A 72,089-nucleotide genomic window follows, 5' to 3' on the forward strand; every position below is an offset into this window, starting at 1 on the left:
AAGTGTTGGGTGTGTTTGGGAATTCAGTGGAACCCGATCCATCACCAGGAGGTGTTGTAGAGGGAGGGCACTTGTATCTAATTGGCCACTCATAATCACATGCCAACTGCTGACTTATTGAGATTGGATTGGATCTCGTCTCCTTGACGAAGGTCACAATTATTATCACCCCCCCCCCCCCACCACCACCACCACCACCACCTTTATTCTGCACATGTATTGCACAGGCCAGGATCCATCAGCTTGTTCTGGAGTCACCTCTGTCTTGCTTTTTACAATCCAAGAGAAAATAAAATCGCTGATATATTCAGTGGCTTGAGATGATTTGTGTGGCTGAACGTGTTCACCCTGAAAAAGAAAAGGAGGAGGCATGAGATAATGCATTTGCATTTCAAGGTGCTAATTGAGCTTGTACTAGGCTTGGAAGAAACTAAAACCCATTAAAATAGTTTGAAAATATTATTATGATTGGTGAAATAAAGACAATTCAGGACACATGTCATTGAGGTCTGTGGGAATGATAGGTACAATATTTTAGTTTTCATTCGTCCTGTATTTGGCTGTGTAAGGTGTGCAACACCTGCGTGAGACATAGTATCAGTAAGTGCGTTTTCAACACCGTACGGCTGTTGCCGACGACTCGGACAGACTGGGACGGCCCGAAATACTGACGGAAGGTCACTGACATACTCACCGGACTGACAATGCCCATTTGTGCTTATGTGCATGCACATCAACCTTGAAAATATTAGCGAGTTAAGGTACAGTATTGACAAGAATCTTTTTCACGAAGGGATTATGAGGAGTAATAAACTTAGGGAAAGCCGGAGAAGCTATGCTAATTGCTAAACTAATGTAATGTCATCGTGAAAGCCCGGGGCTGTTTCCAAGTATGCACACTAGTTCCTATTTAGTGTGCTATTAAGGGGTTCCTCCATTTTATAAGGCTGTCCGAATGTCCATGGAGGATAAATGTAGGGCACTAAAAATTACCAACAATGCATTTGGAGAAGTAGTGGGCATCAATGTTCACTCAAAAGATTATTATAGACCAGGATTGCACTGCAAGCAGGAAAACGCAAGCGCAAAGATCAAAGTGATACAGAAACTAGACACACAGATATAATTCATTTTATTTCATTGAAAAAGTGTCCAAAGAAATAAATAACAGTTGCTAATAAATAGCAGTTCATAATAAATAGTGGGCGGCCGAGTGGTCCAGTGGTTCGCGCGTCGACCACACAATTCAAGAGGTACCAGGTTCGATTCCAGCTCCGGCCTCCCTGTGTGAAGTTTGCATGTTCTCTCCGTGCCTGCGTGGGTTTTCTCAGGGGATTCCGGTTTCCTCCAACATTCCAAAACCATGCAGGGCAGGCTGATTGAACACTCTAAATTGTCCCTCGGTGTGGTGTGAGCGTGGATGGTTGTTCGTCTGTGTGTGCCCTGTGTTTGGCTGGCAACCGGTTCAGGTTGTCCCCCGCCAACTGCCTGAAGACAGCTGGGATAGGCTCCAGCACCCCCCGCGACCCTAGTGAGGATAATGCGGTTTGGAAAATGGATGGATAATAAATAGTTTTTAGTCACAACAATCCTAATGCACCATTGCGTATTAAGTGATGAGGAGAAAGTAGTTGGCTGGAAGTCCAAATTGCCAAATAAAAGAATGGGCCTACTTTATAGAGGTAGATATAGTGAACGAGAGGTTAGAGGATAAGGGTGGACATTTGGACACAGCCCGGAATAAAAAACTCTTGAGTGATTGAGTACACTTGACCGAGGTCTCGCTGGAATGGCATTAAAGCAGAGCAGATCCAACTTTGATCAGCAAAATAGCAGGCAATTGCATTATTGTCAGGAAAGAAAATTCATACAAAACAATGCTAAATAGACCGCTGAACAGGAAATGTTACTGCCTCACAACAGGGAGCAGTGGCCTAGAATATTCAATTTTTTAATCCATTTTTTGTCAGCAGCATTCTTTTTTATGCATCTTATTTAGAATTATATCGATATGCAGGCAAAAATATGCACTTTGCTTTTGTTTACATGTGATAATTTTATACAGCAGCACGACTGGATGCATTTCTCATTTGATAGGTCTCTTTCATGTCACTTCAAAATAAAGTGACAAAAGGTGAGCAGTCAAAGTTTGAGTTGTGTTTTTATCCATGAAAAGTGCTCTGTCAATAAAGTTTGATTGATTGATGTATGAATTTTATTTTATGGAAGCGGGTGGAAGTCGGGTGGCATTGAGCAAAATGACTTCCTAGTTATGGAAAGCACAAGCACCATAATTGTGTGCTTCTATGCTGACGTTGCAGTTTAATCAGCTCATAATTGCTCAGACTCGTGGTCGTGTGTTCATGTTGCGTACTCGCTCGTGGGTGCGCATGTTTGCAGCTTCATGCTGCATTCACGCAGGCTTGTAGAATGTCTGTGCCAGTTTATAGCGATAGTAGACATTGATGCATGTAAACGTAAACGGCCACTTGCTTCCAGCATCCAACAAGCTCCGTCTAGAAATTGGATATTAGCATATTTGTTCTTGTTGAATGTTTCAGGGTTGAATCAAGCTCACTTTATAGTGCAATCATGTAAAAGTACAGAGCAATAATGGCCCGATTTTCCTTTATTACTTTTTATGATTAAGTTTATCCCTGCGGGTCTAAATTGTACATGCGGGGTCATACCAGTGGCAGGCCGTGCATTTCAACCTTAGGCCTTCAATGACGTCACATACATACAACAACACAATATAGCAGGGGTGCCCAAACTTTTTGATCAACTATCCTCACGGGATCTACCCTTACCACACGCACGCACACACACACACACACAAATTTAAGATTTACCTGCTTTATTTTATTTTTTAAATATTTTTTTAGTGAAAATGAGACTGATTAGTGTGCAGTGTATATTAACACAAAAAATATATTACTAACATGTACAAAGACAGACAAATGGTTGTTTGTTTTTTTTCTTCTCGACACTCCTCGGATCTACTTGGGACCTGTCTTAGATCTACCGGTAGATCAGGATCTACCTAACGGGCACCCCTGCAGTATAGGCTCGTCAGGCAGCACTTCATTTCAGGAGAATTTCAAACCATTAAGTATGCATTCACAATTAAGAGCAGGAAACTAAATGTACAGATATTGTCAAAAATACACATATTTTAAAAATACTAAACAAAATGCCACCCAAATTACGCTGTGTGATCATAAACAAGTATGTCCAATAAATTGCGCAATGTCGTAGTTTCATTTAAGAGACCAACCACACAATAACAAAACAAATATTCTTTGAAAATAGAATTAACAGATCACTTGCATTTTGAGAATCGGCTATACAACAGCAAATAACTGAAAATGTGAGCAGTTGAGATTGAACGAATTTTAGTGCACAAAGTTGACTACAATGCGCCATTATAAATTGCAGGTGAGCTGATTTATTTCATACATTTTTGTATCTTTGTCATTTTATTTCATTACCATTAATACTAACAAAATAAAATAACAAGAAGAAATGTAAAATAAAATTAATTTACTCACCAATGTAGTAGTGCCTGTTCGCTGAGCTGCAGATCTACGTGAGTGTCCCCAAACATTTTGAAACACACCATAGCTTGTAAGTGCCAGCCGTGCTCTGATGTTTCCTTGCTGCCTTGGTAAAACAACTTCAATTGGTAAATCCAGTGGAAGGTCTGTCTTGAAAATTGTGTGGAAAGTAGTCCTGTAACCAGATCAAGTCTTCTCCTTTGGCCATTTTGGGTCAAAATGCAGCAACAGCTCTCTCTAGCAGGCGCTAATCCAATCACCGAACGCGCACGTCCGGTGTCGACGTAAATCCTTGTAGCTGGCCCTGGTACCAGACTCATGATCTGATTGGCTATTGCGAGCTGACTGTGCCCGTTCATTTACAGCACACAGGGGCTTGCTCTGTTTAATCTGAAGGCCCCAAGCAAATTTAGTTTATATCTGAAATATGATTGGTTAAAAACTCTACCATAATAAATACGTTACCGGTATTTATCGAGTGGCTATTTCAATGCTATTTCAAATAACATTGAAAGCCACTCGACTAAGTGGAAATAATATGACGTAAAGAATACAGAGAATAATTTTGTTCACATATTTATGAAAATAAAATAACAAATTAAATTTATGTTATTCTCAGCGCCCCTGTGCGCTAAACATTCCAACGGCGGCCACATAACTTAAAATGTTAGAAAATTTTAAGTACGAAAAGAAAAGTAGTTTATTAAATGTACTTTTCTGAGAATGTTTAGGCCATTAGACCTTGCTGTCCCTGATGGAACGCCACTGGGTCACACTGTATACGATTATATTTCTATACATATGGCAAATGCAATTTTATGAGTTCAAATAAATGCCAAATTTTCAAACATACTGTATGTATATATTTTTTTATTGTTCATTCAGCGATTTTTAACATATTTTACACCATCAAACAGAAAAATCTGAGTAACTAATTACTTTTACAAAAGTCAGTAACACAGCTGTTTTTTGTGTAACTATAATTAGTTTTAAACTAACATGCCCAACAGTGGTTGTGATGATCCGGAACAATAAACAATTTATTGGAATCAGCCATCTTTGCTGTTTACATTTGCCTCGAACGCTTTGAGGTCAGAACTTGGAAACTGCCAGTGGATGACTGAATCTGATATCCCACCTTCTTTTAATCCAATATTAGTTTCTTACATAATGTATTTAGACTGTTGTCAAATTATGAAAAGTGAGGAGGGACGTATTACCTGAGTGTCGGCAGCGGAAGAAACGTTCATACCTCTTTCATAAAGAAACTTTAGCAGCCACAACCCTTTTGGACATCAAAAATGATTATCAATTTCCTTTCACAAGTTTTCCTTGTATATTCTGCTGTAGACACCCGTTCAGTCAGGTGGTCAATGTGAGCACAATGGCCATATTGGATGTGGTTGGACGTGGCAAAGTGAAGTGTTTGTGAACATTGTTTACTTTTGCCTTGGAGATGTATAATCACTGCATTAATATCTAACCATTGCTTTTTGATTGCATTATAGAAGTCTATTTTAGCAATATTTTTTGCCGATTTTATGGTGACTACAATGGCCTCAGGCGGCCCGGTGGGCGACAGTGCAGAGGTCCGGCCTTCCTGTGTGGAGTTTGCATGTTCTCCCCGTGCCTGCGTGTGTTTTCTGCGGTTATTCCGGTTTTCCAAAAACATGCATGGCAGGTTAATGGAACTCTCCAAATCTGAGATAATTAGTTGCAGTCCCGATTTCAACAAACAAATTCTCAGCAAGTTTCTGAAACTTTCCACTCACCGCTAATGAAAAGGATACATTCATTATTAGTACAAGACGGCGAATACCGAGTAACTTGTATACCTAACAAATATTTGGGGAATCAACAATTACCGAAACATATTTAATATGTTTAACTATACTGAGCCAGAAAAATAATGTACATTCAGGTTGACAATCAGGTTTCTAACAAATTCCGATAAAATTACTGTAACCGATCAGAGAATGGTTACATCGCTATATATTTTGTTTGCATTTTAATTTCATGTCACTTCATTTTGATACATACCTCAATAAAACAAAGCTTCAACAATGAGTGTCTTCAGATTCCAAACGTTTATTGAATGGTGTTCAGACAAGGTGATGTAATAGTGTTAACTAAACATGACCCTGTCCCAGGTTTTGTGGAAGGAATGTGGTGCGGCCATAAATTTCTAAGTGAATGATTATTTGCCCAAAACAATAAAGTTAATCAGTTTGTACATCAAATATCCTGTCTTTGTAGTGTATTCGATTCAATCCAAGTTGAACTTGATTTGCAAATTACACAATGTCCAGACTTATTGGAATTGGGTTTGTAAATGTTTTTTGTTGAGAGCACAGAATCACGAGTGATCCATGGCATTTCAGATGAGAATATTGATTTGATATGGAAGAAAATTGAGTTGAAAGCTTGCTCAATTCGATTTGTCAGTCTTGTCAAGTACCTTTGTTATTGACATCCTCTTCAACTTCTGCCCACGCCCACTCAGTGCACGTGCGCACGAGACGGGGGGGGGGGGGGGTTGCTCTTCCATATATGGTCCTAACTTCCTTTCCGGACTCGTGGCTACGTGAGTGCGGAGCTGAGCATCACGTCTCTCGCACGCGGCTCCTCTCCCAGTTCGCAGCACTGCAGCTGCTACTACGCGTAATTAGGTCAAATACGAAAACTTGAAATTGTGACTGATTGTCTTTCCCCTTTCTTTTTTTTTTCTTGTTAATTTCTCTCGTCGAACAGTGGGGAATGGTCCGCGCTTTCTCTTCGTTTCGTGTCCACTTCAGCATGGGAACTGCGGCGTCCAAAAGGAAGAGTCTGAGGAGTGATGCGATATCATCCGTGGCCGCAAAAGTTCGGTGAGTCGCCACAATTATGAGCTCATATTTAATTAAAATAAAGCTGTACCGTGTGTGAACTGCTGCAGAACATTGCGAGTGAGTATGAGAGATTCAAGTGATGCTTGGAAAAACATGTGGTCGAGACTTGTGAAATAATAGACGCGCCTCTTTTGTGTGTGTGTGTGTGTTTGTTTGTTTGTTTTTTTCACTTTTAATTGCCAGACTAAAAGAAACCCCTCCTCACATTTAAATATGCATTGAAGAATATTGTACCGTAGCAGAGAATAATTTGGACTGACTGGACTGCTCGCTCGTCGTGTTCCAAACGTCGTTGTGGAAAACGGTTCGACTTCTACTACAATTTGAAAGAGCAGAAAGGAAATAAGCGTAGAGTGCATGGAATGAAATTATATTTAAATTACCATCTAGTTTCAGGCTAACGGGGGCAGTCGCGTGTATTTATGAGATTTATATGCAATTATTAAACCTCTACTAAAAGTTTTTTTTGCTTTGATTAAAAAAATAAATAAAGTAGAAATTTTGGTTTAGTGTACCTTTTACAGGACTGAGAGCTTCCAAAGTGCAGTAAACCATCCTAGAGAAAAGCCAAGTAACCGAAGTAAGCTACCTTTACAAACCAAATTTATATTTTAGGTTGTTTCCATGTAATGTATATTGTAACATGCAGAAGTTTTGATTTGTATTTGTTCACTGAAAAAAGTAATAACCTCCAGCTGGTCTCAGTGGACTTGCACTAATTGTAACAACATTTCATTTTGAATTGGTGCGGACTGCAACTTAAGGTCATTGTGTCAGAACAGTGTGTTCTCAGTTTAAAAGCCGACTCGAATGCGCTTTGATTTGTGAACTCGCAACCGGCCTGAAGAAGCCTTGAATCTGTCGTGTGTGTGGCTTGGATGCCGTATTCATTTCAAATTCAGTTATTTGTCGGCCCTCTCAAGAGACTGGCTAATTGGTCAAACAAATGTACCGGTATGCAAAGGAAATGGTAATATTAACTTAGTGCCTCTGTGTCTGAATGTTCTTTTTTTCCCTGATACTTTTAGAAGCATCTGACAGATTCATAGTCTACGTTATTTACGGACTTCATTTCAGGAAAATGTGTTCCACAGTTTTTCCTGCACCGTCACTGACAAATAATTAAAGGTTTAATGGCAATTAAACCATGATAATGTCTTTGAATCCCAGTCAGTGTTCCAATCAAAGCCTACGAATGATACTCATGTATTGTTACTGTGAATGGCAGGAGAAGAGCTCACTTTTCTCTGAGAAATCAAACTGTTGGTATTCTTTGGTGAACCAGATACGGCATTTCAGAGCAGGTTTCATTTACAATGCCGACATGGAGACAATTTAGAGTTCAGGACATTCTAATTGCAGACAGTCGGAGCCGGTATTTGAACAGCAGACCCTTCAGCCAGTTGACGACCGGCTATACCAACCGAGCCACACCCGCCCAGTCACATATCCTTGTGAATTTCAACTGCATAATACTGTGCATAAAACTTGGGCATTTTGCATTGAAAAATAATGAGATGCGTTTTTATAAACAGTACCTTATTTTATTTTATCACCTGGAAAATTCCAAAAACAAAGGCTTCTAGTGCAGTGCAAAGGAAACATCAGTAACATTTGTAGTTTTTGTCACCCAGCTTTAACATTAGTATTTTTTTTTTAAACTTTTCTCTTTTAGTTTTTTTCGGGCAATACAGTGGATGATTGGTCAGCACAAATTTGTCTCACAGTAACACTGTGGGTTCAAATCCGCGCATCAGCCTGTCTGTGTGGAGTTTGGATGTTTCCTCCAAATTCCCGTAATGTGGAATCTAGGTTCATTCAAAACTCTGTTTTCTATAGGCATAAATGTGAGTTGATTGGGTTTTTTTTTTCTTTTTTTGTCCATGTGTCCTGTGATTCTCTGGTCACCAGCTTGATTGATCGATTTATTGAAGATATAAACACATAACCAAACCTGCATGACCAGCTGAAGGTGTACTTGGCTTCTCTTCCAAAGTCAGCTGGGATAGGTCCCAGTGCACCTGCGACCCTAGTGGGGATAACCAGTACAGATGATGGGTGGATGGATGGAAGTAGTTTTCCCACACATTGCTGTACCACGTAGAGTCCCACACCAGGCAGAGTGGAAAATTCAAACATGAGCCTGCGGAAGATGTGGACAATTGGTTGAGAATGTCTACAAATGGCGCTGTGTGCTCTCTGTATTTACAGCTCATGCACGCAGCCCCCCAACAACTTCAGTATTCTCCCACAGAGTTAAAATTCGATGGTGCACTGAAAGACATTGAAAGAAGAACAAATCATTGTTCTTACTGACATGCAAGTGTTAGTTTCACAAAACGGAAACTTGTGTATATGATAGTTTAGCATGCCCTCGAAAATGTTTATTTTTTAGACAAATATTTACTGTTTGTGACTTTACTATTGCGTTAGTATAGATTTGTGATACAGCACTGTAGACTACAGCACTTTCTTTGGTAACATTTTAAGTTATGTGGCCGCCGTTGGAATAGCTCTCCAAATGTAAATCGTTGACCTCATCGACTTACCTGTTGGGGGTCAAATACTTGTAACATAATGGCCATGAAAGGATAAATGTAATGACAATATATTGGAATATTGACTGGTTGGCATGACATTGTATCCTTTGTAGAAAGTGTCATTGTAATGTTAATAAGAGGATGTATAGTCTTGATACTGGCCCTATGCACTGAAAGGATTAAGTGAAGACTGGAGTTGAAGGTTTAAGAGGTTAATGTGTGTATTACTTGGGGTGGATTTTTGTCGGGGCAGTCATGCAAGTAATGTCCTGGGCTTTTTTGGAACTTTCTTGAAGCAATTGCTTTATTACAATGACATTTGGGAACATGAAAAATTTAAGAAAAATGTCTCACCACAGATTTCTACTTTATCCTTAACCCCACCTACCCCACCCCAAAGAAGGCATTCTCACTCTTGATCTAGCTTCCCATCCTTCCATCTAATTACACTTAATTCATTTACCCAAAAATGAATTTATGGGATTAGACATTAATGTATTTTGGAAACTCCTGATATTAGTTTTGAGGTGCTGTTATACATGACATGATCCATGACATACAGTACATTAGGGTTGATGATTGGCTAGCTTTGGCTGTGTTGTTTCGCCAAATCTCCTCTCTGTCTTGCCATTTGAAACCCTGGGCCGTCTGCAGAAATGGTTGTCCAACCTCATACCATACAAATTGGATGAGATGTTTTGCATGCAGTTTTTTGCAACCCACTCCTTGCGGAGTCGCTCCATCACAGGTTTGTAAATGGTGTTTCTCCATCAAGTTCAGCTGAAATTGATTTCATCATTGTACAAAGACTTTCGTTGTCTTGGTTTCCCTGGACAACACACAAGCTTGGCGGCTGCCTGGATGATCTCTGGTTCAATAGCCACCTAAGCAGAAAGACTAGGTCTGGCTCATGTAGCGAATACTAGCAGAGGGAACGAGCTGACGAACTCGCTGACCAAGCAGATGATCAAAAACTGGTTTTGCTGTCAAAAGATGTGTCTTTTAGTTGGTGTCGTTAGAGGAGATGAATTTCAAGGGTATAGGTCCAAAACTTATGAACACCACAGAGTAAAGCAAACTTGGTGGGGGAAGACCGTGGAGTGTATGTGGATTTTACTCTAATTTGAGGGACTGCCCTGGTGATACAAGACTTTCAACTCGTTTGACCCATTGGGCAAATGAAAGCACCTGGAAGGAAAAGCTGTGCACAATGCCGTGCTTCGAGTAGAGAGCTTGGGTAGTGGGCATATTAATTAGTTATTTCCTTCCTTCCTTGCTTCCTTTCTCCCTTCCTTCTTTCCATTCCTTCCTTCTTGCCTGCTTACTTACCTACCCATTGAATATAATGATATAATCTAAAACCTGTAACCTTATACTGTAAGGGTGGCACAATGGTCAACTTAGAACGTCCGCCTCACAGTGCAAAGGTCGTGGGTTTCTATCCGCCCCCAGACTTCCTATGTGGAGTTTGCATGCTCTCCCCATGCCTGCGTGTTTTTTTTTCCAGGTACACCTCCCACATACCAAAAACATGCATAACAGGTTGATTGATCACTCTAAGGCAGCCCGTGCTCCAGTGGTTAGCGCGTCGACCTCACAGTGCAGAAGTACCGGGTTCAATTCCAGCTCCGGTCTCCCTGTGTGGAGTTTGCGTGTTCTCCCCAGGCCTGCGTGGGTTTTCTCCGGGTACTCTGGTTTCCTCCCACATTCCAAAACCTTGCATAGCAGGCTGATTGAACACGCAAAATTGTCCCCAGGTGTGAGTATGAGCATGCATGGTTGTTTGTCTGTGTGTGCCCTGCGATTGGCTGGCAACCAGTTCAGGGGTTCCCCTGCCTATTGCCCGAAGACAGCTGGGATAGGCTCCAGCAACCCCCGCGACCCTTGTGTGGATAAAGCAGTTTGGAAAATGGATAGATGGATATATTCCTTCTAGTGGATAGCAAGTCCCCCTCACAGTGCAGAGGTGCTCGGGCCTTCGTGTGTGGAGTTTGTTTGTTCGCACCGTGCCTGTGTTGGTTTTCTCTGGCTCCTCCGGTTTCCTCACACATTGCAAAAGCGTGCATGGCAGGCTAATGGGATGTGATTGTCTGTGTGTGCAAATGGTCTTTTGTCTATGTGTGCCTTGCGATTGGCTGACAACCAGTTCAGGGTGTCCCCTGCATCCTGCCCGAAGACAGCTTGGATAAAAATCCTACCAATATAATTAAGAATTATATCTATATTATCTATATAATATGATATCTCAGATTTGCTCAACTGAAGTGAAAGCAAACAATGTGTTCTCTTGTACTGTGTAGTATGCTTACAGTAAATAAGACTGCACTGCATTTGTTATGTGTTTCAGGCTCCTTTAAAGCTCTCTGTACCTTGTGCGTTCATATACAGTACCGTTGTATGAAAGCATCACCCCCCACCATGAAAGCACCTCATGTAAACAAAAGCCCCGTTCCTTCTTTCATACCAACGGAGGCGCCTATATTTGCCCCTCCAGCTTTGTGCCATTCATTGCTCATTAATGTCTCCCACTGGGAGGCATTTATACGCCACACTGTTCAACATATACATCGACTTGTCCCTCTTCTCCACAATAATGTGGACGAGTAATCATTTACCTCATTTGAGTACCACCCTTGCACATAACATTATCCATTTTTTGGATCTTTGTCTTCATCTATCGTCTCTCTTGTTTAATACAAATTCCTTGCTTATTTTTCTTATCATCATCCCACTTCCCACTCTGCGCTTACTTTCTATTTTGGTCTTACAGACGCTTGTCACCGTATTTCTTATGCTCCCTCCTCCCCCTCCATGTCACATGGCTGAAAACATGCAGTAGAAAAAAAAATCCAAAAGCACATGGCAGAGCTGCTGATCGTACAGCTGCACTCAGCCATAGCAAGATGAAGCACAATCGGACAGTTTCATCACACTAGTATATCGATAGTACTGCGTTTCCTCATTTTTGTGTGCCGTTCACCAAGGACTAAGTGCTGAAATGGAAGGGAAACTCACAGCCATGTGATTCAATTGAAAAGATTCAGTGATGACAATATGCTTTTGGTTCAAACAGAGTTCATGATTCTCTTTTTCATGAGCCAATTTGTATGATTCAATTTACATGAAGAGATGAATTATTGTCTGATCTGTCAACCAGTCAGCATCTACAAACAAAATCATTTGTCTTCTATACATCCCATAACGTGGGATATTGTGTATTTTTGTGCATTTGCTTTGTCGATCCACTTCAGATTCAATATTTCAAACTGTCTGGCAGGAAAGTGACATTGCATTCAGGACAAGACAAAGTCATCAAGTCCAGGGCTGACTTTGAACATTGCTTTGCTTTGTCCTCTGTGAACTGGGCTGTGAACATGTTGACATCACTCTCTTCAGAGGCTAGCATATGGATTTTTTATAAGGCGTGCTCTGAGTCATGCAGATAGATTAAGGATGATTGCATTTTCTTCCCCATGTCCTGCCTCCTTCTCCCCCCGATTCATCCAAGCCGGGAGGGGAGTCTTCACTGGAAATGCAGCCTCATATTTAATTACTTAGAGTGTCATAGCAAGAAGGCATATAGGCTACAGCATCAACACAGCTATTCCATTTGATTGGAGCCCCGGGAGATTTATGTTTGAGTGCTTGTCGACAGCCTGCTGTACAGTGCATGTGTAACCTATTTATTTGTATGTGTGCTGCTCAGTACAACTGTGTAAGAATCTACCTATTGCAATACTAGACCTGTGTTGTCTGACTAATCACGTGATTTTGTACACGTGTGCCTGTGCGTATGTGCGTGCCTGTGTGACCTTTACTATTTGCGGGATGTGTCCTTGACTGTGTGAAGGTCAACTGGACAATCTAAATAAAATTCTAGATCAAAATAAAGCCCCTCCGTGAGCCGTCACCTTACCGTGGTGGAGGGGTTTCTGTGTCCCAATGATCCTAGAAGCTAAGTTGTCTGGGGCTTTATGCCCCTGGCAGGGTCACCCATGGCAAACAGGTTCTAGGTGAGGGGCCAGACAAAGCACGGCTCAAAGACCCCAATGATGAGTGAAATAAATGGATCTAGGTTTCCCTTGCCCGGACGCGGGTCACCGGGGCCCCCCTCTGGAGCCAGGCCTGGAGGTGGGGCTCGTTGGCAGGCGCCTGGTGGCCTGGCCTACACCCATGGGGCCCGGCCGGGCACAGCCCGAAGAGGCAACGTGGGTCCCCCTTCCCATGGGCTCACCACCCGTGAGAGGGGCCAAAGGGGTCGGGTGCAATGTGAGCTGGGCAGCAGCCAAAGGCGGGGACCCTGGCGGTCCGATCCTCGGCTGCAGAAGCTAGCTCTTGGGACATGGAATGTCACCTCTCTGGCAGGGAAGGAGCCCGAGCTGGTCTGTGAGGCAGAGAATTTCCGACTGGATATAGTCGGACTTGCCTCCACACACAGCCTGGGTTCTGGTACCAGTTCTCTCGAGAGGGGTTGGACTCTCTTCCACTCTGGAGTTGCTCACGGTGAGAGGCGCAGAGCAGGTGTGGGCATACTCATTGCCCCCCGGCTCAGTGCCTGTACATTGGGGTTCACACCGGTAGACGAGAGGGTTGCCTCCCTCCGCCTTCGGGTGGGTGGACGGGTCCTGACTGTTGTTTGTGCATATGCACCAAACAGCAGCTCAGCATACCCACCCTTTTTGGAGTCCTTGGAGGGTGTGCTGGAGAGTACTCCTGCTGGGGACTCCCTTGTTCTGCTGGGGGACTTCAATGCTCACGTGGGCAATGACAGTGATACCTGGAGGGGCGTGCCTGGGAGGAACGGCCCCCCCGATCAGAACCCGAGTGGTGTTTTGTTATTGGACTTCTGTGCTCGTCACGGATTGTCCATAACGAACACCTTGTTCAAACATAAGGGTGTCCATATGTGCACTTGGCACCAGGACACCCTAGGCCGCAGTTCGATGATCGACTTTGTAGTTGTATCATCGGATTTGCGGCCGCATGTTCTGGACACTCGGGTGAAGAGAGGGGCGGAGCTGTCAACTGATCACCACCTGGTGGTGAGTAGGCTCCGATGGTGGGGGAAGATGCCGGTCCGTCCTGGCAGACCCAAACGTATAGTGAGGGTTTGTTTGGAGCGTCTGGCAGAATCCCCTGTCAGAAGGAGTTTCAACTCCCACCTCCGACAGAGCTTTTCCCATGTTCCGGGGGAGGCGGGGGACATTGAGCCCAAGTGGACCATGTTCCGTGCCTCTATTGTTGAGGCGGCCAATCTGAGTTGTGGCCGTAAGGTGGTTGGTGCCTGTCGTGGCGGCAATCCCCGTACTCGCTGGTGGACACCAGCAGTAAGGGATGCCGTCAAGCTGAAGAAGGAGTCCTATCGAGCCTTTATGGCCTGTGGGACCCCAGAGGCAGCTGACGGGTATCGACTGGCCAAGCGGACCGCTGCTTCGGTGGTCGCCGAGGCAAAAACTCGAGCGTGGGAAGAGTTCGTTGAGGCCATGGAAGCCGACTTCCGGACGGCTTCGAGGAAATTCTGGTCCACCATCCGACGTCTCAGGAGGGGGAAGCAGTGCGCCACTAACACTGTGTACAGTGGGGATGGGGCGCTGCTGACTTCGACTCGGGACGTTGTGAACCGGTGGGCAGAGTACTTCGAAGACCTCCTCAACTCCACCAACACGCCTTCCTTGGAGGAAGCAGAGCCTGGGGACTCTGAGGTGGGCTCTCCTATCTCTGTGGTTGAAGTCACCGATGTGGTTAAAAAGCTCCTCGGTGGCAAGGCCCCAGGGGTGGATGAGATCCGCCCGGAGTTCCTCAAGGCTCTGGATGTTGTGGGGCTGTCCTGGTTGACACGCCTCTGCAACATCGCGTGGTCAACAGGGAGAGTGCCTCTGGATTGGCAGACCGGGGTGGTAGTCCCTCTTTTTAAAAAGGGGGACCGGAGGGTGTGTTCCAACTACAGAGGGATCACACTCCTCAGCCTCCCTGGTAAGGTCTATTCAGGGGTGCTGGAGAGGAGGGTCCGTCAGGAAGTCGAGCCTCAGATTGAGGAGGAGGAGTGTGGTTTTCGTCCCGGCCGTGGAACAGTGGACCAGCTCTACACCCTTAGCAGTGTCCTTGAGGGTATGTGGGAATTCGCCCAACCAGTCTACATGTGTTTTGTGGACTTGGAGAAGGCGTTTGACCGTGTCCCTCGGGGAGTTCTGTGGGGGGTGCTTCGTGGGTATAGGGTGCCGAACCCCCTGATACGGGCTGTTCGGTCACTATACCACCGATGTCAGAGTTTGGTTCGCATTGCCGGCAGTAAGACGAAATCGTTTCCAGTGGGGGTAGGACTCCGCCAAGGCTGCCCTTTGTCGCCGATTCTGTTCATAACCTTTATGGACAGAATTTCTAGGCGCAGCCGAAGCGTTGAGGGGGTACGTTTTGGGGGCCTCAGTATTACATCCCTGCTTTTTGCAGATGATGTGGTGCTGTTGGCTCCTTCAAACGGGGCTCTCCAACTCTCACTGGAGCGTTTTGCAGCCGAGTGTGAAGCGGTTGGGATGAAAATCAGCACCTCCAAATCTGAAACCATGGTCCTCAGTCGGAAAAGGGTGGAATGCCCCCTCCGGGTCGGGGGGGAGATCTTGCCCCGAGTGGAGGAGTTTAAGTATCTTGGGGTCTTGTTCACGAGTGAGGGCAGGAGGGAGCGGGAGATCGACAGGCGGATCGGTGCAGCGTCTGCTGTGATGCGGACGTTGTATCGGTCTGTCGTGGTGAAGAAGGAGCTGAGCCAAAGGGCGAAGCTCTCAATTTACCGGTCGATCTACGTCCCAACCCTCACCTATGGTCACGAGCTATGGGTCGTGACCGAAAGAACGAGATCCCGGATACAAGCGGCCGAAATGAGTTTTCTCCGCAGGGTGTCCGGGCTCTCCCTTAGAGATAAGGTGAGAAGCTCAGTCATCCGGGAGGGGCTCCGAGTCGAGCCGCTTCTCCTCCACATCGAGAGGAGCCAGATGAGGTGGCTTGGGCATCTGATTCGGATGCCTCCTGAGCGCCTCCCCGGTGAGGTGTTCCGGTCATGTCCCACCGGGAGGAGACCCCGAGGAAGACCCAGGACACGCTGGAGAGACTATGTCACCCAGCTTGCCTGGGAACGACTCGGGATCCCCCGGGGAGAGCTGGAAGAAGTAGCTAGGGAGAGGGAAGTCTGGGCTTCCCTGCTAAAGCTGTTGCCCCCGCGACCCGGCCCCGGATAAGCGGTAGATGATGGATGGATGGATGGATGGATCAAAATAAAGTGACAAATAATTGTGAACAGCAAATTCATTTCAAGATATTTGAGGAGCAATAACGTAGTTCAGTTAAAAGGGGCAAATATACATACCGCTAATAGTTTTCACACCATCATTCAATTTTTAGCAAAATAAATTTTTGGAAAACAAATTCAAGTCGGGCTTTCTTATAGTGGTGTGTCTTGGAAACATGTTTCATGATACATGTAGACTTTCTCTGACGTGCATCCAGCAGCTTTGTATTTGATACAGGTCAAGAGTCAAGCTCTGTTCTCCAGAAATTTGGCTTATGTGGCTCACAATGCTCTGTTAAGAGTTTCTGGCACCAAATTAGGTTCATGCACGAAGTTGGCTGTGGCTTCACTAATATGTAAGGTACCTGTTATCCAGAAGAACCTGTTTCCGAGTTAGACAATGCAAAGTGGAGTAGCGCTCCATCCTGAACCATCCTAATTACTATGCAGATTGGAAGGGCATCAGAGCCGTAAAGGGAATTTACTAATAAGAGGGATAAGATAAGATAAGATATCCTTTATTCGTATTTCAGTTCAACAGTCACATCACAAAAACATGTTTTGAACATCTTACAGAACCATCCATCCATCCATCCGCTTTATCCTCACAAGGGTAGCAGGGGGTGCTGGAGCCTATCTTAGCCGTCTTCGGGCAGTAGGCGGGGTCACCCTGAACAAGGAAACTATTGTCAACCAATTGCAGGGTACACAGGGACGAACAACCATCTGCGCTCACAGTCACACCTAGGGACAATTTAGAGTGTTCAACTAGCCTGCCATGCATGTTCTGTGGAATGTGGGAGGAAAACGGAATACCCGGATAAAACCCACGCAGGCCCGGGCAAAACATGCATACTCCACACAGGGGGTTCGATCCTGGCCAGAGCTGGGATCGAAATCACGACCTCTGCACTGTGAGGTCGACACGCTAACCAGTCGACAACGTGGCCGCATAGAACAATGTTAATTTATATATTTATTTCATGCTTTTATTGTTGGAACATAAAGTGTCAAAGTTACCTGTATGGTCTCCCAGCTCAACAGATGAACTGTGTTGCAGCTTTCAAAGCTGTGTGCCAGGTCAGTACTCACTTTATAAATACTGTTATACTGTGGTGATAGATGACAGTTAGATGGCAAACCTAATAGACAACATGCCAGGCTCAGCCTTTGAGATCAATGAACTATACAGTTGTTTTGAGCTGACGGTGAGTCCTGTTCGGGGAAGAAATCCGGTGACGGATACTGTATTGATATCAACAAATGTTGGTGCACAGACATTGACCTATCGGGTTCTCCTGCTCCAGGCAATTACCGTAAGAGCAATTGACTGCTGGTATCGGAAGTTGGCTGTGCTGTGTACCCGTCAGTGCCCACATATGGCAACGTGTGTGTGAGACGAAGTCAGTCATTCTCGACACCGATTGGCCACCTTGCATTCACATTTTCACACGGCAGCAATCTGGAGAAAATAATAATAATAATAAATTTTATTTATAAGCGCCTTTCAAGACACCCAAGGACACTTTACAATAACAAAAAAATCACAAAACAATACAGGTTGAGCAGCGGCAGCCAAAAATGCGCCAGCGTTCACCCAACCGAAAGTCAGAAAGAAACCACAAGGGAGGGAGGGGGGGAGGAAAAAAACCATGCTTGAACTACCCTCATTTTGAGGATAATTTGAGTGAGGTAAAAAACTCCTGCACAGGCATATGACCGATACAACAGGTCACAAGAAATGCCAAGTTTTTAGTGCTCATACTTATGTCGCATCAGATGCATCATTCGTGTTGCCCGGCACACATTCCCATCTACTCGCACAACCTTCCTTGACTTTATATCCTCAACCCACGTTAGGTCTGACTGGAGCATTAGGAAATAGCCTCATACAGATCTTGTATGGTGGTATCATCAAGTTGACACCTTTGTCTATGAAAGGGCCTCACAAACGTTCTCAGAAACATCTCTTGCAAAGTGACGCAGTGAGTGGTGTATCCTGGGTGTTCCAGATCTTGCAAAATCAGACTCTCTCCCTCAGGCAACCAAGGGGTGACCAGGTCCCATTTTTAGACCCAGTAGCAACTCATAGGTCTGTCACAGCATTTCTTTGGCTTTCTCTGAGCGTCGCTCACAGATTGGATGGTCGTTTTCTCGGGCGCCCCTGTAATGCCCAATTGGTGGAGGAATTTGCAGAGAGCAAAGTCTCGACAGCCAACTTCTTTGGGCTCATAGAAAAACCTCCAGCCCTTGCACCCGCATGCCTCCACCAGTTCCTGATATTTGGCATGTTTTATTTCATCTGTTTGCTCAATCTGCTCTTCCCAGGGCATTAAGTTCCAGCATGAGCAGGTGTTGTGAAGCCTCAGAGGTGCTAATCATTTCTGTGCTGGGTCAACCTGCAGCTGCCATTCAGGGCCTGTTGTCTGCGGACATGCCCAGGGTTTCTCTCCATCTTTGATAAAGGGGATGTCTTTTTAGAGTGTAATGGTGGTCACAAAATGGAAATCTAGGCTTTGACAGTTGCAGACTTAATTTTATTTCATGTGTACTTCTCGTGTCTTAACAGGGCTGCCAGAGCATTTGGAGAATATTTGTCCAATACAAATGCAGAGAATCGCAACAGAGCAGGTAGGTGAGGTCATTTGACCATGTTGATTCACCTGAATTCAATGTTTTGTTTCCCCCCACTTTGGACAGCAAGTTCTTCCATAAAATGTTACCATTCATGCAACTTTTAATGAGTGGAATGTGAACAAAGCAAGGAGCTCTTCCCTCAACACATTTGAGATCAACTAGAACTTGTTGTCAACCAAGCCATCTCATCGAACATTAGTGACCTTAGACTTCACAAATGTTACTCTGGGTGAATGGACAACATTCCCAATGTCCCATTCCTAAATCTTACAGAAGAAAAGTTGCTGTTATGTTGTTTGGATGAAGATTTTACCAACTCCATTTTGTCTTACATTTTCCATTTTCGCTTAGAATATTGGAATCTTAGACTTCTTTGTAGTCAACCTGGACAATAAAATTGTAGTCAATCATTGGATTTTATTTTTCTATCTTAAAATGGCATCCACTGACTTTCCTATTCTCATTTTCATTTTTTTCTGTAGATCATCTGTTGTCTGACACCTTCCTTGGCCATACCTGTGACTCTCCAGACGCCAGTCACTTGTACAACAACAATCTGCCACCACAGAGCAACTCTTTACCCATAGTAAAATCAAGCAAGGCTGGACAATCTAATCGTAGTGCCCAGATACAAGCCCAACCTCAGGCTAACCCACTCAAAGCTCAGGCACCTTCTAAACGTAGACTCTCTGCTGAGCGAAGCCTCTCCACAGAGAACCCACCAAGTGCCAGAGAAGCACAGGGTAGTGTGACAGTGAAGCCAGCTAGGGTGTACACAATCACAAAAGAGGTGAGGATGACTCTGGGCCAAGGCAGTGAGGAAAGCCTGGAATTGGAGGTGCTGAAGTGTGGCAAGGATGACCCACTTTCCCAAGCGCAATACGACAACTCATCTTACCCTGACCAGCGATCATCTGCATCAACCCGGGGTAGCCACAACCGTAGTAGTCATCACCGCAGTTACCATGGCCACCAGAATCGTGGGGGGCCTTTGTCTTCATCTCAGTCACTGCAGAGCTCTAACAGTGCTAGTAATATACGAGATTGGGGCATGAGGAAAAGAGGTTCAAGAGATGACAGCACTCCAGACTGTGTGGCCTGCATTCGTGCCCCGTGTCAAAGCCAGCGCTCCTTGGACCTGGATACCTCACCACGGAATGGGAGGAAACACCATAAGAAACTGGAGAGGATGTACAGTGATGAAAGAACATCTACTGATGACAGGGGTAATGCATGTTAGAAGTCATAATGGGTCAAATAATTATAGGTAGTAATCTATCCACTCATTTTCTATGCTGTTTGTTCAGATCAGCATCGCAAGAAAGCTAGTGACTATCTGACCTGACTTAGGACCAGAAATGCAGAAGTAGTGTCTAGAAAAAATTGTTTAGCCCGTTATTGAAACACTTGGAAATATTTGTGGCAATAACTCCTTGCAAAACGAATAAAGTACTGTAGTTGTTTTCAGAATGCTTCTGCATTTTAGCGAAGGAGTTGCTTCATGAATCACAACAGATCGAGTATGTTATGTGTTCATCTGAGGTTTATCGATATTTATCTATATTTAGGATGAATGATTTTCCAATTTGGCAACACTAGGTCCTACTAGTGACCAGGTCTTCCTTACAGTTTTTAGGTTCATGGTTTGAATCTCAATCCAGGGTGGGTCCTGCCCAAATTTAACTTATATACTCTCCAAGTGAAACAAAATATATGTATGGATGTATTTACATTTGCATAACTATATGTTACATGAAAGCTGTCCTTGGAAAAGGTAATCATTGGAAGGTCAGATGATACGGTATACCTTCAACTAATGCAGAAAAACTGCTTATTTCGTTAAAGAGCATTATGCACTTCAGTAAAACTGACTTGTGGTTATTCTACTTTCTAATATTTGTGATTTCAGAAGACAGTTCTGATAGCTGGTTCCCCAAAGAGAATATGTTGAGTTTTCAGACAGCAACTACCACCATGCAAGCGTAAGTACAGCATAGAATCTACATTTCTTCTCCCTCAATGTGTATCATTTTCGATCAAGTTCCTGTCAGGTCTGCTGATTAAAAAACTGGATTATAGCACATGTGGGCCTTTGGTGGCCCGCAATAAAAGGGCACTCTAAAATGTGAAGTTTTAATATATTGATTTCCTTTAAATTTTATTGCGATATTATGATCACATGTAATTTGTTGATTTGAAAGATGGGGTATGCAAAGACGCTCTTGTTTTCTGCTCGAGTCGCTCAGCAAAAATATTTGGGTGAGGGATCATGCCGCACGCGAACTCCCCTGTGAGGTGTCACATGATGCAATTCAACGGATATCTACTGAATATTTGGCTGGCTGTATTTCTGGCTGACCTTAAATCTTGTCTTCTTCCACTTCTTTCTCTGTGGCGGCTTTCAAAATCACGACTGTAGAATATCGTGAGTAATTCCTTCACACACCCACACTCTGCATATTTGGCATCTTGTTTGTTTCACTTCAAGTATCGCATCTTGAACCTTTTTTTCCCCTCCCTCCATGATTGTCTCTTGTACCTCTGTGCTATTCACTTTCCTTTGTCCTCTTGAACCACATTGTTTGCTGGACTGAGTATTTCCATCAGAAAACAAAGGTGCACAATTGGCAAAATAAATCAGCAAAATTGGTATAATGTATACTCCTTATACATTACAAATAAGTCAAGAAATGCCACAGTGATTCCGTTAGGTGAAATGTACATACTCAGTCCTGGTATAAAAAAAGAATATTCATGATGATGCATGTAATGTAATGTTGAGAACACGCATTTGCTTGTTTGAAAAAACACCCATTGCCACCTTCAGTAAATCGTCGCTGCATCTGATGGATACAAGAAGATGAACTGTATGTAGGAAACAGGACTAACCCAAACATGATGAATCTAGAAATCATGTAGAAATAATTGTATTCTTGTGACAATCTGATGAGAATCTTTGAGTCCTGTTGACATTCTTGTATGTAAAATGGAACCTGCTTGACAACAAACAAACAGCATGAGGAAGACAAATTGTTTGCATTCAGTGGAGAAAAGGTCTTTTCACGGGCTGGGCAGTGACAATATTCACTGTACAGACATTTCTTGTGCATTGGTGGCTCTTGTCAGTCAAAACCTGACTGCCGGGTATGACTTGATATTTAATACACAGGGCAACTTGATGCTCATTCTGTTTGACATCATAACGGAGCCACTGCTGTCCTCTTTAGGGTCAAATGACAGTGCTCACTGACCAAGATGTGCAGTCCTTCAAATGGTTTGGTCCAATTCAATCTTGTCTAAAATTCCGGGTTATCAATCTACAATACCAGTAATAATAATATTGAGAAGGCAAACTTGAAATTTAGTTTCTAAGTTAAAAACATGTCTCTTTGCTATCTTGTGTTGTGGTCCTCCAAGTGTGTGTGTGTGTGTGTGGGTGTGTTTCCGTACTGTATAAAATGTGCATTCTGCAATAACTTTCGCCAATCCATAAATAACTCTAAGAACTTCATTCACCTCGATACAACCTATACTGATTCACTTTCCTCTTAAAAGCAAAATGATGAAGCTATTCAAGCTCAGCTCACACGTTTAACCCTTGAATTAGATTTGGTTCAGACAGAAAAACTCATCAAATCGGGTCGTGTTGAAGCGTAATTTTACCCCCGTACCCTTCTCGGTACATGCTTAACACTTTGACATTCTGGCAGGGCTTTCCGGGGCATTGCCGAGAAAAAGAGACGGAAAAGAGAGCAGGATGCAGCCACCGTGATCGAGAGGTACCCTGTCCTGGCTTTCCTGTCCTGTCCTGTGTAAAGCTAAACCGTCCGCTGAACAACAACCCTGTCGCACAACAACAAACTACCGTAATCTTCTTGCCTAGGAAATATGGATTTGCCCTTTCCCGAAAGAAACAATGTTGATTTTACAATGCTACCTAGTAATAATAATCATCATCGTCATTATAATAGTAATCATCATTATTATTATTGTTATTACTATTATTAGTAGTAGCAGTATTATTATTATTAATTCAAAACATATCCCCTGTGTGATGAGCTACGACAGTCTTGGAACACCTGTAAAGTCAAATACGAAAGAAGGAAAATTCACTGTGGTTTTGAGTTTGGCTGGCAACCAGTTCAGGGTGTCCCCTACCTATAACCCGAAGTCAGCTGGGATAGGCTCTGGCACGCCAGCGACCCCCGTGAGGATAAAGCGATTTAGATAATGGATGAATGTAACTTTCTTTTCAAAGCCCCCTCAAGAACATTGGATCAGATATCAAAAGCAGTGTGTATCTTTCAAAGAACTTTCTTGACAATTAAAGATCATTTGAAATCGGTGAAGGGAACATTAGTGACATAAGTCATGCCATAATATTGATCATAACATTTAAGATTCAGAAAGGTTGATTTACTTCTACGGGACTTGACACAGAACAACTTTGCCATTGTTGGTGTACTTCTGGCCTTTGTGTAGCATAAAATGGAAGAGATTTGAATTCATACACTCAAGACATGATTTTGTAGACAAGTACAGACTTTCAGCTTTGCCCAAATGTGGCATTTAACAATTTTATTTGAGATATATTTGGACAAGTAAATGTTTTTGAAGTAATATCTAATTTTGTATATTTAGATAAAAATCCCAGAAATGTCTCTCCTTGAAATGCTTTTCCTGGCCTTCGTTCTTCGCTTGTTTGTGGGTCTTGCTGCCTTTGTTCTTTTCTTTCGTAGATAAAAAACAAACAAACTGTATTTTCCACACTAAAATGAGCACTGGATTATGAGGCGCACCTTTAATGAATGGCCTATTTCGTTTTTGTTTTTTTCATATATTGGATGTACCGCATTATAAGACGCAATCTACAATGCATCCACTAGATGGAGCTACGCTGAAGGAAATGCAAACGGAACGATCAGATGCCAGTAAAACTTATTTAATAAAGGAGTGACACAATTCACTTAACCAACAGCAAGTTGTAACATTGACTCGTTTCCGTGTTCAACTGCGTAACCCGATTGCCTTAAGTTTGAACTCTGCGTTGTAAGTACAGTATGTGTCTAGCAAGGAGCCATTTTGGGGTCCACATATTACCGTAATAACCATACACAAGGGGCACCGGATTTTAATCCGCACTGTGAGCTTTAAGAAAATGGAAGGCTTTTAGGTGAAGTCAGGATCCAGAAGCCAGTCAAGGATTTAGCTCGTCAAACTGAAGCAGAATACTTGGTGGAACTGTGGTTCAAGGAACTCACTCAGTGTCTTTACTTAATGCTTCGTATTGGGGTTCTTGCCATCTGTGTGTGAGAGTGTACCGTATGTGTCGGAGGCAAGGAAAAACGTTTCTTTGTGTGCCTGTTTGTGTGAGTGCCTGATCAGACTTCGAAATACCAGGCTTTTAACCGAGAGGTGCACCTCATTCTGATTTACAATTTATACCTGCATCAATATGCAATGACTTTTTTCTTTTTTATTATTATTTTTTTATTTTTTATTTTTGCTGCAAAGGTCACAGGAGATACTTTGCATACACACCGGCATGAATTTGACACCAGACTCGCTGTGTGGGTGTGAAGTGATTTTATAAGCTGTTGTCGCTCAGTAAAAAGTGTTTGCTGACTGATATATCCTCCCCTCCTCTGACTCATGCCTCTATTTTAGGCTCTGCATTCATGACTCTCTCAGCCAGCACTGAAATTGAATGCCTTTAACTATATAGACTGGCAGCACAACGTCTAAGATTTTAAAAAAAATATCAAATTTAAATGGATTTGGTTTTCAAAAAGTACTCACAAAGTAATTGGTGGTCATGCAATAATATTTCCAATGAATAACAAAATAAATTACAAACTCATATTCGACTATCCGTCAGTCTTTGCGATTGCCAAAATGCAACAGGTTGATTCCTTAGAGGAATGCATGTCATCCCATCTCTTGAGTTTCAAGGATGTCAATAGTCCTGCTTGTGTGCCATGGAGCTTTTTATTCATTCATTCATTCATCTTCCGAGCCGCTTGATCCTCACTAGGGTCGCGGGGAGTGCTGGAGCCTATCCCAGCTGTCTTCGGGCAGTAGGCGGGGGGCACCCTGAATCGGTTGCCAGCCAATCGCAGGGCACACAGAAACGAACAACCATTCGCACTCATACTCACACCTAGGGACAATTTAGAGTGTTCAATCAGCCTGCCACGCATGTTTTTGGAATGTGGGAGGAAACCGGAGCACCCGGAGAAAACCCACGCAAGCCCGGGGAGAACATGCAAACTCCACACAGGGAGGCCAGAGCTGGAATCGAACCCGGTACCTTTGCACTGTGAAGCCGACGTGCTAACCACTGGACTACCGGGCCGCCTAATAATAATAATAATAATGCTCTTGCGACGCGGGGGCCCAGTCTCATTCGGCTGGGTCGTCGCAGTGCGTAGAGCCGATCAGCTTCACCAGGGTCCGCCAATGACCACGGTCATGGGCCAGGTCCGCTGCATCCTCCAGGGTAAGGCCCTGGTGTTTGAGATCTTCTCTGATGACATCAAGCCATCTGGTGTGGGGTCTGCCGCGTGGCCTTTTCCAGCCGGCTGTCGCTGGATCAAATGAGAAGATGGCACGAGTTGGGTGTTCCGGGGGTAATCGGAGGAGATGACCAAGCCAACGGATGCGCCTCTGAGCGGCCAGTCGGGATGCAGGGGGCTGAAGGGTATGTTTTCGGAGGTCTGAGTTGGAAACATGGAGGTGCCAGCTGATGTTCAAGATGGTTCTTAGTGACCTGCTGTCAAAGCTGTCGATCCTCTTGGCCTGGGTCTTGCTTAATGGCCAGGATTCTGCACCATACAGGAGGATGGGAAGAACTGCTGCGTTATAAATGCGTATCTTGGTCTTTTGGGACACTGAGTGGTGGCGCCAGAGGGGCCGCCACAGTGACTGCATTGCCGCGGCCGCGAGGGCGCGTCTGCGGTCAATCTCTGGCTTCAGATCGCCGCTGCTGGTAATAGTGGAGCCCAGGTAGATGATGGAGTTGACAAATTGCACTTCGTCTGTGCCAAAGATCAGGGGGGAGGGGTTGGGTCCGTCACCGATATACATAAGTTTGGTTTTCTGCCAGCTTACTTGGAGGCCCAGCTTTGCTGCTTCTGTTTGGTATATGGAGAGGGCACTGCTGAGGTGTTGGAGGGAGTTGCTGAACAGGGTGGTGTCATCAGCGTATTCAAGGTCGGTCAGGTGGAAGTTGCCGAGCGACACGCCTGAGACTTGCTCCCGGACTCGGATCATAAGGTGGTCAATGACACAGTTAAATAGATCAGGACCGGCCACGCAGCCCTGTCTGACCCCGCTGTTAATGGGGAACCACTCTGAGTCCTTCCCATTCACACGAACACAGCTCTCTGAGTTGTTGTAGAGTCGCTGGAACAATGTGGTTATTTTGGGTGGCACTCCAAGGTATTTCAGAATGTTCCAAAGGGAGAGGTGGTCGACTGTATCAAAGGCAGCTTTGAGATCTATGAAGGCTATAAAAAGATGTTGGTCCTTCCGAAACTCTCTAACCTTCTCAACAATGAGTCTAACTGCTGAGATGTGATCTAGGGTGGACCGGTTGGGCATGAAGCCAGCTTGTTGGGGGCAGCGATGGCTTCTAATGGCGGGAAGGGCGCGGGTGAGAAGGATCCGGGTGAACAGTTTTGCGGGTATGGAGAGCAGTGAGATGCCTCTGTAGTTGTTGCAGAGTTGCTTGTCGCCTTTCCGCTTCCAGAATGGCAGGATGATGCCTCGGGTCCAGTCTGTGGGGGGCTGTTCTGCCACCCACACATGGTTAATGATGTGGGTGAGCCACTGGGCCATGGAGTCACCACCTTCTTTGAGCAGCTCTGCGGTGATGGCACAGATTCCAGGGGCCTTGTGATTTTTTAGTGATTTCATTGCTGCTCTGACTTCGTCGATTGTGACTGGGTCAGTTTTGCAGTTGGGGCTGGGGGTGGTAGAGTTGGCAGCAGTGACAAGACGGAGGTCGGTGGGAACTGGAGGGGGATGAAGGAGGTTGCTGAAGTGCTCTTTCCAGAGTTCAAGGCAGTCTATTTCAGTGGTGATGCGATTTCCACTGGCATCCTTCATGAGGGCGGTCTTGATGTGTGGTCCGATGCGGGCTTGGCGCAGCATTTGAAAGACCTGTCTAAGGTCGTTGCGCTGTGCTGCTGATTCCATGCGTTCGGCCTCTTCTCCCCAGTATCTCTCCCTGTCAGTTGCAATTGCCGCATTCCGTGCTGCATTGAGCCTCCGATACTCACCGGGCCGCCTGGACCAACAACCCACTCAGGAGAAATTAATTGTTACGAAACCGACCAGAAGAAACCAGACTGCCCAAACCGAGACAAGACATAGGAACTCCCCCGACCAACGAGTACGGATTGACCTACGCCTGAAGACGCGCATTGCCACATGGAACGTCCGAACGCTTCTTCGGGTTGGAGCTCCTTTACTGCTGTCCTTGGAGCTCTCCCGCTACAAAATCACCATGGCGGGTCTTTGTGAATCAAGATGGCAAGGCAGCGGCGAAATTACAGCAGGAGAACACAGCTTCATATGGAGTGGCCCTGAAATCCGGACGGGCCTCCATGGAGTTGCGCTGGCCATGTCCAAACATACACGGCAATCACTTATCAGCTGGATCCCAATTAACGATCGACTCCTGTCTGCACGGTTCCTCCACAGACATGGCAAGATGACAGTCATCGTTGCTTATGCCCCCACAGAACTCGCCGATGATACAGTGAAGGACACCTTCTTCGACCAACTCCATCAGGTCGTTAGCCAAACCCCACCACATGACATCGTCATCATCCTCACGGACGCCAATGCAACCTTCTCTTCTTCCTCCAGAGAAGGACCATGTCACCAAACCCCCACACAACCCATTGGCACCACCTTTGTCGATAACACCACAAATGATAACGGCAAACGTCTGCTTCTCCTCTGCCATTCAAATAACCTCTGTATCACCGACACATGGTTCCCCCGCAAGCAGATCCATCACTGGACCTGGTATAGCCCTGATGGAAGAACCCGGAAGGCGATAGACCATATCATCATCTCCCGCTGGCGATCCTCTGTCACCAACTGCAGGGTCTTCAGAGGTGCACAGTTGGGCAACACTGACCACCGCCTGTTGGTTGCCCAGCTAAGACTTAAAATACGACCAGACCCATCTATCAGGCCACAGCCACGCTTAATGTCTTCCAGACTCTGCGACCCCACCACCGCCTCCGCATATCGCCGCTCCATCACCAACGCCTTCACCGCTCTGGCCGTTGATGACATCGCAGACTGGGAGACTTTCAAATTAAAGGTCAACCAGTCTGCCCAGGACGTATTGGGAAGATCAAGATCTCTTCCCAAACAACCATGGATCTCACAGCCGACCCTCGACATCATTGACCGCCGCCGTGCTGCTCGCCTGCGCGGTGATATCACCGGGCCGCCTGGAGCTTTTTAATGTTCTCAAATTTACTGTTGATGATTTCAGTAATTGTGAAATCTGCCGTTTTGTTCTATCATAATAACTCAAACTGAGAAAGACGAATTAGACCTGACTGACAAATATGTTCGTGTTTGAGTTTAACTTGCACAGCACTGAACAATCACACTCAGGGATGTCATGTTGAATAATGAAGCACTTTAAGGCCACATATGGTTCCATTTGTAAACCTCTTAAGGCAGACCCTCGGGTTCATTTCTCGCTTCTCAAGTACTTTGTAGTTTCTTACTTGATTCAAGTGTTGCTGTTGTGATAAAACAAAAAGAAATCACAGATATTGTTGACAGTTTGTTTTTACTTTTTTATCTACCTTATTTTCTGTCAAATTATTACTGTATATGTTTTATGTTCAATAAACAAACAAACAAACAAGTCGGGTAAAGTACTGTTCGGGTAGACACCCAGGAAAGCACAAACATTTCCACAAACACACACACACAAAGTGAGAGACTGCGACTAGAAGTCAGTTTTATTGTCTTAGTGTCACATTTGTTTGATGGGACCTCATGGATTGACACTTAAAATGTAAAGTTTACTTCTTGTGACTGTAATTTTGGCAGGGCGACTGAAACCGCTTGACATAGTCGTTTGTCTGTGTTTGTGTCAAGTACACCCAATATTTAGCCCTTAGCATTTGACCCTACTTGAGCTGTATAAACATACATCATGAGACTTACCTACCTACCGGTACCTTACTTTACCTATTCAGGAATTAGGGTTTGACTTTGACTAGTCCTCACCTGAATCTTTATTCTTCCTCAAAGTGAGATATTTTTGGAGAAAACTGTGGTTTTCAGATGACAGGTCCTGTCAGTGTATTGGCCAGATGTCTCCAAAATTGGGGTATCGATATGGTCGTGTGGTCTTCCGCTGCATTGTGGCTTGATACATGCAATGTACACTGTGCACTCACCTTTGTTGACTCTCCATCAGTTGCAGCTTCACATGCTCGTTACTTGTGTGTTCATCTGTGTTTTCAAAATTTTTGACAGAATTTTTTTGTCTCTGATCATGTACCTCTTCCTGACATGTCATTTTTTCTCTGTTCCCAAACACGATAGAAATTTCCGCAAACAGCTTAGGATGGTGGGAAGCCGAAGGGTGAAGGTCCAGAGTAAGTGAACGTTTGTCTATGCATGTGAAGGTGCTGATATCGGTTCATGTTAGTGCTTCAGGGGTGAAGCATCCAGCTTGAAATGTATTAAGGGAGGAACCTCTCTATTTGTCGGATTTCCGCCAGTAATTGGCTCAACCCTTTGATTTTACCTCCACTGAATATGAAAAATGTCTCAGTTTTTTCAGCTAGCTTGCTTTTGGAAAAAAACAAAAACAAACATTTTGTCACATCAAATGTGGACATCGATTGCAGTTAGTATGTCTGGATCACCGTGAGGAAATCGCTGCTTGAACCACTTTTCTTCGAGTTTTCTTTGGGCACACGGGTCTCCTCCCACATTTCAAAAATTGGCACAAAAGATTCACTGAGGTTGAATGTTGAAATTGTCCATAGCTGCTCACTGTCAATGTACTCTTGCCTCTTTATTTATTTTTGTGCATGCAAAGACTTCATGTTTTTCTACTTTCTTCCCCCAAATTTTGCTGCTGTAAATTGCGAATTTCTCCATTGTAAGACAAATAAAGGTTTTCTTACATTCTTATCTTATTTTCTTATTTCAAGTGTGGTAAGCTCTAGTTGTTCACAACCCTAGTGGGATGGATAATTTGTGGAATGAATTTCCTTTCTCGGAAAGTATGGCAAAATAAAATACGTGCATGAACGCATATTAGTTTGTGAGAAAGAGAGACAAAACACAATAAATGTCACAGATGCATCCACTGACCCCATGCTGTAGTGACCCCGCCATGGTCTCACACTAGCTTGGCAGCACTGCGGTACGTAATTAACTCACCAAAGATGAAAGTCACTACCAAAGACTACCTTTTTGACCTATAATGTGCTTTGTATAAAATGACTATTGTCATTGGCTCACATGCTGCAAAAGTAAATCTTTAACCAATACACAACAAATGAAATTACCACACAACATTAGCTGAAAACACGAAAGACAATTACCCTCCAGGACACTTATTACCTTCTTCCTGAATACTGGGTAAGATTTTGCTCGATAGAGGATCCTAATGTGAATTTCTCTTGTAATCGTCAGCGTATGCCGATCGCAGAGCCAAGAGTTTCAGCCGCTCGTGGAGTGACCCCACCCCTGTCAAGCCTGATTCACTGCATGACTCCAGAGACAGTGAGTCAGCACCCTTTCCATCTCTCGCCTCAATTGGATAGACAAAGACGACACTTCTGCATTCAAACATGAGAAGCATATATTCCAATCTTTCACGAGGACAATGAAAATGTGCTGACACAAACAAGATTGATGCGTTACGGTACTTAAAAAGCAAACACATGGAGATGGTCCATAAATCAAGGCTGCAAATTTATGCAGCTCACACCTTGTCGGATATTGTCTGAATAGTTCTGACTTGGGTAATGAGAAACTATGGCAACATCATTTTTTTAGAAATGTTTGCATTTCTTGGCCAAAATATTCTCTGTGGTTTGGCAGTGGAGTTTAGTGTGTTCTGATCTTGAAAATTTAACAGTGATTCAGTTTTCTCGCAACAGTAGAACCTCCAAGGTGGAATACAATTCAATTGGAGATATTGGTGGACAGTAAAAACGGAATGGGACCCCAATTGTCGAAGCAATGTTTCATTTCAAACTAAGTGTGAGACCAAACCAGGAATTTACATGAATATACTCCAACACGCTTGCACCCATATAAAAAAAATAAATAAATCCTCGTCTCACCCCCCTCGGGTGGTGTTCGTCCCTCATTCAGCTTGGGTCCTCTACCAGAGGCCAGGAAGCTTGAGGGTTCTGCGCAGTATCCTTGCTGTTCCCAGCACTGCACATTTCTGGACTGAGATGTCCGATGTTGTTCCCGGGATCTGTCGCAACCACTCATCTAGTTTGGGGGTCACTGCCCCGAGTGCTCCGACCACCACAGGCACGACTGTCACCTTTACCTTCCAGGCTCTCTCCAGCTCCTCTCTGAGCCCTTGGTATTTCTCGAGTTTCTCATGTTCTTTCTTTCTGATGTTTCCATCACTTAGGACCGCTACATCCGCTACAACGGCTTTCCTCTGCCCTTTATCTATGATCACGATATCTGGTTGGTTCGCCATTACCATCTTGTCAGTCTGGATCTGGAAGTCCCACAGGATCTTCGCTCTGTTATTCTCCACCACCTTCGGAGGTGTTTCCCATTTTGACCTTGGGGTTTGCAGTCCATACTCCGCACAGATGTTTCGGTAGACTATGCCAGCCACCTGGTTATGGCGTTCCATGTAGGCTTTCCCTGCCAGCATCTTACACCCTGCAGTTATGTGTTGGATCGTCTCAGGTGCCTCTTTGCACAACCTACACCTTGGGTCTTGTCTGGTGTGGTATATCTGGGCCTCGATGGCTCTGGTGCTCAAGGCCTGTTCCTGAGCAGCCAGGATGAGTGCCTCTGTGCTGTCCTTCAGACCAGCCCTCTCTAGCCACTGATAGGACTTCTTGAGATCAGCCACTTCAGTTATGGTCCGGTGGTACATCCCGTGTAGGGGTTTGTCCTCCCATGATGGTCCCTCTTCCAGCGCCTCATTTTCTGTTCCCCATTGTCTGAGACATTCTCTGAGTACGTCATCCGTTGGAGCCTTCTCCTTGATATATTCATGGAGCTTGGATGTTTCATACAATATATATATATATATATATATATATATATATATATATATATATATATTCAAAAGACACAAGGGAGGGGGGACTACATCCTTTTGTACATTATAATTGGCATTATTGCATTCACTGCTTGTTTGATCCCATATGGCTAGTGTACACTCTTTCTTCCAATGTTTATCCCTTCAACTTAATTTGCATTGTAAATGCTAGTTGTAACTGTCTGGGAGGTTTTTGTGAACTCCCACCTCCATTAGTCCGAAATAAAACAACAGGTGCAGCTCCTTCAAATGATGGACAGACTCCTTAATCATGTTTGTGTTCTTCTTTCATCTCACCCTTTGTTGTTGTGCACGTGTGTGTGTCTGAACCAGGTGGCGATATCCAGACCTCGTCAGGGACCCTCAATGAAGGGTTGGATGAGGATGCTGATTGGGGGGATGAAAGAGAGATGGAAAGAGTAGCCTGTGAAGGAGATGATTTCATCCCTCCTAAAATCATTGTAAGGATCACAATTCACTTTTCAGCAATGTTGACGTTACTGCGTGACTACGGTTCATAGATGACCTTTTACCTTCATACCACGTGGTCCGTGATCTTCCTCTCTCGCTCTGCATGTTTATTTGCCTCCCTCAGCTTATATCCTCCAAGGTCCCAAAGGCTGAATATGTTCCGAACATCATTCGTAGGGATGACCCTTCCATCATTCCAATTCTTTATGTGAGTAGTAAAAGCTTTTCAGAACTTCCTTTAAGTCATAATGTGCTTTTAAGTTTGTATTTTAGACTTCTACGATTTTATGTATTTCAAGCCTCTCACATAAAAAAAAAAAAAAAAAATCCAACTTCACCCTATCACACCTGTTCGTTCGTTCGTTCATTAGTCCAAGCCAGACTTTGCTCAAGCTGACATTGATGCACATTTTGCTTATAATGGGATTTTGTTGAAATGAGCACAGGTGGGCATGGCAGTAAATGTTGCCGGTCCGTCATTCCTCGTTCGCCAGTCCGCCTATTCCAGAGAAGAAGCAAGCCTTACATCATGAAAACTAAAACAAAGATATTCCACAGTATTTACAATCAACATTTACAATCATATAACACACTGAGTGCCCCTGAACGGGAGTCCGTCAATGACAGAAGGTCTGTCAGGATTGACAACGTGATGTACAAAAACGTATAAAAAACCACTTCAATCGATGTTTTGTCCATTATTTGTATTTGTATTTTTTTTTATGTTTCATGTCATTTGTCAGCACAACGAATTGACGGACCTTCCATCAGTCTTGACGGAATGCCCACGTCTGGAAATTAATAACTCACATTCACTTACTGAGGGCCAAACTTACATGATAAACTATATGAGGGTCAAAGTATTGGCACAGCTCGTTGATGATAACACAGTACGCCCACCCATCCTCTCTAAAAATAAATAAATAAATAAGCAGTTGATTTTGACAAAAACCTAAACATTTACATAATAACTGGCCATATGTGATTCCTTGGCCATTGTAATCACGTAGTATTGGTAAAAAGGAATCCATTATGTTGGGAAGATCCCATCAATAACAGCTGTCTATATGAGGGGTGTCAAACTCATTTCATATTGTGGGCCACATACGGCCTCGGTAGATATCAAGTGGGCCGGACCATTAAAATACCATACTCTGCTATAATTAACCAAAATATGTCTTTCCTTTGTTTTGGTATAAGGAAGCACAAGAACATTTGGAAAATGTTGAAATTTAATGAACATGTCTTTTACAAAACATTTCATGAAGCACCTTATATTTCCTTGGACAAATGTGCAATTGACTTTTATCATTCACACATATGCATTGCAACTGATCCCACTGATTGTACAAAGGCACAAAACTTTAAAAAGTACCGGTAATTGGCATTGAAAAATATAGTAATGCACCTTTAAGATTAAATTAGTTTTATAAAGAGAGGAATTTTTCAACCATTTACACATGTGCATATAAAATCTAAATTTAATCTCTGCCTACACCTTACAAACTAAGGAGAGTGCTATTAAATGTAGAAAGAATAAAATATTCACATGTCCTTGATATATGCCTGCTGTGTTGGGTCTGTCTCAGTGTCTTCTTCTCTGATCAAAACAATGTCTTCTACTCTGATCAAAACAGTAGCGGATACTCTATGAATTGCACCTTATTAAAAATATTAATTCCGTGTCTATTTTGCATTTTTTCACTTTTAAATTGTCCCACGGGCCTGATGGAACCTCCTTGGGGGCCGTTACGGCCCGGGGGCCGTTACGGCCCGGGGGCCGTACGTTTGACAACCCCGGTCTATTAACTTTCACATTTTAGATTTTCTGAATTTGGATAATTCAATTGCTTTCATTAATATAATTCTAAACCCACAAGCATGACTTTGCAATTGTGATTCTGCCAATATAATTGATGAAGTTGTCGACATTTGCGTTCACGGCACCTTGATTGTTTGCATTCAAACAAAGCTGACGTTACTTGACTGGATCGATTTGAATTATGGTTTTATTCATTAATACATAAATGTATTTGGTCTCATGTTGTGCATGGGCAGAGAGTGAATTAACTTGTCATGATTCATTAAGTTAGATTCAGAATCTGAACACTCGTGGGATGCCATTGCTGTATTCAAAATATTTTATCCCTACTTTATTGCAGACTTCACACTCATTGAACTCAATATTTGTTCTTATTAATTTTTTTTAACAATGCGCATCTTTCTTTGTACCTATCTGCTCAAATGTGGTGAAATAAGAACTTGTTTCTCTCCTATTTTCAGGACCACGAGCACGCTACATTTGACGACATCCTTGGTGAGCATGACGGGTTTTGCGGTTTCAGAATTTGGCACAAAGCTGTGCGAAGGTAGCAAGGACAAGGTGGCATATTTGTAGTTGTTGAAGGACTGAGATGATTCATTATTTGACATGATGCTGTCAAGAGACAGACAATGTATGTGTTTCATCATTTGAGTGGTGAAAAGTGACACCCCTTTCTTTCTGATTTTGCCTCTCTCTCACTCTCTCTCTGTCTCTCATTCATACTCCGACACTCAGAGGAAATCAAGAAGAAGCTGACTGCCTACAGAAAAGGCTGCAAAATTTGGAATATGCTCATTTTCTGCCAAGTGAGTGACAAGATGGGCAGGATTTTAGGAATTCTGTGACATCATCACTTGTATTCTTTGGCATTCGACTCAGCATGACTTAGATTTGTTCTTGGTTTTACTGTTTGGTGCTTTCTACCGCCTTTATTACCGATTTGTCTTACTGTTTATTGTGCATGTTAAATTGCTCCATGTACAGCACTTCGTATGCAGCGATGGCTGTTTAAAAGTGCTCTATAAATACTGTTGACTTGACTTGACTTGACTTGACATCATTGGGTCATAACAAGTCATACATGACAAGACCTTAGCTATGTTGAACTGTGCAACCGGGACAGTGAAACAATGTGTGTGTGTTTGGGGGGGATAATCCGTCATGTGCCCCTGAATTTATTCTACTATACCCGATTGAAAAGTGGTTAGAACTGCATGACTGTCCGTGTTTTATGTTATGTGTTGTGTTTATTATTTTACTTTGTTAACTGTTTTGTAAAGCGCTTTGTTACAGCTGCCGCTGTTGTGAAAGCGCTATATAAATCAGCATGTATTGTATTGTATTGTATAAATTATTCTATTTTCAGATTTCAGTTGTCTTTGTTGTTGAGTATATGGTGCTAATATCAAAAGTACTGATTTTGCCAGCTCGACACTTGCTTTCACAGTCGAGAAATATCTTTTTGGCCCTGAAAAAAAAGCACTGTTATCTTGCGGTCTGAATATGCCCATCAGTTGCAAAAAGTCCTGTTTAAAGCAATTCAGTTCTGTAATTTTTGTGGTTCCCACTGTCCGAAGTAGTGAATGCGATCAAAACAAATCATAGATTCTATTCCTACCTTTGCTTGCAACAAAGGTGATTGATGACACCGCTGTGTCATGAGTTTGAAAATGAATCTTTTCACAGGGAGGGCCGGGCCACCTGTATCTACTGAAGAATAAAGTGGCCACCTTCGCCAAAGTGGAAAAGGAGGACGATATGATCCAGTAAGCAACTCCAGATGTAAAAAATATATATATAGAAAATTTCCATCATATTAAACTGTATCCCAAAATTACCTTGCATGGGAGAAAAATATAAAATTGTATTTGAGTAGTACAATTGTTTATTAGAAATATTGCTGTCCTGTGAAAAACAGGTATGTCCATCCATCCCTTTTCTAATCTGCTTATCTTTACAAGGGTCGTGGGTGTGCTGGAGCCTATCTCCGCTGTGTTCGGGCAGTAGGCGAGCGACACCCACAAGTGGTTGCCAAACAATCACAGGGCACACATAGACGGAAGACACGTATTCCGTCTCCGGGCTTCCTTTGTGGAGTTTGCATATTGTCCCCGTGCTTCTGGGGGTTTTCTCCCACGTTCCCAAAACATGCGTGGCAGGTTAACGGAACACTATAAATCGTCCCGAAGTGTGAGTGCGAGTTTGAATGGTTGTTTGTCTCTGTTTGCCCTACGATTGGCTGGCAAACAGTTCAGGGTGTCCCCAGCCTACTGCCCGAAGACAGCTGGGGGAGGCTGCAGCACACCACGCGGCCCTTGTGAGGATAAGCGGATCAGAAATAGATGGGTTATGAGTCAACGCAACATTATTTCAGTCACCAATATTTTTTTTTAATTGCACCCATAATATACACACTCAAGCTGTTATGCATTTACCATCAATGAGGCATAATTCAGTTTTCCTCAGCCTTCTTTCAAGCTCTCTCTTCTAATTTCCTGGGCTGCTTTCGACCCTGTTGTCATTTATTTCATAACTTCTTTTCTGAACGCAGTTTCTGGCGGCAGCTGGGCAGGCTGATGAGTAAGCTGAACCCTGAACCCAATGTCATCCACATCATGGGCTGCTATGTGTTAGGGAGTGCAAATGGAGAAAAGGTATATCGTGTTTGTATTGTGACTAAGACTTGCCAACAGAGAACTTACGCACGCACCCTTTGAAAAAAAAAATTAAAAAATAACACAAAGTGCTGCTAACGTGTGCACCTGAGCTCATGCTTACTCAGAACAATTGTGAGTGCAAATACACACGCACTAAATGCCATATGCTGAGAACAGCACTGTGAAGATTATCAGGCAAGCTGTCGGTTTCAGCTCTTGATATCCTCAGGGCTTGCTGAAGAAAATAATAAACAATGGATTTTTTTTTTAAGTAAGGAAATGTATGCGTCACTTGACTTTTTCAACATCTCAGCTGCCTAAATACTTGCTGTTCTTATAATAATAATAATTATTATTATTTCTGCTTGGCTCTCGACAAAGGCGGACGCTTTTTTGCTCTGCTCCTGCTCCTGCCCCCCCCCCCCCCCCCCCCCCCGACCCCCTTGCTCGCCACTCAGTCTATGTGCTGTCCTTGTGCAGTCTTTTCCTAGCCTCCGGCGTATTTTTTCATCCTAAAAAACAAAACATTTGTTTGAATTGGTTGGCTGGTCTCTTGATGCAATCGACAAGATTTTGGTGGGCAATTATTTTCCCGGGGGGGCCAAATGAGAACCAGAAAATATTGTGGAGGGCCGGGCCAAAAGTTAGAAATAGAAAATAATAAGATAGCACAATGTCTTTGTATGCCAGTAATAATGTAACATTCTCCTCCACCATCACACTCAGCACCAGTTCTCCTCAAGGATGTGTACTGAGCCCCCTGTTGTTCACGCTCTACACATTTGACTGCTCTCCGACTCTTATTAGCGGTCGAGTTTGCTAAAAGTTTTTAACATGATAACAATCAAACCATTCTAGGAAATGTTCATTTACTCGAGCCACAAGCAATTCACTCTGAGCATGGAAATTGCCAGAATCGGACTGAGTAAGAATCGCTTCCTTGTTTTTCAAAGTCTCGTAGATTTGAGTCTTTCCGACTCCAGGCGTCTCCTGAATGTTTCTTTGTACTTTGTTACCCGCTTCGTTTAATCAGATACAGCACATATCACTTTCCCTTCCATGGTCATTACTCTCTCCCTCTTTCTTCGTCTTCCCCCCCTCCCTGTGCTCCGCAACTTGAAGTAACTGCGCCACCTGGTGTTGAAATACCCGTCATTACAAGTCCAAACGAAATGAATGCTATAAAACCTCAATTGTGCACCAATCTTCGGCAGGCCAGATTAAAAAGACCAACGGGCTGGATCCGGCCCACGGGCTGTAGTTTGCCCACCACTGCCCTAGATCCATGGAGGAAGCGGATAATGGTGTGCCTGTCAATACTGTTCGTTGAGGAGGAGGAAGACATCTACATTATCGGCCTTCCGATAGCAGATATGCTGTAGTTTGGTGTTAGCAGTTTCCTGTTCTATGGCAAAATCCAACCGACGGGAGCAGCTTTATTGGAAGTGAAGAATCTGCCGGTCATTCTCGATGGTCTAGTGCAAATGTCCAACACTCAGACTCAAGTGGTGACTGAGCTCAACCACAATTGCGGTTCTGGAGCGTCTGCGTACGATCGACAACAACATGGAGAAGTTGGAATTCTCCCTTCGAAAAGGAATTGAGGATTTGGCTGATCGGCGCCAGTGAAGGGATACAGCCACGGACTCAAGGCCACCTGAAATTGTTGGCGGCCGTCCCTCCAAAACAAACAACGCTATTTGGACCCCTTTCCCCTGGATGGAAGGTATGCACGGAAGCTAGTGCCCCCACCATCACCCCCTCCTTCTCGGCCATGGACTGATAAGCCAGGACTGCCTTCATGAGCAGACATTGACGAAGCAGCTGCGGCCTGTTCACGTATACACAACCAGACAATCACACGCGCATACACATCCTCATCATCACCATCTTCATCGTTCCTCTTCTTTTCCCAAATTATCTGGGGAGTGCACGGTCCGCAGCTAGTCGGATGGGCCGCGTCGTGGTCACCCCCCCACCCACTCCCCCTTCCCATTCATCCTCCCCCTCATTACATGTTAGGTCTTGGGACTTGTTGTAACTGTCATATGCTTATTTATGTGCTCGGGTCTTTTTTTATCATGGACTTAAATTATCCTCAGAAGAGGATAGTTCGAGTGCGTTTTTTTCCCCCTCTCCCTACCTTGTGGTTTCCTTTCTGAACTCTGACTGCAAATTTCCCCATTGTGGGACAAATAAAGGATATCTTAATACATTTTATTTATAAGCGCCTTTCAAGACACCCAACGACACTTTACAGTAACAAAAAAAACACAAAACAATACAATATAGGTTGAGCAGTGGCAGCCAAACGCGCCAGCATTCACTCAACGCAGAAGTCAGAAAGAAACCACAAGGAGGGAGAGGGGGAGAAAAAAAACCCACGCTCGAACTATCCTCATTTTGAGGATAATTTGAGTGAGCCAAAAAATCTCCTGCACAAGCATATGACAGTTACAAGAGGTCACAAGACATAAACAATGAAGGCGGTGATACAAGGGAGTGTATGTGCGTGTGTGTGCCAGCCAACAGCTGGTACGTCAAGGTCCTGGCATATCAGTCTATGGCCGATAAGGAGGGGGTGATGGTGGGGGACTAGCTTCCGTGCATACTTTCATCAGGGGAAGGTCGAGATAGCAGATGTTGTTTTGGTAGCAGGCTGCCCAACAATTTAAGACAGCCTTGAGTCCGTGGCTTATGTCTCTTAAGTGGCGTATATCAGCCAAATCCGTGATTTTTTTCAATATTTGAGCACGGATTCCAGTTTCTCCAAGTTGTGGACCATCTTGCAGAGATGCTCCAAAACCGCAACAGTTTGTGGTTGAGCATAGTCTGAGTCTGAGTGTTGGACATCCGCACTATGCCATCCTTAGACCGGCAGCCTCTTCACTTCTAATAGAGCCCCTCCAGTCGGTTGAATTTTGCGCTAGATCAGGAAACTGCTAACACCAAACAGCAGCATACCTGTTATCAGAAGGCCGATAATGTAGATGTCATCCACATCCTCAACGGACAGTGTTGACAGGCACACCATTCTCTGCTTCCTCCAGAGATCTAGGGTGTACCCAGCAGCAAAAGTCCCTGACGGGCAATTAGGCTCCCCACTGCCTGTTCTTCTCTTCGAGAAAATTTTGTCAATGGCTGTCGGGCTGCCACCCGGCACATGCAGGGATGGACAGTGAAATAAAGGAAGTGCACTTTCTCTCACACAAACGTACACCACACTTTAAAATGACAAGAAAATAGACTCCTTGACGCCCACTCAATTCACATATGGACTTACTGACCCTTGTTGCAATTATGTGCTCTCAACATTTACTTTCACACTTCTTCCTCCTCCAGTACCCGTGCTGTTGCTCATCCACCCCCACGGAGGCAAATGCACACTTACCATATGCAGGCCAATATCACATAGCTCATATGCACGTGTAAGTTACACGTTATCGTCCTCTCTTAGACGTTGTGTAAGATCGTAGAAAGCAAGTTTAACTCTTTACTCTCCATTTAGAAAATAACCTACATTTAAAATGAATACAAACTTTATGAAAGATTTCACTTGAAGATTTTTCACTGTGTTACATATGTATAAAAAAAAAAAAAACAGCACCGCACTGGAGCGTAATTTTACATTTTAAGTTGTCATTTTATGTCCTTTATTTTATTTCATTCATATCTAAAAGAAAAATAAACTATAATGTAAAATCAAATGTTCTCCGATTTAGGTTGAAACGGAGCAGGAGTTGGACAAGTTTTATTTTATCTGCCCCTTTTCTCCCCAGAATTAAATTACAAAAGAACCTAATTTAAAGACAACAAAGTGAAAGGTTCTTAAGTCTTGAGCCAATAAGTCGTGAGCACTCAGTGCAGCAGTGACCTCTTTGCAAAGCCTAAACACTTCAGTCAACACCTTGCATCCCCTGCAGCCCCTTGAATTTTGTTATTACGACGTATGCGTTATTCACCGTACATTTTGGAACGGTCCCAGAATGATCCAGAATAGAATTGGACTCTCAAAGCATGGACTCAGTTGGGTTTGAACAAAAATAGGTTATTTATACAAAAGTACGCAAGATCGACAAAGTAGAACGAATGACGATGGTCACAAAAAACAGGAAAACGGGTCAAACCAAATTCACTTGCGAAGGCATGGATAATATAAACGTAAATAGTATGTAAAATTTTTTTTACTTTTCTTTTGATAGCGGCGCGGACACCCGCAGCGGCTCCTCTTGTTTCATGTTGAGAGGGAAGAAATTTCATCTGTGCTGTATGTTACACATACAGTACATTTGACAATAAAGTTAATCCAATCCAATCCAAATAGCTTCTCGTGAAAAGACAAGAGTTAAGCCAAACCGCGAAAAATACAAAGACAAAAATAAGATTCAACAACAAAAAGACTTACTATGAAAAATGCAGAAATTAGGTGCGAAAATACCTAGCGTGAACGAGAGAGAACATCTTGTAAATTCAACACTTGAGACAGTTATGAGGAAGATATGGAATAATCTGACAGTGGCAGTCCTGAAATACTTGGTTGATTATAATGCATGACAGGTGCACCGTTGGAGGGAACCGCCCACTACTCTACCTGGAACACAGATCAAAACAGAACCGTCTTGATGCATATTTGTCAACTAAGCTACCCAACAAAAAGGGATCTGAACCAAAATACCAGTTCTTCATTAGCCCACCCTTATATGGATATTGTAGAGAACTGTGGTTCCTCGAGAGCCATATCCCGCCCTACTCCAACACACCTGATTCAAATGATGAGCTCATCAGCAAGCTCTGGAGAGGACTGAAATGATCATAAACAATTGGGCATTCACGCGTCATTAGCTGAGGACCACAGACGTGGCTGTTTCACTCACTTGTCTCGAGTACATCTCTTGGTGGCAGAGTGATGGCATGAAACACTGCTGTTGCCCTAGTTGTTATTTGACCCGCAAGTCTTACTTTGCCAAAACCAGAAATGGCACCGCTCTGCCTCCTGCGGGTCTTTGATGTCTTTCCGAAACGCATTGCCATGCAGTTGAGCAGGACCCAACGGCCCGGCCCCAATACCCACACTAGACCCTACGGTCCTCGGTGAAGGATCCACTTAGTTGAAGTGCAGGTTGTGTTTGAGAGCGCAGGTTAAAAGTGTACAAAAAATGAATAAATAAAAGATTCACAGAACTGAGACATTGCGCGTTGTGTCATCGACTTGGCCCGATGTGTGGGCTCTGCATCATCACACATGGTGGCACCGCTTGTTGTTTTTGGCAATTTTGCTGTTAAAAATGATATTAAAACTGCAATAAAGTAGTTGTGAAGTAAAAAGTCAGTCTCGGGCTTCCAGCCATGGCTTGACTATATGTAGTATCCCCTTGTGGTCTCAATCTGTAGCTACAGAACCACACACAAGCCATCAGACACGCATTTGCGAGTTGTGTACGGCAAAAGGCACACGAGAGGATACAGCCATGCAAGAGGCTCGGTGTTTAGTGATGACACACTTTCAGATTTATGTACAAATTTAATCATTTATTTCAGTCACCCATTTGCAGATTCTCGTTATGTAGTTGTGAATTGAAATACACATTTGTAAGTGGTTTCACTACAGTAATGGCCCTATTGCTTCACAATTTCAAATATCTTTGTCCCTTTGAGGATGATCTCAAAATCCACAACAAACAGTACATGGGAGACATTAAGCATTTGATTGCAATGCCCACTTCGAAGTACACATTGTGCTTTTTTGGCATCATCGAGAAGAGAGAATCTCAGAGGCATTAAGCAGAGCTCAAGTCGATCAAGATTTAAAAATGCAGAATGCATACAGTGCATTTATAAGGAAAGCTAATGTGCAGTGTCAGTCGAATCCTGTTTATGTTGAATAAAGTATCATTTCTTAGTCATTTCTTTTGTATGCAATTTAACAGCTCAAGTCATTTGAGCAAAAGTTAACTTCAAAAATGGAGATGGCAGGGCTGGCGCCAGAATCTTGTATGTCCCCATCATGTACTAACATGCAAATCATGCTTTGATGTCACCTGTCCATCCATCGTTTTCTTAATAATAAAGAAATTAGGAAAATTAGCTAAAGGAAATACAATACAATACAATTTACTACAGTTTTATTTATATAGAGCAGTAATTCTTAAACTTTTTACAAATATCAAACACAACCAGTTAATATGCACATTCACCGAACCCTTCATGAGTGAAAAGTAAATCATCTATTTGTTAAAATATTCTCCATGCTCAACACTTTGTGCTCAGCAATGAAGTGATTTCAATTTCAAGGTGACCTGAGATGAAACCCCTGAAAACATCTGCCTTGAAGTTTAACCTTCACCACATTGATTTTTCTAAATGTTTACAGCTGCATCTTCCAGGAAGGTGCTCGTGTGGGATAAAAACTAGTCATATATTCCTTGCTTGTTTGCCTAATGTCTGTGCAGTGTTGTTATGGCAGCCTAAAATAATCTATTGTCTCGAAAGAAAACAGTGACTCGCTTGCAGAGACATCCATCATCATGCTTTTTTGCTTTTGTTGACTTACACGAGCTCCAAGATGTTAATTTGAAAATGATATATTTATGTTGCGTAATGAATATGTGATATTAGCACTGTCATAATTGATCAATCGAACTGCTGCTGCCTGTGCGTGTTCTTGCAAGGTCAGCTGGGTAGATGCTATTAATAGAGTGAGCTGTCTTCAAGTGACGCCATTTATCACTACGCGATCAGTTAGTCACGTTTTCACTGGAGAGTTTTGTTGTGGGGGTGGGCAGTTAAAAGATGAATCCAAGTGCAGGGAAGCAGACGGAATACTGGAGTAGTAATTTACAGTCAGTCAACCCAAAAAGGTAGATGCTTAAAAAAATAGATCAACAGTATTCTAAAATATTTCTGTATACCCTTGCAGCGACCATAGTTTCACCGCATAGACTAATGTTTGAAAAAAGTGAGGTTTGGAAACTGAAGTGCAGTACTCGATATAGTAGTACATGCTAAACACGATACGTTTTTATCGGTCAGATTTCTCTGGTGAGTGAAAAATGTTTTCACTAAGCATAGACTGTTGACCTTTACAAGCAACAGTTCATGCTGCTTAAAGACCACCAAGGTGGCACTGGGCTTCTTCCATGACAGCCATTCAATTTTTTTTCTCTGTTTAATCATTCTGTTTTTATTTGAAAAGATATTCTCCTTTTGTTCTCTCTTCCTGCAGCTGATTAAGACTTTGAAGAGGCTGATGAGACCCTCCTCTGTTGAATTCAAGTCCCCGCTAGAACTGTCTGCACAGGGTGAGATCACTTTAGACCCTCACACAGTTTGTAAACTGCACAGCTAGCTATTGTATTTATTTGTTCTCGTTTATTTGGGCATAATTATCATCCTCTTTGTACGACATAAACAACTTCACGTTTCTGTTTTCTGCACTATAAGGCGCTTCGGATTATAAGGTGTGCCTTTAGTGAATGGCCTATTTTAAAACTGTGTTCTTATATAGGGCGTACTGCATTATAAAGGCGCATAGAACAGAAGCTACAATAGTGGCTGCGGTTGCATGATGCATCCACTAGATGGAGACACGCTAAAGGAAATACAATACAATACAATTTACTACAGCTTTATTTATATAGAGCAGTAGTTCTTAAACTTTTTACAAATATCAAACACAACCAGTTAATATGCACATTCACCGAACCCTTCATGAGTGAAAAGTAAATATATATTTTTTATTTTATTTTTTTACAAATTCAAGATATTAAAAAAACGCATTGATTAGAAAACAGAAAAAAGTAAATACAATTTCAAGAGATAAGTAATTTTTTTTTTTTATTGTACGACATACTATCACAACAGTCACACGTTGACTACTAAGCGAATTAAATTTCCCACAGCACTGATTGGACAAGCAATGTCATTTGATCACTGGCAGCCAGTGAAGGCCAAGTGGGCGTGTCATAACCCAGGTTAAGAACCACTGATATGGAGCCTTCGCTGCAACTGTAACAAAGCAGTCAAATCTGGTCACAAACACTGACATGAAACATATAAATACAAATGGGAAATTTGGAACGTGGGGGTTTGTTGTGACTGTTGTTATTCTCCTTTTTTACAAAGTACATTCCTGAAATGTTCCTCCTCTGCTACCCTGCAATTGGCTCCTCACCCCTGCCAAACCTTCACAACCAGAGACCAAACTATTTGCACACACTATACAAGCAATAAAGCAGTCAAATATCCATCACTTCCCCTTGAAAACAAATCCGGACATTATCGATTTGCTCCACAATCCCAACTGGTGGGCTTTAATCACTGACGTTAGTCGTGTCAGCAAGCCTTTTCACTGATGAAGAAAGTGCATTAGGGAGTATGAGCAAACGCGGGTGTGAACTCTGCTGCGCTACGTACGTATCTGTCATTTTTCTGACAGTTATTGATGCTGCGCTAATTATTCTCTCAGTAAGAGTGCCATTATCTCACCTATTTTCATAGGATTTTACATTTTTACATTCTCATTGCTTCAGTGAGACAAAAGATCCGTGTGGAATATGTTGTATTATCTCTCATGCAATATATACAGTATACGAAATATATCGCTACATGTACAGTACATCGTAGGATCGTCGGTAGGTCCAAGTATGTGTTGTGAAGCTCTGATGAGTTTCCATTCAATATGTCATATCTCTGTACCCTCTTCTGTGTACTATCAACACTCAGTGTGTAATTCACATTGCACTCCTGTCAGTCACTGTTCATTTTGTCTCAATTGCGAATTGAGCTTCACGACATCGTTTGAAATCTGTAGTAGCTCACTTTGCAAGCACAGCCCAACCGTGACGAAGTCGACTTCTCCAAAGGCATGGACAGTTTTGTAATTGGGTGTTTCTTCTGCCTTTTTCTTTTCTCTCTAGGTAAAGAGATGATTGAGATGTACTTTAACTTCCGCTTGTTTCGTCTGTGGAAAAGCCGCCAGCACTCGAAAATGCTGGACTACGACGACCTGCTGTGATGATGAAGCTCTATTTTCTGGCTCGTTGGCCAGTTGTTTCGCACCTGAGCCTCTGTGCTGTGACGGAGGCTGTGGAATGGCCCCCGGAGTAGCTCGGAGGTAGAGTTACAGCAGCAGTACCAGCTTGCCTGGGATTTATTGCTCTCTCCTGAAGGGGACAGAGTGGCCGAGTAGATTCAGCTGTCGTGGTGTACCGTCGCTCTTCTGTCCACTTTCCGTTCCTGCTAATCACTCAGAGAAACAAGAATGAGAAAGGCAAGAAAATAGGGTCAAAGGAAATGACTTTTCCCTCCTTGGCCCAACTGTGTCGGAACATGCTCACTCCGGTTAGATTTTCGAGTGTGCGGAGAATGCTTGATTAAAGAGTGGCTGAAGAAAAAACAAATTCCTTCTTCCTGAAGGTGATTTTATTTTCTCACCCTTGCATACTTTTCTCCATTTTATGGTAGAAGCCCATTGAATTTCTTCAAATGAGCAAGTCCTCAGTGGCGCATTAGGAGAATAGAATTCCAGCAATTCTCTATCTGCTGGCGTTTTAAATGAGCTAATATTTAGTCTTATTAATAAATTAACTTTTTTTCATCACTTGATCATCAATGTATTACAATTGTGTATTATCTCAGGATAAAGCTAGTGTTTAATACTTTTGAATTAGATTCACGGTTCATATTGCAACATTCGTGTAGGTGATGGTCTTCTTACAGCACACACATCAAACATGATAATACAACTGTCAGGCTCGCTAATCCAGGCGTCCTCTTCATTTTTAGATGAACCTTGCCAAACAGACAGGCATCGCCCTCGATCTTGTGTAGCACTACAATATTACATTGTTCACCCGCTGCAACAGCACAAATGATTCTTTCTGGAGCTGTTCGGCGGCTGATTAGGTGTGTTCAATTACGGTATGTTTATATTGCATGCATGTATCTACACAGTTCATAAGCAAGTCTATATTATAAGAAAGTCAGATGACATCTTTTAACTTTAGGATAGCATATGTGCTTTTCAGTATTTTGAGAAGCCTAAAAGCGATGAGAATCTTCCTTGCTTACATGTTTGTGATAAATGGCAACTGTAACAAATCTGCACTCAAGTTCAATTACCTCAGTGTTTTGTGTTGCCATTATTGAAGTACCAGCTTCGAAGACAATAGGTGACTTTTAAAAGTTGCATTGCAACTAAATGTATTGTCTTGTGTCCTTCATATTACATCGTTGACATAGCAGAGAGTTGAAGGCCGATTCAGCCAACGTGAGACATAAGGTCCATGTTACACTTGTAGCCGAATATGGTTGAACTTGTTTTGTAACCGTATACTGTACTGTACAGAGTCGAGTGAATCTGTTTTATCCGGCAATGCCTTGTGCACAGCTGAAATAGTCTGTGTTAAATGACCAAACACTACTTCAGAAAAATATTGTGAGGTCAAACATAACAGAGTCATTTATTTGGAACATCCAGTAAGAAAAACTACTTTGATGTGTAGCATAACTGCTGGTGTTATCAGGCAGTTGGTGCTGTGTCAACTACATGACTCTTACAGTACATTGCTTCATCTCTCCTTGCTGAGATGTTCTGAAAATAGATTATTACCCTGTCCCCATTCACCTTCTTTATGATGTGATTGCATTTTGTGTGCGTGCGCACGTGTGTGGTGGGGGGCATATTTGGTTATTTGATGCTGGGGAGGAGTATGTACGAGTCCCTTTAATGTGGATACATGACACTAGCTGTGCAAAAACAGCACTTTTATGATACTCAAAAGCATTGACATAGCCCACATGCAACTATTTCTTCACAGAGTAAGTTGTGTATTACAAATGTTGCATATAAATGTACCAATGAACATATGTGAAGCATTTTTGTACCACACTGGTTTGTATTTTTTTTCTTTCTACCGCCTTTATTACCTTTATTATTTATTACCGATTTGTCTTACTGTTTATTGTGCATGTTAAATTGCTCCATGTACAGCACTTTGTATGCAGCAATGGCTGTTTGAAAGTGCTCTATAAATACAGTTGACTTGACTTGACCTGACTTTTTGAAAAAAATATATCTATATATTCCATTGTGAATGTTTCATGACTGGTGTCAAAAAACCTGTTCCCATCAAAATATTAACAGATTAGTGTACAAAAGGTGATATTTTCTTTAGGCTCTCCTAAAGCTGAGAGTACACAATTCATTTTGTTTTTTCTGTCGGGCTACAATAGTGTCATTGCTCTGTGAGCCCCTGAAAAAAAAATCTAAGGTTAAATAGATTACTATTTCATAGTGATGAACCTTGTGTTTGATCAATTGGCCCTTTGTCCACGGCAATTAACAACAATAACACTTCCCCCGATTGAGATGTAGAGGTGCCTCCACAGGCTTCCGCTGTCAGATAGGTGTGCCATTATAAAGGCTATGACAAAGACAGCTTGACATCTTGTTTCAAAGGAAGTTGTGGCAGTCAAAAGTGGAGCTCAAAAGGTTTTAGTGTGCTTCGTTAAATTAAGTAATTAACTATGAGCATTTTTTGTTGTAATCTATATTGTGTAATGTCACATTAAATGATTATGTACAGAATGTTAAAAAGTTCCATTTACTTGTACTTTTGTTTGTTTGTTTTTTGTTTTTCCGTAATTTTTTTAAACACACAAGCTTGTCTGTTTGGACAGCAATAGAAGTTAGGTTTGCTTCATGATAATGTGCAACCTAAACACTTTTTCATATCCATATTTTCCCTTTTTAATCAAATGTGTTTCCAAGGTTTACAATTCTTAATTGAAAAACAAAGCATTGAGTGAAACCTTTCCCTGAATAATTGTCCGATTATTGTTGAAGCGGTTGTATAAGGCTACTCCTCATTACTGGTGAACAGTCCAGGAAGATTAAGAATTATGTTCATTCTGCTCACTGATTGCCTCTTGGAGTCAAGTCTCAGAGCCCAACCACTTGGCGATGCAGCTGTTGCTGTGGCATCTTAAATAATGCTATCAATATAACCCTGCTGCTGCATGTATGGATTTATAATTAAAATTATTATTAATATTAAGTACCAAGTAATATTGTGACAGGCAATAGCCAAAAGTCACTTCTATCCGATTTCATAAGTAGCCAAACAAAACTGTTTCATATAGCAGAGTTTGGTGAAATTATTTACGCACTGGGCAAAAAGCCTAAGTTATTTCAAAAATATATATATATTCTGACTACAAATGCCACTTCTATGCCATTCACATCCATTTTTAAGTCATCCGTATTATCCAGAAACTTATGCCCCAGTTTTGAGGGAATAAACTGAATGATTTTTTTTAACTATTCCAAGCATAATCTTAATCGAAATGTACCTAATTACAATAACTAACAACTGTACAATGCTGTACAATTAGAACACCGTCTATACCTGTGTTAAGAATAACGCTAAAAACACATAGCTTAACCTTTTGTGAGAATATAGTGAACATTTTCATCAATACCTCTTAAAACGTCTTTTCACATATTCTTGTGTCATTTTTAATCAAAACACATTCACTGAATTTATAAAATGGCCGTATTTTCCGCACGATAAGGTGGGACGGGGTATAAGGCGCACCTTCAACGAATGGCCTATTTTAAAACTGTTTTCATATATAGACCTGACCTTTGAGCACTTTAATCAAGTTATTTTCACATTAAAAGAAACTAATACTGAGATAAATGTATCACATAATGAAATGCGTGTACGTTTAGCGCTCGTATGTCATTCAAAAGCCAGTAAGTCAGGACAGTAGGTAGAAACAATAGATATTGCCGTTATCAAAAGCTGAGATTATAGATAGAAAATTGGTATAGCTCTCCTGTGCATTTGAATCCCCGCTTTGATTGAATAGAAGGTGTGTGTGCATTGTGTCTAAACGAATAGAAAAGCAATACTACATTGGTAAATGTTTTGCATCATTGGTGACACCATGTGCGTGAAAGAACTGTTTTGAGCTCCTGTCTATTAAACTTCAGTTTCACAGAATTTGTTGCATTGTCTTGACCTTGATCAAGTGATGATACTAATGCATAAAAGGCAGAACGACCAGGAGTTTATTATCTGATGCTCGATGAACTGAGATTTTGAGAGAAGCTTCAAGTTTGGGCATTACAGATTTTGACATGTGTTGTAATTTATAGCAATGACATTTCCCCCCCAAAAAAATAAAAATTCCACCTCTTGCTGAACCTTACCCTTAGTTAATAAATGTTATTGAATATGTTAATCTTACATCTTGTGATATTATTATTAGTGGTAGTCGTCATAGTAGTATGAAAACCTAATGTGCTAGAGAAAAAACCCGACCAGATTTAGAATCATTGCAAAAAAATACTCAAAAATGTTTACTTGAATCGTTGATTAAAAAATAATAAGGAAGGTGAGGACTCAATACTACAAAAAACTGGAGACAAAAACTTGAAAAAAAAATTATACAACCTCCTTGTTTGGTCCTTGAGTAGAGGAGGGCAGTGGATCTTCTATTCCGGAAAAGAATCACGACTCATATCGCGTGAAAACTAAAACAGAAATATTCCACACTATTTACAATCAATATTTACAGTCATCTCTTTGACTCAAACAGGCAGTAAACAAAATATGTTGTGTGTGTGTGTGTGACTTGTAACCCAGTAGGAGATAAATCTAATCTAATAAAAGACCGTCATACAGCGTAATATCTCCATAGATCTCTGTCTATACATCCGGCATGCGTGAATCAAACTGGAAGTAATTGTTTACAAAATATTTTCAGCCCAAATCATTTCACCAAGATTTAACAGAAAACCATAACCATAAAGGTTTATATGCAAATAGGCTGGGTTGGGAGGTTTACATAATTAAAAAAAAAAAAAAGTATTTCAATACAGTTACTCGTGACCTGTTCAAAAAATGTTGTCTGTAATGTAATCGAAGTACTATAATATCAAAGTAATGTAGCTTGAATACTTTTAATGACTTTTGGATCTCTCCAATGCCTTGTTTTAATTCAAACAAACAACGAACAAAAGCAGTACAATACACTGTACAGTATATATTATGACATTTTTCTTTGGCTGGTATTTTCTGTCTCTTGGAGGTGTAAAATTCATTGTTTTGCAATGCTGGAGGAAGAGTGAACACCTGCGGTCCAAATCCACAAGAAGCTCGAGAAGGAAGCTCCTTTTACAACTAATCATGGCACCCACCTGTTCTCAGTTAGCCTGTGGGATGTTCCAAACGGGCGTTTGATGAGCTCCGTCTCTGGCCACCTGCCCCAGCTTTGCAGCCACCAAATTCGAAGTTAATGATTATTTGCTAAAAACAATAACAGTCATCAGTTTGAACATTAAATATCTTGTCGATGTAGTGTGTTAAATTAAATATAGGTTGAACCAAGTCATTGTATTCAGTTTTTATTTGCACAATGCCCCAACAGGCACTGTAGGCGACTCGTTGGCACATCAGCTTCCCAACAGAGGTGCAAGGTTCGACTGCGGCTCCGGCCTTCCTGTGTGGAATTTGCATGTTCTTCCCGTGCCTGCGTGGGATTTATCTGGGTACTCAGATTTCCTCCCATGTTCCAAAAGCGCGGATGGCTGGTTAATGGGACACTCTAAATTGTCCCTAGGTGTGAGTGTGGGCGTGCACGGTTGTTTGTCTGCATGTTCCGTGCGATTGGCAACCAGTTCCTGGTGTACCCCGCCTAACTGCCTGATGACTGCTGGGATAGACTCCAGCATGCCCGCAACCCTTGTGAGAATAAACGGATTAGAAAATGGGTGAAATGATGGATGCCCTAACTTCACTGAAATTGGAATTGGTAAATGTATCAAGCTCCTCCTTGTTGACCAGGGCTGATACATCAGACTTATTTACATGATTCGTGCTTGATTTTCTTGACAGGTAAAGAAAATTCTGTTCTAACGAGGATGGTTGAGTTTGTAAGTATTGAAGTGGAGTCTCTCTGTAAAGACTCTGGACCTGTCAGTGAAACGGTTCTATGTTGATACACACCGAGGTCTGTTTTGAGGGGCTGGAGCACACAGGAAGCGAGAAGGACATCAAAACCCATCTTATTTAGTAATCTTCTCTTCCAGTAAATTTGTCCTGCAAAATGGCTGAGAGGAACTATTAAATCCTGAATTTAGTTGTAAAAAATGTCTCTCGGACCTGCAAGAACTCCAGCTTCCTCATCATTGTTTTAACCAAGTGATAAATGGTTGTACTTTTCTAAACAATACAGGAATGTCTATTGGCACTTAATTTACTGGTAAACTTTGTCACATCCACGGCTATAGATCTGTTGCTCACCTCAGAGAGTGCCCTAAAAGTGCTGTGACGTCGAGCTGAATGATTTCAGGAAGAGATTGAATTGTTTCCTCACAGGAATTTTTATTCCATTCAAAACCACTCCACCCCACCAGCCAACCAAAATAAAGCTGCAGGAAAACATTCAAAATGTATAGTAACATTTCCAAATATGAAAATGACATAATATTATCCAAACACTAAAAGCTAATACTCCTCCACTAATACAAGGATAGTAAAGAGGCTGTGTGAGGGAGGCACTGCTTTTCACGTTTTTCATACTGGTTCAACAAAGCAAGCTGTTGTGCATATATAAATATGTAATTAGGCAGAGGAGCCTTTTCATCGAGTCTGGCTCTCTTCACCTTGAATTTAGCAAGCACTGTGTTCTTGTATTTCCCATCTCTATACATCTTGAGGAAGTGTTCCTTGAGTGTTGCCGGTGCTAGACAAGAATTGCTCTATTTGGCATTATAAATCCTGCAGTTTGGACGCTGTCTCCAATCATGTCCCGTTATACATGTGAGTCCATACTGTACATATTCGTCCAGTGTCGCGTGATCACCTGCTGCCAGTGATGGCCAAAATAGGGCATTTCATCACGAACCTGATGACAGGTGTGTGTGACTTGATCTCCGCCGAACCCCTGAGACCGATTCAACGAACACCCTGGGTTTTAATTGAACCCAGGACATCGCGTGACGTGGGGCTTCGTTACATTTAGCGTCCCGGTCAGGTGGTTACCATACAGTGGGAAGTAGGAGATTCGGTTGGCCGCTATGTCTGCATTCAGCTAAATCAGACTGTGTCCAACCTCTTTTAACAAAACTTGACCAACTTTATTACTGTGTAGGTACTGGTACATCTCAGCTCTTTTAAGATTGCTCTTTGCCTCACGTCTGCAGTGACAGAGTTCAGTAGTGATGGGTCCAGTGACACCGATGCGTTGATGCCTGCGCCGGGCTCACAGGGCAAACCACGTGTCGGTGCATGTGCCGCTTCATTACGTCATGTGATTGACACATGAACTGCACCGGCGCAGTTTAGACTGCATCGGCTGCCTTGACACAGTCCAGGCTGCTAATTGACACATCGGCTGCGTTGACACAGTCCAGGCTGCTAATTGACACGTGAACTGCACCGGTGACGCAGCAAAAGCCCCCGCAGTGTATCCTAAGGAAGTGCGTCTGGCGACACGATGCCGATTGCCGAAACAAGCTAGACCCCACCCTCGCTCGAATGTTTGGGCAATACGGAAAACACACTGATTATCAGAAAAAAAATGTGTCCGTCTGACTTCTAGCGTCATGCCGGCTGTCATATAATAGGCCATTATTATATGAGAAGTGTTTTATGAACACTTCGCAAAAGATCTGCGATCCCTAGGCTCAAAGGTGCGGATCAAACCGTCGCCAATTCCTAGTGGATTGCAGTGAAGTCCGTAAGGGAGCCTCCACGCCGAATTGACGGGACTTTCCATCACTGGAGAGTTGGTGCGAAGTGGTAATGACCTTCGGGTCAGCAAAATCCCGCAGGACCGCGTCCGGCGGTATACAAATCCACCTCAGTCCTGGCGTTAAGCGCCTAGCAAGGCGGCGGACCGGATCCCCAAGACGACCATCCCCATGGGTTATGAAGGAATGCCCACCCTTCAAAATAAAACACCGGGCCCGGCGCACCCACGGTCCAACCTCGGGTGCTGCAGACCCCCTGGACCACCACCGTCAGCCACCGCGCTGCCGTGGACCCTGGCCACGGGGTCGAAGTGCATGGGCGGGGTTGCGACCCGTCCCCCTCCCTCACGCTACATAGCCCCCAGGATGGCGATTCTCCCCCCACCCCCTCCGGCCCCCTCGACCCGTTTCCCCCCCTTCTCCCGATCCCCTTAACCTCAAGAAGTCCGGCGGCGATGGCGCGGGGCGTCGGGGACAGGCTCAGATGAGGGCACACGTCCCTAGTTCCACAACCACACGTCGGCGGCCGTGGCACGATGGTCGCTCCCCTTGCGAACTGGTGATGGTGCAGGGGAGAGGCAGCGACCACGCTGGCGGAGCAGGACTCTTTAGTCGTAGCGCTGCTCCCCTCAATCCGAGGAAGGGCCAATAAAAGGCGGCCTAAACACACCCATCACCGCCACCGATCGGCTGGAGACCCGCCTCCAGCAGATTCATCCTTCATGCGGGCGAAACAAATACAAATACAATAACCGGACTGCTTTCCTGGAAATCGGTGCTTGGAATGTACGAACCCTGATGGACAATGCAAGAGCAAATAGACCGGAGCGCAGGACTGCCCTCATCGCCCTTGAGATTCAGAAGCTCGGCCTGGCCATTGTGGCCCTCTCCGAGACCCGTCTCCCTGGTGCCGGGCAGATCGAGGAGCCTCGGCACGGGTACACCTTCTTCTGGAGCGGACGAGCTATGGAGGAGAGAAGAATTCACGGTGTAGGGTTCTGCGTTAAGTCACGTCTGGTTAGGATCACAACATTATCCCCGTAAGAACTTCTGAGAGACTCATGTCCATCACTCTACCTCTGTGTCAATCCCAACCCCTTGTGATCATCAGCGCCTATGCACCTACCCTGGACGCCTCGGAGGAGGCGAAGGAGTCCTATGCCGCGCTGCGTGGCCTGATCCTCCGCGTCAACCCCCGGGATAAGCTCTTGGTTCTGGGGAAGGAGGGCGTCGGCAACTGCAACGAAAATGGAGAACTACTCCTTGGTCTCTGCGCAGAGACGGAGATGGTAATAACCAACATACTGTTTTGGATGGCCAACAAGCACAAGACCACCTGGCAACATCCAAGAGCCGGCCACTGGCACCTGATCGATTACGTCCTTACCCGCATCTGCGACCGAGCGGACGTAATGGTCACGAGGGCAATCCGCTCCATGGATGACGGATGGTCCGATCACAGGCTGGTAGCCTCAAGACTTGGGCTGAAGATCGCACCTGCGAAAAGAAGGAAGAAGATCCCCAAGAGGATACATTTCAATGTTGGGCTGCTGAGGAATCCCGAAGTCCTCGAACAGTACCAGACGTCCCTCGCGGACAAACTGGACACTCAACCTCCGACCCTTCCTGCCACTGTCCACTCAGACTGGGAGCACTTGAAAACTGCGCTCACCAAGTCCGCCGAAGAGGTCCTCGGTATCCAGAAGAGGAGAAATCCCGATTGGAACCTGGAAGAAATTGAGCCACTGATTTCAAGAAAGAGAGAGGCTCGCATTGCATGGCAGAACTGCGTTTCCTCCAAGAGACTTGAAGAAGTCTACCGGGCGGCCAAGAGTGAAGCACAGAGAGAGATCCGGAGGATCCAAAATCAATGGTGGGTCAACTTTGCCCACCAAATGCAGAGTTTCGCTGAACGTCACGATACCAGATCCTTCTTCGAAGAAACGAGGAAGATCATCGGTCCGGCTCACAGTCCTCCAATGGCTGTGAAGACAAAGGACGGCACAATCCTGCAGGAAAAGGAGGATACTCACCAGCGATGGAAGGAGCATTTCATGGAGCTCCTGAACCATCCGACATGCGCAGCAGACGGCTTCCTCGATCCTGTCCCCCAGCTCCCCGTACAACACTGGATGACGGAGCTGCCGACTCTCCGGGAGATCTCCGGAGCCCTGAGGAGGATGAAGAAGAACAAAGCTGCTATAGTTGACGACATCCTCGTAGAACTTTTACAAGCTGGCGGTGCACATCTCCTCACCCGCCTCCACACCTTCATCCTTCAATGCTGGGTCGAGGAGACGGTGCCTGGAGAACTGAAGAACTCCGTCATTGTCACGATATTCAAGAAGGGCGACAAACTCGACAGTGGAAACTATCGTGGAATTTCCCTGCTCTCAACTGCTGGAAAACTCATCTGTCGTATACTCACCTGTCTCACTGAGTGGGTTCTTCCGGAGTCCCAGGCGGGCTTCCGTCCAGGCAGGGGAACCGCGGACATAGTGTTCTGCGCCAGGCAGCTCCTGGAGAAGTGCCGGGAGCAGCGGAGGGAGTTCCACGCCATCTTTTATGATCTGGCCAAAGCGTTTGATTCTGTGCCCCGAACAGCACTCTGGAAAGTCCTGGAACGTCAAGGTTGACCCCCCAAATTCATATCCCTCATCCGGATGTTTCACGACGTTGGGTTGCGTCCTGACTCAGGGCGAAATGACTCCCCCATTCCCGGTTCGGACCGGTGTCAAACAGGGCTGCACGGTGGCGCCGACGTTGTTCTGCCTCTAAATCGCGGCGCTCATCCACCACGTCACCCCTGTCCAGGAGCACGGAATCAGTCTTCGCTACCAAACTGAAGGGTTGCTCTTCAACCTCAGCCGTTTGAGGAGCAAGCGGGGGACCATGGTCACGACCGTCAGCGAACTCCAGTACGCTGATGACAATGCCTCCGGGGGCAACTCCAGCTCATCGCGGACGGCTTCGCGGCGTACAGGACCTTTGGCCTCTCTGTCAAAACCAAAAAGACAAAGACCCTCCACCTGACTCTCCTCTTTCATCTCAAACTGCTTCAAACAACAAAGCGTGTGATGGAAAAGTGGTTAGGACTGCACGACTGTCCGTGTTTTATGTTATGTGTTGTGTTTATTATTTTACTTTATGTTAACTGTTTTGTAAAGAGCTTTGTTACAGCTGCCGCTGTTGTGAAAGCGCTATATAAATCAGCATGTATCGTATTGTAATGTATTCTCTATGGCACCGAATGTTGGACCCTCTATCGGAGCAGCATCAAGAGGCTCGAGAGGTTCCACCAAGGACGACTCCGATCTCTCCTCAACGTTTCCTGGGAGGAGAGATTGACCAATAATGAGATCCTCACCCGGGCTGGCCTCACGAGTATCGAGGCCATGATCACATTGGCCCAACTGCGGTGGGCCGGCCACGTGCAGCGGATATGCGACGACCGTCTCCCGAAGCAGCTACTCTACGCAGAGTTGCTGGAGGGCACCCGTCCCCGCGGTGCCCCGAAAAGACGATTCAAAGACCAGCTAAAGGGTCATCTTCAGCGGTGCCGGATTCCCCCGGCACATTGGGCTGACCTGGCCGCGGATCGGGTGGCCTGGCGTGGGGCTGTGCGGGGCGGGGTCCGGGTCTTCGAGACTCGATGCGTCGCTGCGGAGGAGGACCGGCGAGCGTGGAGGAAGGAGAGGGCCCTGCAACCGCCCGGCCCCCCAGCCCACTTCTGTCAATCCTGCGGGCGGCGTTTTCGGGGAAGACTGGGCCTCCACAGTCATCGGAGACATAGCACAAGGAGCCGTCGCCCCGTCCTGGGGGCCGCATTCCTCGATAACGAGGGCCTTCACCGACCGACCGTTTTCTGAACATTTGTACTGTACGTCATACTCCAGTTGATTGAGAGGTCCCGCCTCTAAGGGGGAGTTCCAGAAAGTGACTGCGAGTGAGCACACCGCATGTTTTATGACTCTGCTACGTTGCTATTAAAAGTCACATAAAACGTAAACCTTGTCTGCTGACCATCATTACATCGGCTAGGCTAGCTTAGCTGTTCTCGTAGTTCAAAGCTTAATATGTGGCGTGGGTTGGGTCGGCGCCGCAAGTACGTGCTCGCGCGCACAGCTGAGAGCAGCAGACTATCGACTGCTGAGTGCCGAGACGTGCTTCACGCGAGTGACGTTGCTACAGTACGTGCATATTATGGAGCAGCTTCCGGACAAATACAAATTGTCCGCCGCCTAGACCCATTTTGATCTCCTTTTGGAGAATAAGGTATTCATTAAAATCTCCTTGTCTCACCAAGTGCCTCTCGGATTTTTGACAAGTCTTATTCCATTGTGTGTGTGTCTTCTCCACAACAGGGGAAATAACATGCATTAAACGCAACAGACAATTTAAAACACTGGAGCATCTTATTTTTCTAAATCAAAATTTGTGAAGACAAAGCCAACAAGCATCCTCATTCACATGAATTTAACATTATTGAAACATATTGAATGATACAATATGAATGCATGGATGTGAATGTCAAGGGTCAATGTCATCTTTGTCAAATATGCTTTATGTATGACATGCAGCATAGATGAAATTTATTCCTCTCAATCCTCAGTGCATACATGCATGTAAACATGCTGTGCATTAAACACACGCAGCTAAGAAAGGATGGCAGCAACACTGTATAAAAAAAGACATGTAATAGACAATATAAACATAAACAATGGCGCTTGTGGCTACACTGAGCTTTTAACTCATTCAGTCCCAGTCATTGGGTAGAGTGAGGTACTGCATTGTATACACGTCATCATCAAATCAGTTTGTTCAGTCTGTCAAGTGGGTTGGCTGCAGGGATTTTGAAGGTCCAGCAGCTGGCAGTGGTCAGCGACACAGTATCAGAACAGTATCAACACAGTGTGTCATTGTGTCAACACGCCTCATGGACCCATCACTAGAGTTCAGAAAGTAGCGATTAGTGATGGGTCCAGCGACACCGATGCATTGACACATGCACCGGGCTCACAGAGCAAACCACGTGTTGATGCATGTGCTGGCTCATTAAGTCACGTGATTGACACGTGAACTGCGTTGACACAGTCCAGGCGTCTAATTGACACACCGGCTGCGTTGACACAGTCCAGGCTGCTAATTGACACACCGGCTGCGTTGACACAGTCCAGGCTGCTAATTGACACATCGGCTGCGTTGACACAGTCCAGCCTGCTAATTGACACGTGAACTGCACCGGTGCAGTTTAGACCGCATCGGCTGCTTGGCACAGTACAGGCTGCGCCACTTAGTCCAGGGGGCGTCGACTCAGTGCAGAGGGCGTTGACGCAGCAAAAGCCCGCCGCACAGTGTTCATAAGGAAGTCGTTTGGCGACACGATGCCACCTGCCGAAACAAGCCAGACCTCACTCACGCTCGCTTGTCGAAGTTCGTGTCAGTGCAGACTTCGTGTTCGTGCCTTGCCGATTATGGAGCAGAGACGCAAGTCATCCGCCGTGTGGGACCATTTTGATGTCCTGGAGAATAAGGTATTATTTATTTATTCATTCAAATCGCCTTCTGTCGCCGAGAGCCTCTCGGCGAGAGGCACTCGCCGAGTGCCTCTCAGATTATTGACACGTGTTGTACCATTCTAATCCAAATACATTTCAAGGTAACTCCTAGTTACTTATTCACATTTCATTATAGGTGAAATGTCGAATTTGCCAGGTCGAATTGTCATACACCAACAGAAGCACCTCCACCATGCTGAGGCATTATCGGGCCAAGCATGAGAATGAAGTTCGCGATACACCCAGTATTACGCCAGGTATACAAACGTTCACTCATCTTTTCACGGTTGCTATGTTGATGATTAATTGACAATTAGTAATTATTATTAGTTGACTCTCCACTCCATGTTTGACAATCAAGCTTCCAGGAAGCGGCTGCTCGATCAGGCACTGCTGAACTTCATTATCAAGGACTGCCAGCCCCTCAGCATTGTGGAACGGGAAAAAGTGAAAATGGAAGTACAGCAAGCTGTGGCAGTGAGTATAACGACTGACATGTGGACCTCTGTGAACATGGAGGCCTACTTGGCACTCACCTGTCACTACATTAATGCAAATATGCAGTTGTGTTCATCAGTGTTGGGAGTACAATATTTTCCACAAAATCACACTGCTGACAATTTGGCCCAGGTCAAAAGGGGCATGATGGAGGACTGGGCCATAACCAACAAAGTAAAGTGTCTTGTGACTGACGCAGCACCGAACATGATCGCATCCACTAGACACCTCCAAATACGCCACTCAATTTGCATTGCACATAGTCTTAATTCATTAGTTAGAAAATCATGCGATCAGGTCCCTGCACTTACAGACATTAGGAACAAAGCTCGGCACATTGTTACATATTTCCGTTCAAGCACTACAGCCAAGGAGAAGCTTGCTCAGGTGCAGCAACAGATGGGACGTCCAACCCTGAAACTTGTCAATGAGGTGCCAACACGCTGGAACAGTACCTATGAAATGCTGTCAAGGCTGCATGGTGAGAGGGAACCAGTGTGGGTATCTCTGGCCTCCCTAAAGACAGATTTGGCTCCACTGACAGCTGATGAGTTCACCATCATAGGAGAAGCACTACTTGTGCTTTCTCCATTCCATCAAGCTACAGTGGAGTTGTCTGAAGAGAGAAAAGTTTCAGGTTCGAAGGTCATCCCGATGATAAATGCTTTATCATGCACTTGAGCGCCACGCTTCAACCCTGCACACACAGCCAGTCATACAACTCCACGAACACCTCAAGCGTCGAGTCACAGACACTGCTTCCAGTTTGGAGTCTATGAGTGTGTTAACCTTAGCAACACTTCTAGACCCCAGATTCAAATCGCTTGGATTCCGCAGTTCCGCCAGGTGCTCGGAGGCCATAACCAGACTGCGGGCTGAGTGCATGCGTGCCATTGGGTGCACAATCGAGGCCCAGCCTGGACCATCATCGCAGCCCTCTGCAACTACATCAGGCATGTTACTCATCATTATTAGTTTATTGGAAACTGTTCTAAATGCCAATTTGTTTTTTTTTTTTTTTTAGGTGGCCTGTGGAGTCATCTCGATGATGAGGTGGGGAGACTGGGAAGAGGTGGTGAAAACGCAGTATCTGAGGTCCAGCGGTACCTGGCACAAGGGAATATTGCACGTGACCGGGACCCGCTGTTGTACTGGAAGGACCAACGCACTTCTTTCCCAAACCTCTCCCACCTCGCAAAGGAGTTCCTTTGTACGCCAGCCTTATCCGTCCCTTGTGAGCGTGTGTTCTCCACAGCAGGAGAAATCGCTTGCAAAAGACGCAACAGGCTGAGGTTTAAAACATTGGAGCATCTTATTTTTCTCAATAAAAATTTGTGAAATAAAAGCCCACAAGCATCCTCATTCAAATGATCTTCACATTATTTGAACACATTGAATGTTGCAAAATGACTGCATGGATGTGAATGATATTGTATACACTTCATCATCAAATCGATGAATGACCTTATGAAAATGTTTTGGAACAGTTGTAGATGCAAAACCGTGCTGGCAGCTACATAATAGATAATAAAAGAAAAATATCCCAAACCATAGGGATCCTCCCATAAACTAAGGATGTGCTGAATAAGAGATCCTTGTACACATACTTTTATTACTTCCATATTTGACCTATTGTGTGGGAATATGGGGAAATGCCAGTAAAACACTATTTTAAAACTACAATACAAAGCAATCGGAACAATCACTGGTTCCAAATGGACGGAACCCACAAATCCACTGTTTATCAAATTAAACAATGAAATCTCATGACCTGATTGACTTCAAAATCGCCCAATTAATGTACAAAGCACACAATAATATCCTTTGCCAAAAGATCCAGAAGCTTTTTAAAATTCGAGAAGGTTGTCATAATTTAGGGGGTACTAATCTATACCAAAAAATCCAAAACACGAACATCACACAAAGGAGTGTATCTGTAATAGGTGTAAATCTGTGGAATGATTCTGAAACGGACCAGTAAAATGAGGAACTCTCTTGCTGAGATTAAAAATGAATTCGAGAGTAGTACAACTACACAAATCAGAATTAAGATGATAAATTCGATGCACTCATGAAATATAGCAATACATCAGAAATACATTGATGATTATTTAATATATTAATGAAATGTAGCATCCATTATTAATATGAGAAAATCGACATATACATGTGCTCTAAAGAGTATGTACTGTATATACAAACCTAATGTAAAAATGTATCAGTACAGCATACATAAGGGTAAAAGCATTTGTTGATATTTAGACTTTCTTTCCTATTTAGAAAAATGATCAATTCATATATAGGAAGGGGTAGGACTCGGGGTAGGTTTTTTGCTTCTTTCTACTCCTCTGAACACATATTTGTGATGATGACTATTTTCCTTTCCTTTTTTTATATCTTACCTTCACCTTTTGCCAATTTATTACCGAATTGTATATTTTATATGTTCAATATACAAAACAATTTATCAGTCAGTTCAGTCTGTTAAGTGGGTTGGCTGCAGGGATCTTGAAGGTCCAGCAGGTGGCAGTGGTCAGTGACACAGTATCAGCACAGTTTCAACACAGTGTGTCAGTGTGTCGACACGCCTCATGAGGCCTCATGGACCCATCACTAGTAGCGATATTGCTGACCTCTTAAATGTTATCCTCATCTCCCTGAGTGGGCAAAGGGATGGAAATGTTTCATCTTTCCAATCCGCTTTATCCTCACAAGGGGTTATTCGAGCCCATCACATTGTTTAAATCTGTAACTAATAGAAAGTGGACTCGCGCAAACAGTAACTGTCACGTAGCAAGGTGGTGGTAGACCCCAAAAAGCAGGCAGGAGCGGGGTGTATTTGAAGAATTGTATTTAAAACAAAGAAAACTAAATCCAAAACACACAAAGTCCAAAGTATCAAATAAAAACCATGACTAAATCTAAAACATAATGAACTAAACATTACAGAAAACAAGAGCAAACAGCAACACACATGACAGTAGCAATAAGCAACAATGACCCGTCACCGAGTGTTCAGGCAGGAGTTGTCACGTTGTGCACGAAGCGATAGGATAATTGCTTCGCGCACAACAACAAAAATAAGGAAGTGGATCCCCGAAATGCAGACACCAAACAAGGTCTCCGTAGCAAAAGGGTTTAATACGAAAATTCGCACCGACAAAGTAGTAACATAAAGTGCTGGTCAAAACAAGGACCAGAGGGCACAAAAACGAATAACAAAAAGCGCTTGCACAAAAAGGCAAGGGGGGAAAATAAGAATCGCGAAGGAAAACAAAAAAACAATGTAACCACTACACGCAAGCGAGAGCCAAATCACAAATTAAGAACCATACTTACAAAATACTGAGCACCGAGAGTTCAAAAAGCGAAACACGACGAGGTCTGTAGCAATAGCAGTCAATGAGCAAAGAAGTAGCAAGGCAAAATTCAATACTCCAACGGTAAGTGCATGTCAGAGGGCTCCTTAAATACAGACTGAGACTAATCATAGATTGGCAGCAGGTGTGCACAAAAGTCCGCTGATACCACCTGCTGGCCAGACTGACACAGAACCGTGACAGGAGTCCTTTTATTCAACTAATTACCAAATGACCAACAGGTGTGCAGCTGCCGGTGAGCCCTACAGTGCCACCTGTTGGTCCCTAAACCGAATCATGACAGTAACCATGTAAACAAGATACAAGGTTTAGGTTCATCAAGTCCACCACATAATTCACGTAAAGGAAATGTGCACGAGTAAAGATGTGAATATGAATTTTGCTGATGATGATCGATCACGGTTTGCGACATTGAGCTTTTTACATGAAGTTTTTTAGACTGCACCTTTCGGAGGCTTTTATGGGCCGCATTCGCCAGCCCTTGATTGATTAGTATCAGTGATAATTGGAAATACAGTACTTATCAATCATCATTACTCAAGACACATAATGGATGCAAGTTCTGTAGGAAAGGAGTGGAGCCGCTCTTGTCCTTTATCATGATTGGCCCAGTCTGCCATCTGAGGTGAAGATAGACCAATGGCCCACAACTACACGTTGGTCAAAGAGGTTGGGCCGATTTTGCTCGATATTCTAATCCACTGTCGGCTGCATTTTCAAAATTGTAGGAAAAATGAAAAAGCAGAAAAGTGAAAAAAAACCACACCATGAAAAAACAACAAAAGCGTTGCAATTGACCCGAGATAACTAAAGGTCCATCGGACATTTTCACCCGTTCTGCCCGATGGCCAGTCCATCCCTGCAGTCTGGTGATCTAACAGTTTTCAGCATTGATTTCTTCAGTGGATAAGACCCTGCCTCAATGCAGAGAAAGATAGGACTGGTATAGCACCTGAAAGGTCACCACCCTCACCAATTCATAATTCACCAACCTGTTGTTTCGGCACGAAGTGTGTTTTGAAATCATAGAAACAATGATAAGGCTCATAAACATTATCTGTATCTGCATCGTCTGCTATTCTCGTTTCTGACAGAGGTTCACGTGGCGGTTGATGACTCGCTGCACAACATCAGATGACTACCGGTAAGCAAATGGAAGGTGCAGGCGCAATTTTTTTCGACCAGTCTCTGGCATTTGACTTGACAACTGACATATTAATGAAATAACATCTTAGCATGAGCCTCATTTGTTGTAGTAGGTTGACCTAGGGCTGGTCTAACATATGGTGTAAACAGCTCCCACAATTGAGCACGCATTGCAACACGGAATTAATGTGTCCTCACCTAAACAACCACAAAATGTTTGTGCCCTGAACCAACCCTGGTCTCACTTTCCCCACAGCCACCATCATAGAAAACCACACCTTCTCTTTAGCAAACCAAGCTGATCTTCAGCTCCACCCATCACATGGTTTTGTACATTGGTTGTTCGTCATCATCAATGACAGAAGTGTTTCTGCCAAAATTAATTTGATACAGCTTTGATACAACAGTAGATTATGTTGAAAGGAAGAAAACGCAAAAAAAAAAAACATATTTTGGTGAAAATATTTGCTTGCGGAAGGCACGGTAGTTGACTGGTTAGCATGTCTGACTCACCGTGGAGAGGCGCAGGATTCGATTCTGGCTTCGGCCTTCCTGTGTGGAGTTTGTATTTACTCCCCGTGCCCACGTGGGTTTTCTCCAGTTACTCCGTTTTCCCCCCACATTCCAAAACAAGGTCAATGAAAAACTCTAAATTGTCCCTAGGTGTGAATGTGAGCGTGAATGGTCGTTCATCTATGTGTGCACTGCGATTGGCTGGCAACCAGTTCAGGGTGTCCCTCGCCTACTGCCCGTAGACAGCTAATATAGACTCCAGTACTCCCGCGACCCTCGTGAGGATAAGCGGATTAGAAAATGGATGGATGGATGAATATTTGCTCTTTCAGCAACATGAGGTTCTGTTGCGTAAATACTATACAAGGGGTGTCTCACAGAAATCGATACCTCACACTGCCCACTCCTAAAATGTCCATATTTAGATGCCATTTGTATTTAAGTGCCATGAGATACTTTCCTGTTTTCTGATGACATTGCTAAGAGATGTGATGATTTTTGTGACGTTCTCATTTTCTAAACACTCAGCTCAAGATGTTCCGTCTACATCATTAAAAACCTCATAATTAGTTTCCATATGAGCTTCATCATCCTCATCACTGGCGTCATGATACCATTATAACAGTGCAGCACAGACCTCATTAGCATTGAACTATGTTTGACTTCTACATGATGATCGACTGGTTTGCAGCACACCATACTAACTCTGACAAAAGTGGCATATTTCCAGTAAAAAGGTATTTGATAACCAGATAATCGATTCATTTCATGCTATTTGTGGATCGTGATTTTTGTCATAAGAGGCAAAGTAAAAGTCTGATATTTGTATGCAGTTGTGTTCGGACAACAAATTAACATAAGGTTGAATGTGAACTCGTTAACAATTCTGAACAAACTCAATTGTGTCCAGTTTTGGCCTTAGCTTGACCAGCAACATTAACATAACAAAGGGAATGACTTAACAGTTGTGAAAATATCACGGTTAAGGGTAAAGTATGAGCCTTAATGGAGACTTCTTCTTACTTTTTCTTTTCTGATTGATATAAAAATGATTTAGTAGATATAAACACATAACGTGGTAGGACTAGATACGTTTTTTTACTTCATCCTACTCCCTTGAACATAATAACTGTGTTGAATGAAGACTTCTTTCTTTTACTTTTTTATCTACCTTATTTTCTGTCAAATTATTACTGTATATGTTTTATGTTCAATAAACAAACAAACCAAACAAACCAAACATGATTTCATATGGATCTTATGTGACCTTTCAAACCAAAGCAATAAAATCCATGAGTCCTCCTTCTCTGTGGGACATGCACAGGTCGCGTAAAGGTCATTGCTACCCAAGCATTCTTCAATGTCTTCCTCAACCTTTATTTTTGCATTAAGCAAGTTTAATTATTAATCTAATAACCTTGCATTAGATAGGCATCAGTGTAGACAGGTGTCGGTGTTAAATCACTCACACACAGCTAAATCATGGAGCTTGATGTGCTTGAACATTCATACAACAAATGAATTTAATAGATTTGCACCATGTGCAGATCCATCACCACAGGTGGCCTGCCTAACAAGATGGTCGTGTCCTCCCCTCTCCACATCTGAGGCGCTGATGTCTAAAAATAAACGCTATTATTATTGTTTTATCATAGTAGCTATTTTTTGTGTCGTGAAATAGTAGTGGTAATCTGCTTAACACTAAGACATTCCAAATATAAAGAAACTGGTGGGCTTTTTGTTTGATTGATGGCCAGTTTTATCTTATCATGGCCTTACTGAAAATATTGTGAGGCACGCAGGCTTATACGCGGCAAAAATGTCAATGTTGACGTGCGAGAGACCGGCGCAATTTTAGGCAGGGTTCTTTTTTGTCATACCCAACAAAGATTCCCTCTGCACACTTCAAGTCTAGTTTCTTTTTGTCCTGTTTGTAAGCAAAACAACAAATCTTTTGTCTCCATCCCTGTGAGCATTTGATATTTATATTGATATTGATTTTTTTTTCTTGAAAGCTTGACTTGTTTTTTTTGTTCCACGTTCCTTGCTCTGTAATTTTGCAATATTCAGTTTACTCTCTTGTCTCTCCATTCAGACCGCCATTCTGCAATTGTCAACCATGGGTAGATTAATGAATCCTAGATTTGGTACATTTGCAGAAAAGAACAGCATTTTTCACAGTCGACTGATGAAGTTATTGTAGACTGAGTGTCAAGGGGGTTAGGGATGTGGTATTGTGGGACCTTCAGGCGTGCCCAACTCCTTGATGAAAGTGCCCTTTTCTTCCTCTGTCTTCCCAGATGTAATTTTGCTTCCAACAATCCATTCACTCACCACTGCACATGTACACTGACACTACCTTTCAGTCACTCAGAGCTTTATGGGTTGATCGTTTGCAAGGGGACAAATAAATAGACTGGGCCTTCAAGAGGCCCTTGAGACATTAATTGAAATTCTGCATTACTCAATGACAATGACTCTTCTGCATACATGTTGGCCTCTTCAAAGGACCCTGTATATTTTGGAAACCTAGATGGGGGGATTTTACACTATTCGTGGCCATCAGTGATTTGCCATCAATGTGTAAGATAACAAAATATACACATTTCTTTGAGATACTGTTTTTCAAATATGCAATCAATAATGGAGCACCAATCAACTGAAGAGTCCACCTAAAAATAGTGTCACCCACAACACACAAGCCATCCATCCAAACCAACATCTGACAGTTCACTCATCCAAGAACCATCAGGTCATGCCTCTAACAGCCCATTACTTGACCTATAATTATATTATTATTAATCATGCTCTATTTCACAACCACCCCATCTATCTGTATGACGCAGGACACACTTTCTAAAAAAATTTTTTTTAAAAGACCTGACGCACCACCGTTTTATTTTTTACATTATACTGTACAATGGGGAATAACATTTCCAGGCGGTTCACTGATCAAAAGCACAGTTATAACTGGTATGTTAGAAGGAAACTTTAAAATAAATACAGTATGCACTCAGACACATTTGTAAGATCTGCCATAGCTGTGTGCCATAACATTACCAGAGCATGAAAGAAATGTAGAGATGTGATCATCATGGTGGATTTATTCACCTGTTCTTTGCTTACACAGCGGAAGCTAAATGAAGTACAGTATGTATTAGTACATGGATAACGTCGCAGTGACATATCAGTATCTTGCTAACGGTAATTTCCCTCACTGGAAGACTAGGTTTCAAGGACTTTGACATCCATTATTGATTGGATATGTATGTGCAATTTTAATGCAGAGATATTGTCACTGCATGGCAGTGAAGGATAACATAATAATACATGGCACACAGGTTTATGCTGTGTTAGCAATTTCTTTTTATTAATTGGACAGTGTTTGCCAGTGTTTTTCATGTATTCCTTTTTTAAAATAAATACTATGTACCACGTGTGCTTCGGGCACAGAGGAAGACAGGGACCGGATTCAAACTCACAACCTCTGCACTATGAGGCGGACGTGCCAACCAGTCGACCATGTATCGCTCGGCTCATAACACATTCTTGCAAAAGATGTTTGCTTTTATGTCAAAAAGTTGACATTTTGAACTACAGTATTATATTATTCAAATCAAGAGAGAAGAACAAAAGATCAAGAAAAAAATTGCATTCCAATTGCTTAATGAATCAGTAAGGTGAGGTTGATGTTGATTTGTAGAGTAAAAAAAACAAACAGCAAACATGGTGGACTTCGATAAGTTCCAGAAAATGCATTACTCCACCACACTTAATTTACTTAATGGCTTGATGACTGGATGGATTGATTGTTCGAATTTTCATGACACGAAAACTCACTTTGATGGTATCGCGCCACCTACATATTTTGTCTTATTGTGCTTGCTGTAGACAATGGTCCAAAATGTCCAATCTACTGCGCATGCGCACCAGAGACCGTGCAGGCGCTTGGTAGGGTGGGATCGTGTCTTGTTTGCGTGTGTTATTTTATTTTTAAAAACTTGTTTTTACGTTTTGTTCACAATGCCTCGTGACAGCCTCCGTTGGGAAACGTTAGAGGCGCTAAAAAACTCACCAAAGGGAAATATCACATTCAACCCGTATTGGTCGGCGAGAGGTGAAGTAAGTATCGTTTTTTTTAAGATCAGTTTCCGCTCAACCGTTGTTCGGTTGGCCATTTATAACAATTTTTTGCATTTTCCCGTAACGTATCTGTATCCCTGTTACTTTGTCGTCATGTTGTTTTTATGTTTACGTGTTAATCTTTTTTGTTTCGGTGATTAGCAACATCACGTCGGTGGAACAAACAAACGTGTGAATGCACTGCAGCGAGCAATTGTATTATGATCCAGTAATGAAAGTCCTCCGGATTTTCATGAACATTCCTCCGGAAAATGGTCTAAAATTAATCCGGATATGAGTTGACAACATTTAACGAACACGCGTTTGAGTTCGTTGTTGTGCTTTCACGAGTGTAGCCATGTTGAGGCACTAACACTAGTAACAGTAAAGATATTTTCGTCTCTATATAAACACACTTGCTAAACCCCAGTGGAACGAATAAAATACACACATATATGTATATGCATATACTGTAAATAATTTCAGGAAAGTACACTTTCAATTCGGACTGATCACTCATCCATGTGATTTTTTTCCCCCCAAAATCAAGCGTAAGCACGAGGAGGATGACACCCAACCAACTAACACAACATGCTTGGAAAGTCTGCAAATGAGAATGTTTTAATTTGTACCACTGTTTCTCGTTTATCCTCAAACACATCCATTAATAAAACCAGAGCACAGTGATTTTTCCGAACATGTTGTATAGTTCAGTTTAATTCACTTAATTCCTGTTATTTTCAGGAAGAACTTTTTAATTGCGGTTTTGTGTATTTTTTTCAAGACGTTTTTTTGTTCTGCAGGACGTTTTGTCAGGTTATGAAGACTCGCTCAGTTTGTCATCGCAGTCTGGAGCCATACTGCAAAACCTCAACTCCAAGTCCCCACAGGCGGCTGTTGGTTTGAGTTTTAGCTCTGGTCAGTCCAGTCCTGGGTTGACTGTCTCTATGTCCTCTAATGGATCGAGCCATGACGCAACAGTCAAGCACAACACAATCAGTGTAACACTATCTTTGAAGGCTGAGCAAGAACAGGCAAGTCCCATTTTGTAGATGATACAATACAATACAATATATGCTGATTTATACGATCTTGGAAATGAAATACTGTAGTTGTAATTTTATTAAACAGTGTTTAACTTTGCATTACTTTGTGTGTTTCCTATTTTAATTTGCTAAATGGAATTTTCCTGCGTACATCAAAACTCATGTGTATTGACATAGTTAACATTTATAAAGCGTGATTTAAATAAAACTGAATATCTAGTGATTACTTACATGAATGAAACTCTTTGTAACTATTGTTTCCATGCTTTCTTCACGTCAGATTGATGATGAAAACCACCAGGCTCCAAAAAGCAATGTCGATGAAATCATCAGTCCCTTGTCCTCGCCAACTATGTCCTTGCTCTCCCCTGAAGCCATGGCAATGGCTGGATCCATTCTTAAATTTGAAGAGGAGCAACATAAAAAAGCAAAGGTCCGAACCTAATCGTGTATTTTCCCCTCATTCTGGTTCATCTGGGACTGCTGAGATTTGTTGGGGGTGTTGGATTCTTGATTATGTTAAATCAAAGTGTAAATTGGTACATTTTTTTCACAAGACATTGAATCCTAACGGTGCATGTTATTTTTGTGTGGCTTAGATGGCATTCAGAGTACATCAGGAGCGGCTGGAGAAGCTAGTGATGATGGTGGCGACTGCTGAGTCGGAGCAGCTGAAGCGCCTCGAGGAACTCATGGAGTTGAAGCAGAGACAAGAATACCAGAGCATGCTGGATATGATGGATAGAGAGTGAGATTACTTGACCAACATATGAAAGTATGTCTGCTCGGCTTTTCTTTTCATGGTTTTTGACATTTCTCTACTGCAGAACAAAAGAGAGCATTGGACGTCAAGAGAAGCTGAAGGAAGAGCAACGCCACAGATTGAAAGTATTTTCACAGCGTGACTTATTTCATCCAAGCCGAGCACATCCACACACTATACATTTGAAATGTCTTGTCCTTTGTCTCAAAGATCCAGAATCTCCGCCTGAGAGAGGTGGAGCAGCAGCGTCTGAGGGAGGCAGAGCTGGAACGACAGCGGCTGGTTGACGGCAAAGACAGGCTGCGGAACCTCAACTCCATTCAAGAGGAAATCCTGCAGCTCAACCAGCTTCTGGAACCCTCAACCCAGACTCAAACCGCTGTCCTATCAAGTCTTGGCACCTACAGCACTCGTGGGAACCAACTGTGCTCCCAGGTGTCCGAGGTTGTTCGAAAGACAGCAGAGGTCAGTGTAAAGATTTTTAATTAAAAAAAGAAAACACATCAGACTAAATACATTGTTGTTTGACTATAGCTGCCACTGATTTTCAGCATTTTGACGAATGTTATCATTGGCCTTGTTCAGAAAATCTGACGCCAATCAGAGATCAATTTAAAACGGTGTTCCTGTCAGAGAACTATTTATTTCCCTTTTCAGTTAGCTTTATAAAGTTGTTGATGACCTTGGAAACTCTCTGCACCTTTTGTTTTTGTTTGAAACTAAAACAAAGTGAGTAACATTTCAGTTATTTAGAAGTTTTAGAAGGCCCTTATTCACTGTAGAAAACAACAGGAAGCTCTTTTCTTCTTGAAGTTTTCATTTAACTTTTTAAGACATGCTGATGATGCTGGGATCTCCCTGATTTTTTTTGTTGGAATTAAAAAAAACATATTGTCTAAGATTTTAAAAAACCTTTTCAATCCTTTTCAGCATTTTGCAAATCTGAAAAGTTGTTAGTAAACATCCGCTGAAAGACATTTCATTTTGGCTTTCCACAATAAGGATTGAGAGCAAATTACTGATCAGCAAGTTAAAAAAAATGATAATTGATTCATTCAGAAGATGGACTGATCTATTTAAACAACTTGTTTGAGTGTACAGTTCACCCCCACTATGCATGAAGGATTAGGACAGATCTAGC

The 72,089-nt window shown here is 43.3% G+C and overlaps 2 protein-coding genes and 1 long non-coding RNA gene across 5 annotated transcripts in view; 2 read left to right on the plus strand and 1 right to left on the minus strand.

Moving 5' to 3' along the window:
• The first annotated feature begins 6,123 nt into the window (after nucleotides 1-6,123).
• nsmfb (NMDA receptor synaptonuclear signaling and neuronal migration factor b) lies at nucleotides 6,124-48,064 on the plus strand. Of its 3 annotated transcripts, none has more exons than XM_052068232.1 (15): nucleotides 6,124-6,424; nucleotides 18,834-18,895; nucleotides 19,384-20,127; nucleotides 20,811-20,883; nucleotides 22,612-22,680; nucleotides 29,492-29,544; nucleotides 30,596-30,685; nucleotides 32,541-32,668; nucleotides 32,803-32,886; nucleotides 34,962-34,995; nucleotides 35,239-35,309; nucleotides 36,190-36,269; nucleotides 37,055-37,157; nucleotides 44,383-44,458; nucleotides 46,076-48,064. In XM_052068232.1, the coding sequence occupies exons 1-15, from the start codon at nucleotides 6,315-6,317 to the stop codon at nucleotides 46,171-46,173; spliced, it is 1,875 nt and encodes a 624-aa protein (XP_051924192.1). In that variant the 5' UTR covers nucleotides 6,124-6,314; the 3' UTR covers nucleotides 46,174-48,064. The 3 variants fall into 3 exon arrangements, with proteins under 3 accessions (XP_051924192.1, XP_051924193.1, XP_051924194.1); XM_052068233.1 differs by having other exon boundaries at nucleotides 20,814-20,883; XM_052068234.1 differs by lacking the exon at nucleotides 22,612-22,680.
• Nucleotides 48,065-54,344: 6,280 nt separating this feature from the next.
• LOC127602349 (uncharacterized) lies at nucleotides 54,345-55,076 on the minus strand. Its single transcript, XR_007962771.1, has 3 exons — nucleotides 55,000-55,076; nucleotides 54,717-54,886; nucleotides 54,345-54,640 (listed from the first exon to the last, which is right to left on the minus strand). It is a non-coding gene; the product is annotated as an uncharacterized LOC127602349 (long non-coding RNA).
• Nucleotides 55,077-68,928: 13,852 nt separating this feature from the next.
• The window catches only part of gle1 (GLE1 RNA export mediator), a 14,537-nt gene continuing 11,376 nt past the window's right edge, over nucleotides 68,929-72,089 (plus strand). Inside the window, exons 1-6 of the mRNA XM_052068406.1 lie at nucleotides 68,929-69,139; nucleotides 69,943-70,173; nucleotides 70,466-70,618; nucleotides 70,785-70,933; nucleotides 71,013-71,073; nucleotides 71,159-71,413. Of these exons, the coding sequence (XP_051924366.1) occupies nucleotides 69,041-69,139; nucleotides 69,943-70,173; nucleotides 70,466-70,618; nucleotides 70,785-70,933; nucleotides 71,013-71,073; nucleotides 71,159-71,413 (948 nt within the window). The 5' untranslated portion in view covers nucleotides 68,929-69,040. The remainder of the gene's footprint in view (nucleotides 69,140-69,942; nucleotides 70,174-70,465; nucleotides 70,619-70,784; nucleotides 70,934-71,012; nucleotides 71,074-71,158; nucleotides 71,414-72,089) is intronic.

The sequence above is a fragment of the Hippocampus zosterae genome, chromosome 6 (genome assembly GCF_025434085.1).
Source record: "Hippocampus zosterae strain Florida chromosome 6, ASM2543408v3, whole genome shotgun sequence".
Lineage (NCBI taxonomy): Eukaryota > Metazoa > Chordata > Actinopteri > Syngnathiformes > Syngnathidae > Hippocampus > Hippocampus zosterae.

Coding starts and splice junctions, on each gene's coding strand:
- nsmfb (XM_052068232.1), top strand. CDS start 6,315: ATGGTCCGCGCTTTCTCTTCGTTTCGTGTCCACTTCAGCATGGGAACT. Junction 6,425..18,833: donor TCCGTGGCCGCAAAAGTTCG/GTGAGTCGCCAC, acceptor GTGTCTTAACAG/GGCTGCCAGAGCATTTGGAG. Junction 35,310..36,189: donor ATATGCTCATTTTCTGCCAA/GTGAGTGACAAG, acceptor ATCTTTTCACAG/GGAGGGCCGGGCCACCTGTA.